This window comes from Eucalyptus grandis, chromosome 9 (genome assembly GCF_016545825.1).
Source record: "Eucalyptus grandis isolate ANBG69807.140 chromosome 9, ASM1654582v1, whole genome shotgun sequence".
Lineage (NCBI taxonomy): Eukaryota > Viridiplantae > Streptophyta > Magnoliopsida > Myrtales > Myrtaceae > Eucalyptus > Eucalyptus grandis.
This window is the reverse complement of record NC_052620.1, coordinates 863,228-935,316: the sequence shown is the minus strand read 5'-3', so window position 1 is coordinate 935,316 and position 72,089 is coordinate 863,228. Positions and strand designations below refer to the sequence as shown.

The 72,089-nt window shown below is 39.4% G+C and overlaps 3 protein-coding genes and 1 long non-coding RNA gene across 7 annotated transcripts; all 4 read left to right on the top strand.

Moving 5' to 3' along the window:
* Window positions 1-23,406: 23,406 nt before the first annotated feature.
* Window positions 23,407-56,775, top strand: LOC104418001 (CCR4-NOT transcription complex subunit 11). Of its 4 annotated transcripts, none has more exons than XR_005546563.1 (13): window positions 23,410-23,710; window positions 24,746-24,856; window positions 25,541-25,624; window positions 26,194-26,247; window positions 26,417-26,562; window positions 26,713-26,863; window positions 26,939-27,076; window positions 27,705-27,776; window positions 27,858-27,931; window positions 28,031-28,172; window positions 28,942-29,020; window positions 29,362-29,556; window positions 56,620-56,775. XR_005546563.1 is itself a non-coding variant. In XM_039301947.1 (12 exons), exons 1-12 carry the CDS (start codon window positions 23,555-23,557, stop codon window positions 29,487-29,489), a joined length of 1,335 nt encoding a protein of 444 aa, XP_039157881.1. In that variant the 5' UTR covers window positions 23,410-23,554; the 3' UTR covers window positions 29,490-29,683. The 4 variants fall into 4 exon arrangements, 2 of the variants coding, with proteins under 2 accessions (XP_039157882.1, XP_039157881.1); XR_005546562.1 differs by having other exon boundaries at window positions 56,610-56,664; XM_039301947.1 differs by lacking the exon at window positions 56,620-56,775 and having other exon boundaries at window positions 29,362-29,683.
* LOC120288232 (TMV resistance protein N-like) lies at window positions 30,017-37,733 on the top strand. The gene is made up of 7 exons (XM_039301858.1): window positions 30,017-30,022; window positions 30,565-30,762; window positions 30,858-30,926; window positions 34,331-34,386; window positions 35,034-35,378; window positions 36,954-37,132; window positions 37,414-37,733. The coding sequence occupies exons 1-7, from the start codon at window positions 30,017-30,019 to the stop codon at window positions 37,731-37,733; spliced, it is 1,173 nt and encodes a 390-aa protein (XP_039157792.1).
* Window positions 37,857-70,143, top strand: LOC120288231 (probable WRKY transcription factor 19). Its single transcript, XM_039301857.1, has 4 exons — window positions 37,857-38,049; window positions 38,144-38,422; window positions 68,253-69,035; window positions 69,436-70,143. Exons 1-4 carry the CDS (start codon window positions 37,906-37,908, stop codon window positions 70,141-70,143), a joined length of 1,914 nt encoding a protein of 637 aa, XP_039157791.1. The 5' UTR covers window positions 37,857-37,905.
* A 740-nt stretch (window positions 70,144-70,883) lies between these two features.
* LOC120288270 lies at window positions 70,884-71,749 on the top strand. The gene is made up of 2 exons (XR_005546564.1): window positions 70,884-71,050; window positions 71,387-71,749. It is a non-coding gene; the product is annotated as an uncharacterized LOC120288270 (long non-coding RNA).
* The last annotated feature ends 340 nt before the right edge of the window (window positions 71,750-72,089 follow it).

Sequence of the window (72,089 nt, the reverse complement as noted above, 5' to 3'; positions counted from 1 at the left end):
CAATTATTCTTTCTCGAGAACATATGGGCCTTGAGAAGTCAACGCGACTATAGCTTCTTCACCCTTTGGCCTTTTTCTTGGTATATTAGCAAAAGATGAGTTGTGGAGGAATGCTTGGTGGGGGACCTCGAGGCTCATAACTTTTTTTTTTATTTTTCTTTGGTTCAGAAAGAAAACCCTAATGCGTTCGTGTTTTTCTACGGGAAAAGCATAGGTTCGATGGAGAGAGATCACTTTCTGTTTTTAGCCGGAAAGGCAGGAGAATTCAATGACATTGTTGGCGCATTAAATTGATCTAGAAACGACTCCATATTGAGAAAGGTATGTGGGAGGCCATCTACATTTACTTTTTAGAGGTGAACCGCAGGTGGACCGGGGTTGGATCTACTGGAATTTTGCGATATGGATAATTGGGTTTTGATTAGACTTGACATCAGGACTTGCCGTGACATTTAAAGGGTCCACGTAAAATGTCAGAATTGAGCTTGTCTAGTCAAGCCTGGTTGGAGCTTTAATGAAAAACCATTTTTGAAATTTGCCCAAATCTTATCCAGTCGAATCGAGTCCAATGAGCAAAAATCTCTGCCCAAGCCTGCCGAACGACGGTGGGCATATCTCCGGCAACCAAAAAAGGGCCGGAGTTTTGAAGTGAAGATAAGTATGAAATTTTTTTCGGCAAAAAAAAAAAATAAAAATAAACGAAAGACTAGAAAAAATGACATGAGTAAAGGAAGCTGTCTCATTCTAGGTTTGCTTGTATCTCTTACTCTTAGAGAATCCTTGGTAAGGAGCTGTGAAAAGGGCCTGCGGACAATGACAAATTCACCATCGATTTTGTTTTCAATCTCAATCAAACAAGAAAGAGACTTTAGAGACAATGACATTAATTGTTCATTGCACAATTGTTTGGCTTTGTAGCACGATTGGTCCACCCCTTATTCTTTAGGCAAATAAATTCCTTTTTTTTTTAATCTAATAAAAGTAGAACTTTATAATTTTCATTCAACTACATTACCGATTGGTTTTTCTATAATCTTGCTTTTTTTATTCATTACTTCTCTTTCTCATAGATAATATAAAAATCAAGCCCATATCTATTGTTATAAACAAAAAAAAAATCTAATTGATTAAGGAGGCTCAAGATAAGGCTTCCATAATTAATGATTGAGACGATACTAATTACATAAATTATAAATAGTAGCTTTGCCCAACTGTGCCTTGGGCAGCAAGCTCGCATCAGCGCAAGTCCATTTCTAATTTTCTACGATCTACCGAAGAATGGTTCTTCTGAGAATTCGTCGGATCATTGTGGAATTGTAAATAGATCTGTCTCGAACATCAATCGAAAGCCTTTTTCCTACTCGGGTGGCGACGAATTAAAGCAACAGATTCATTAAAATTTGAATCAATTTCTGAAAAAACTCAAAATATCAATTTTCATTTCTACATTAATAGTTTCCGCTAAGTAAAGGAAGAGTCGGAAGTGAGGTCAAAATATCGGCTTAAATGTATGCATTGCGAGAGGAGTCCACTCACTAGGAGTTACTAAGGACGCGTTTGGTAACGTTTATATTTTTCTTTTTCATTTTTTAGTTTTTAGTTTCTCAAAACAAAAATAGAACAAAAATCCGTTTGTATAGGTTTTATTCCTGGGAACAAATTTGGAAGAACAAGAAAAAAACTACTTTTTGTTTTGGAGAATAACTCAAGAAACAAACATTTTTTTTTTCTCTTCCTCCTTTTCTCCCCATAACCGGTTGCCAGCCTTGGTGATGGTTGACCATTGGCTAGGCAAGGTTGCCCCAAGCTTGCCGATCACCGGCGAAGTCTCCCTGAGCCTCACCTAGCTACCGCAAGGTTGGCATCGCTTGGCTGGCCGAGGTCGTGTCGCCCAACCATGGCGAGGCCAGTGGGGACCTTGCTGACAAGAAGAAGAAGAAGAAAAAGAAAAAAAGAAGAGAAAAATGCTCAAAATTATTAATAAATTAAAAGAAATTCCAAGTCACAAAAATATTTAGAGTTGTACTAAACAAATTTCTGTTTTGGGAATAGAAACTTTTTGCAATTCTCAAACGTTTTCAAATATTTAAAAACCCGTCAAGGGAACAAAAATAGAAAAAAATGTTTATGAACAGAAATTATTCACAATAACATAAATGCTATCATATGTACCGTAAAGAATTTGCGCAAAGTTGTTTTCGGTGACAATGTAATATTTTATAAGGCTCACGTTATTTTCACCTCTTAAAATTTGCCTAATTTTCAGGTAGTTATGAGCAAGAAAGACCGGAAATAGCTGATGCATTATTTTATAAGGCTCACGTTATTTTCACCTCTTAAGCTTGCTTCGTTTTCATGTTGGTATAAGCAAGGAAAACTAGAAATAGTCCATGCGATATTTTATAAGGCATAGATTATTTTCGCCTCTTCAATTTGCCTCAATTTTAGGTAGGTATAAGCAAAAAAGAATATAGCAAATAGCATATGCGATATTTTATAAGGCTCACGTTATTTTCGCCTCTTAAATTTCCTTCATTTTCAGGTGGGTATAAGCAAGAAAGACTGGAAATAGTCGATACAATATTTTATAAGGCTTATGTTATTTTCACCTCTTAAAATTTGCCCAGTTTTCAAGTGGATATAAGAAAGAAATTCCGAAAATAGCAGATGCGATATTTTATAAGGCTCACGTTATTTTCGCCTCTTAAATTTCCTTCGTTTTCAAGTGGGTATAAGCAAGAAAGACCATAAATAGCCGATGCGATATTTTATAAGATTCACATTATTTTTGCCTCTTAGATTCGCCAAATTTGTAGGTGGGTATGAGCAAGAAAGACCGGAAATACCCCAATAAGTCGTGCAGGGATGAATGACTTGATCGACAGTTTGGGACCTCTAGGGTCAAGCAACGATATTTGGAAACAACTCCAAATGGACTTTGACCATTCGGGGTGCGTTTAGAAAGTCCTTTGCCAAGGGCTCTGGACAATCTTTTAGGCAAATACAAAATCACCTGTTGATTTTTTTTTTTTTTTTTAAGAGTTAGGGGAGATACAATTGCATTTTCTAAATGCATTTTCTAAAGTTCTTTGGCTTAAGGCAAGTTCAGAATTGCTTTGAACTTTAAATATGTTTGGCATGCAAAAACTTTTTTTTTTCAGTCAATTTTGTTTTTGCTAAATTTTCATAATTTTAGAAATATCTCTACCTTACACAAATTACTGACGAGGATTCAAGCCACCGATGTGCAGTTGGCTAAATGTAGATGTTGGGAAGCCTCGCACGGTGTCATGCAATCTAGGCCACATCACCTAGGTGAGCAGGACTAAGACGGTTGTTGCCTGGGTTCGCGCGACCCAAGCGACGACCACATGAGTTTGTGCAACCCGGGCCGCATCACTTGAGGTTGCCGAAGCTAAGAGGAGGCCACTGGTGTTAGATATGGCTCATCCATAACTATATTTGGCTTAATTGAAGTCTTGCTGACTATTGAATCCTTTACCAATTTCGAATTTTTTTTAAAGTAGAAGTGCTTTACAAAATATGAATTTTCCCAATGCCATTTAAATCAAAATTAGATCTCAATGTGTTTTTAAGTTACAATTTATAAAATTTTATTTGCATTTCGCAAAACCACTTTGATCCGAAGGTGTTTGTATTTTCTTTTGAAGTCTTCAAAAGTCCAATCAAACGCATCCCATCTATCACGTACCTTTCGTAGTCATAGGTGAATAATAGATTTGACTTCAGCCTTCGATTGAATACGTTTTCAATTGCTGGCTTTTTTAAAGTTACTTTTTGGTTTCGAAAGCCACCAAAGATTGACTTGGAATTTCGACCGTGAAGAATTGAAGGAGGTTGGTGTTGGGTCATCTGCAACACCTACGTGATCGGGTTCGGTTGGACCCGAGGTGGGGCCTTAGGCCTTAGGACATTAAAACGACCCGCCAAACGACAGGGTAACATCTCTTGGAACCAACCTTCTTGTCGGACAATGACAATAAAGACAAGGAAAATTGCCGACAAAGTTCTTTACCTATTAAGCTTTTGTTAATTCAATCATAAACTTTTTAACTTTACTTATTAAATCATAAACCTTTTTATAATTTGTCAATTGAGCTCATCCGATCAATTTTAATTGGATATTGTTGATATGGACATCAACCGTCCCATATAGTATGGCTACTATTGACGTGAATAATTTTAATTTTTTATTGAATTTTTTATTAATCAATTAGTATTTCTCTTCTTTTTTTTTTTTTTTTTTTCCTTTTCTACCTTTTTCTTTTTCTTGCTTTTTTTGGTTCAAAGGGCCAACGGAGCCACCAACAACCTTCACCAACCACTGACTAAGGGCCAACATGGGCATCACGAGCCCTTGCTAGCCATGACAAGGGCAAAATTTTTGGCTCAACCCAATTGGCCAAAAAATGAAAGGGTGGAGCCCAAACTCCTTTTTCAATACTTTTTCAAGAAAAAAAAATTGTTAAGTTATTAACGTAAACAAATAAAAAATGACATGAGGTCCCTTTGTTCCGTGGAATATAAATGATATTGAAATATTTATCTAAAAACAATCGTTTTTGTCACATATAACTGAATAAACAAAAAATATTTTCACAATTTAAGAAAATTTATGTATAAACTATTGTTGATAATATAAATATTTTTATCAATTAATTATTTCAGTGATTATTTTTAAGAAATGGCATTCCCATTTATATCGATATGGGAGAGAGGCCCGTTCAAACCATTAATTTTTCATGAAGAAACGGAGTTGAAATTAAAAAGAAAAAGAAAAAAAATAAAAGTTCTCGCTATTTTGATTGAGCATCGTGACTTTTGACCCGGTTCGGAATGCTTTACCATGGGCCGAACATCCAAAGCGCATGGGCCATTTTCAGACTCGAAAACCCACTCTTTCTTTGGCACATTTGGGGCACTCCTTTCAAATTTCACACCACCTGTTTTCCTCATAATCGATAAGAATTCAATATCTTTAATATTTTGGAACGAAAATATATCATGCTTATTTTAGCAAAACTATAAAACTACAGAGAATTTTGGGGTTGAACCATCTGATGCCTCGTCAGAGCGATGACCCTTTCACTTGCTACCGTCGGATCACTTGAAATTTTGGCTTACTCATAACTTAACTATAAAATCCGCTTGAAGGCTAAATGACCATTTTAAGTGGCTTTTCCATGTTTTCCGGGTTGATTTCTCATTTGCACCCCTACCTCTGATACGTTTCTTAATTTAAGTCCCTAAACTTCTTGTAAATTAGCTTAAAGATATCATCAATTTACTATATATATATTATACATATTTATATTTCCATTTGGTTCTAAGTTTCGAGGGCTTTCAGCCCCAAAAGCCCATTGGGAAAAAAATTTGGTGTTTGGTTCAGCATTTGGAGGTGTCCTTGGCCAAATGCCGACCTTTGAAATGCTGAAAGCCAGACTTGCTTTGGGCATTCAAGCATTTGCGAGAATGCTAGTGCTCTTATTAATGAATCTTTTTTTTGGACATATATAACCATGTTTAATATTATGAAATGACTCTTTCTAGTCAAATTTGTATGAGAGGAACTTGGTTTTATTTTTCTTAATAAAGACCTCCCCTTTTATATGTGGTGCTTACTAAAAAAAATTAGCATCCACAATCGATCACTTCACCATCCACTGAATAAGTTCACTTTTTATTTATTTATTTATCATTTTTATCTTTTGACAATCAATAGCCCAACTTTTTATCAATACACTGGAATGATCATTAATTAATAAATATGATTAATACTACAATAATTAAAAAAAAATTATTCAAAGTTGAAAACAAACCTAAAAGAACCCTAGGCCAAAAGTCGAGCTTTGCATCTAATCTATAATCAAATTGTTTTAATATAATTTTTAAATACATTTACTAATATATATCTTTTACATTACTCTCAACATGAAAATGTAAAATGTTATATAGTCATTGTTTCTTTTTTGCAATTTTAAAAATACTAAAACTAAAAAATTTAATTTGGTCACACCAAAGGGCTTTTCAAATATATGTTTACCAAACAATCTTGCATTTCCCTAAAGTATTTTTCAGTTATAGTTTACCAAACAGTCTAGTATTTCGGAAAACCCATTTACCTTTAAGGTATTCGCATTTTCCCAAGGGCATTTTCAAAACCGAACCAAACGGACCCTTAATTGGGCTTGACTCTTGTCCATCTCACCCCACAAGATTTGGCCATGCCCAGTTGGCTGCCCGCCTTGTCAGTCAAGTTTATCGGTTAGGAATTAAGCGGTTTTGAGGGTCAACATAAGAGTATGAGCCAAATAGAAAAGGCTAAAGCATAGGTAGGTACCCATCTACCATAAATTGTCAACACTTTCGGCTGCATAAATTAATGACTAGTTGCAACCTTTTACAATGTTTGTTCATATTAATGCCTTAGCCGGGATAGCTAGACTTTATATATTACCTTTTGGAACCAAGTTGTAGTAACTATTATCAAAATACTCTGGTCCTCTTTTCATTTTAGCTTCTATTAATTATTTTAAAGTGTTAATACTTGTCGGAATCGCAACAGTTTAATCGAAAAATAAAAATAACCATCGTGCATTTATCAAGTCACAATCTAATAATTCGTACATTATAGACTTGTTATATTATTGCAGTTAAATGGACCGTCAATCTCTTTACTAATACACCAAGTGCATGAATATTGAGGGAGAAAAGAAAAGAAAGACCCTTTGATGTTTAGTGTTTAAAGATTGAAAATTTTCTGTAACTAATAAGTCTTTTTTTTTTTGTTTTTTTTGCCTCTTTAATGTGAAAATACCACTTGATGAGAATAGCGGTGAGCCTAGGAACCAAGCCGGTTCTCGGTTCCTAATATTTGGAATTAGTGATAATTGATTTGGTTCTCTATTTCGGATGTGGACCATATCATCTGAATCACCCTAATAGTTTTTGTTTTTGGTATTGCCAAAAGGCCGGAGAATAGAGCAAAAACAACATTCTTTCCAATCCCTTATTTGGCTCTAGCATTCCATTTCTTTTTAAATAGGGAAAGAAGAAGAAGAAGAAGAAGTTGTGCCGATTCCTAAATCTAGCTATGAATTAGGTTCTGTTTCAAGGTTGGGTTTTGTTCAACTTTTCAAATGGGCTTTGCATGTAATACAAAAGCCGTTTGGGAAATGTGAATTGTATTTAATAAAAACTCTTTGCAATTGAACTTTGAATTCAACTAATATTTGACAAAAAAAAAAAAAAAAAAAAACTAATGTAATGGTTTGTGACCGTATTTTATATATATTTTTAATCAAAAAAGAACTCAAACCTTTCACTGGAGTTGGTAAAGGGCTACAACTGCTAGTGAACTAAGTCTAGCTCTAGTGGCTGTCGGCTGAGGTTGCTTGACCCAAATGTTACACGACCTAGGCAAGGGTCGCTTAAGGTCGTGCAACCTCAGGCGACCCTCGCCTGAGGTCGCAAGACTCAGGCGACCCAGGCGGTAGTCATTCGAGGTCGCATGACCCTCACCAAGCCCTCACCAGCCACTTGTCGTCCCTTGACTAGTCGGCCCTGTGACGTCCCAGTAGCATCATATACTAAATGCAAGCGGAAGCTAATTCTCAGGGTATTAATAGGACCTATCTTAACTGGTAATCATGCCAATATATTCGAACCTAAATGATTACCATGTATAACATGAATATCACAAGGTCTTCGAATCTTCTAAGGCACAATCATCTCATCCCTTCAATTTCTGCCAACAATTCATCTATAAACATAAACGGTTCATTATAGATGGAGTGGCACCATTTCATTTCTCTTAGCGATTATCACCTCTTCTTACTTACATAAACATGTGAAGCTTACACCTCTTCTTACTTACATAAACATGTGAAGCTTACATGTATCACGCATACATAGAGAAATTTTTACACGATTTTAATCATAAGTGTATGCGTCCACCTTGAGAAGGGGTCAAAAGGAGCTTTAACTTCGCTACCCTTTAAGCTAACCCAAGTCGCTTAAAAAGACAAAACATCCAAAACTTCCACTTGATCTATGTGCTCCAAGCACTGCCCGATCTAGGTGCTCCAAGCATTGCCATCGCCGAACCGAAGAGAGGCCCAAATAGCTCTCCCTCATGATTAATGAACCGTGTCTCAAATGACATGGGGATCCAATCAACACACCCATCATCCATGCATAGAGTGGCTTCATATTGAGTGTAGGTCAAGTGAATGTCGGGGCTGAGAACATGGTGGAAGTACACGTTGATATAGGCAATGACCCCGTACCATGCCACAAGAGGAACATCCATTCTAACAATCTGAAAAAGATGAAGGAATAAATAATGTCCAATAAAGAAATAATAGGATCCTAAACTAGGTGATTTATTAGTCGTCAAGGGAAATGTAAGATTCAACAATAAGCAGCATACATAGACTAGAACATACTATCACATAATCTACTCTTTTGTCACACTTATGCACCGCAAGTAAAGCACAACAATATCGGCACAAGATTTATATACAACTGACCAAGCCAAGATATGATGCAAACCACACACAAACACACACACACACACACACACACCGAGTGTATTTAATTCATCATATATTTCAATATCCACCTTTGAATCAGATTTTCGTCGGATCACTAGCCGGTCCGATCGAGTTACTTCTAGATCTCTCGTTCGGACTTTCATGGAATCCCAATCATGGCATCTCATTCCGAGACATCTTAGTTTCACATAACTGAGGCATCCTAGTCAGACTGTTGGGGTATCTTATTTTGAGGCATCTCGGTACCATAAAGCCGAAGCATCCATAATCACATAGCATGGGCATCCCACTCCCCAGGACATTTCTAGTATCACAAAACCAATGGAAATATTTTATATTCAGTTTATTCTACATATTTTATGCATCACACCTTAAAATAATCACACCACAGTAGCATGCTCATCAATTTAATGCACCAAATCACTCTATAATTCAATCCTCAAATGGACACATACGAGGTCTCATAGAACATCCCATCCATTGCATAAAACTCTCAACTATTCACAATTCAATGTCACCTTGTCACATGTAAGAGGGAAATATATCGAATGATAATGTATAAAAGACCATAGAAATCCCAAGGGGTTGCTAAAAAGTTCAAACAAGTTGTCTACAAAAGTTTGTAAAAAATTCGGATTAGAACAGAAAGTAGGCAATTTTGAGCAGTTTGGAATATCGGGGTCAAAACACTAGTAAACCACTTCAAAAAATTGTGAAATTTTAATATGTTTTAGAAAAGACATTGAAAACTATTTTCCGTGAGGATTCTAGACCTATTTTTCATTGTACAAAGAGCAGTAAGTCATTGAATTAACCACTAAAGCCTGTAAAATTTTCTAGACTCTACTGCACAATAAGAAAATGAATTTCAGTATCGAAAACTTAACCAATCACCACTAAATTTTAGTATGTTATACACAAGAACCAACCCTACAACTTTCATGAAGAGAGAAAGACCTGATTCTATCCCAAAAATGACAGGAAAATCAAATAACAAACCGATATCCCCTGTTTTTACCTATCCGCAGATTACCATCATAGAAAGCAGTCACATTCTCAATTCTTGTGCTACCTCCAAAAAATCTAAGGAAAATATATGACAAATTTTACTCAATTTTCTACAACTTCTATGAAGAACGTAAGTCTAATTCATGAAAGATTCTTCGATATGAAATTTACAAAATTGCGAGACCAGAAAAGCTCGATTTTGGACATATCACCTATATCATTGAAATCCCTTCAACTTGGCCTTTATTTCTCTACACCTCCCTATACTAGCATTGTTCAAACCTTAAGCACACATATGCTGCAATTAAACCCCACATCGAATACCAAAAGTCCTCCCCAAACCAGAATGGAGCTTGCAACCCTCGAGCAAGCTACTCGCCTACCTAGATCGACATGCACAACCCTCATTATAGCACACCCGGCCATCTACCGAACCAACGGCAAAACCATAGCTCCTCTTCTATGCATATACTTCTTAAACATGCTGTGAAACCCACATGCAAGCCACAAAAAGACTATCTAACCTCACCACCAGCGAGCTAGACCCAAAAACAAAACCATCAAGGACTGTTTTTCCCTCAAACCCGCTCATCTCACACCTCACTCAACAACCGTAGATTATCCCAACTTAGTATCCTACCGCTTCCTTACCTGGTTGATCCTTGCCTTCCTCACTTGTTGGCTCTTCAAGATCTCAGATCTCTAGAGCTTGAAACTGAAGAAAAATCACAGAGGAAGGAGAAGAAGAAGTTTCCGTTGAGCCAACAAAGAAGAAGAGGAGAGAAGAAATGAGAGGGAGAGAGGGAGAGAGAGAGATGAGTAGGAAGGGAGAGTGAGGGAGAGAGAACAATGATGAGTTTTGCCTTGAGAATGTTTTCTAAATCTTCATGAGTCCCTAGGCAGCTCATGATTGAAAATTCTTTCAATCCTAAGGCCATGATGACTGAAGAGTGGCGGAGATGCCAAGGTAAGAAGAGGCCACGCGAGGTGGCTTCTTGCATGCAATTTCATTAGGGGTGATCGGGTCCAGGGTGGGTAGGGTCTAGACCTAAATCCTGTACCCAACCTTGTTATAACCGGTTCCCTTTTTTGGACCTTGTACCCAACCCTGTTTGCATCAGACCCTGTACCCGGACCACCCTGTTTTTCCGATCCGGTTACAGGGTCAACCCTGTTTCCACTGGAACCTGTTTTGTTATCATCCAATATCATTGGAAAATACACTTGAAAGAAGTCCAACAGCTGCCTTCTTAACTCGATCACCTCCAATACATGCTTAAGTAATAGATAATGTGGAAGGACATAGATCACTCGTGCCCCTATCTAGTAAATGGAGTGAAATCATAAAAGCAGTGGCTATAAGGGTTCATTCGGATAATGTATCTTGAAGAACTCAACACAAAAATGCCACCAGAAGAATTTCTCACACCAATCAAACATGTTTGAATGAACGTTATTACTTGTTCATTGCTCCTAATCAGTTTTGAAATCAAAATCACAAGCTTTCCTCAATCATATGACCGGGAGAAATTAGCCAAATTGACCACTAGGCAGTAGGCACAATCAATCTCCATTAAGCTCACTAAAGCAAAGCAGCGAACATTTTGTGCAAATAAAACTACGTTAATTTCACAGAAGCAAAACACCGTGATGGAGCAAGAACAATTCAAGATCGCCATATAACTCAATCCCCATAATGTCTCCACCAAATTCAAGTTCACTTAATCCAGAAGCAACAAGTTCACCGTGCACAATGAGAGAAGTGAGAGCAAAGGAGCTTCCTTTACCTCCCTGCGATTGTCGGAGAGTAGAAAAGATAGTTATAAAAGTCAAAAAAATGATGACACAACTGGTATTCGCCCCCATGATAGATGAATCAGTACATTGAGGTACTAAAACCAGCATCCAGCTTGTCGTCACATTGATCCACATAATCAAAAATAATTGATAATTGCTGCCGGCTTATAATGCCTCTACTTCTTTCATCGCTTGAATATATACGTAGCCTTCTTCTCCAATCATGAACTCACCCTCCAAGAGCCAAAACCATATCCAGCATATTATGCAAAAAGCATATGAGAGCCTCCAAGAAAACATATGCAAAACAGTATATATAAGAACTCTACAAGACTAAAAGATTAGCATGATTTACCTTGTATAAATAACGACTACAAAGTGAAGTTCCTTGCAAAATACAGGCTCTTGAAAAGTCAAATAAAGATGATACAAAAATTATGGTTTAATAAAGTCTATTTACTTACCACAAAATCGGAGTTTCCACAAAATGAAGTCTAGTTTCTAGTGATAATGTCTTTGGTAAGACAATCCAAATCTAAAAACCAAAAAAGAGATTAAATAAAGCATTCAATTAATAGATAGTTATGCGAATAAATTACAAGATAGAAAGGAATACATACGACTTACCCGCCTCAAACTTTTCCGCATTCTCGATGCATTCTTCAACATTGATCGGCTCACGAATAGCTCTCAACCAATCTTGAGTGCAAATCAAACATTCCACCACTTTAGGAGTCAAAGAGCTTCGAAAGCCGTCAAGTAGACGTCTCGACGTACTAAAAGTTGACTCGGAAGAAACGGTAGTCACAGGAATAGATAAAAACATCTTGAGCCATCAAAGATAAGATTTTATACTTTAACCCCATACTCTTCCACCACATCCAAAGGTCGAGATTAAGGACATCTTCACTTTCAGCTTCAAGATACTGATCAAGTTCAGATTTGTTTTCATCCAACACTCTTTTCTTGGCATGAAGAAAGCTTTTATGCCAAGCATGGATTTCACACTCATTGTCATCAATATCGGCATTGGAAGCATTGCTACTATTACTCAAAGTTGAACCAATAAAATTTTCTTTACTAGAAGAACCATCAAAAGATTGCTCATAAAATTTACATAAACGTTCCAAAGCAACCTTCACTTTATTATGTATCTCATCAACTTTTGCTTCATCATCATAAATTTGTTCGAAAAAAAACTTCACATAATTCAACTTTTTTGTAGGATCCAATGCAACTGCGATCAACACCATCATATTTACCTTATCCAGACTCCCATAACACTTGTCAAACTTCCTTTTCATTTTTATACCCATAGCTTGAAGCTTTGGGTTCAAGGAATTCACCGCATTATTCAGATATTTATACAACATAGTCATCCCCTCAATATATTCATTTGAAGTAACATATGAGCTTCCCGACATCCTTTTGGTTGCATCATAAAACCGTTTCAGAAATTTAGAAAGAATGATGGCATTTTCCCAATCTTCATATTGAGGAGCATCATGGTCAATCTCCCTTAAGAAGAATGAATCTTCTTCTTCCATTCTTTCAAAAGCTTGCTTGAATTTTATGGCGGTGTCTAACATCTTATAAGTAGAGTTCCATTTAGTGGCAACATCAAGATAGACCGAACCTTTATATGCAATCCTCTCACTCTCAATACAAGACCGGACTGTCTTAGCTTTAGCAGGAGAACTCCTCACATATCTAACTACATTTCGGATACGTGCAATAGAATCACGCACCTCATTCAATCCATCTCTTACTATCAAGTTAAGTTCGTGAGCAATGCACCTCATATGTAAAGCATCGCCATTCAAAATAAAAAAAAAAACCCTACTCTTGAAAATTTTGCATTCAAATAATCAACGGCCACATCATTTGAACTAGCATTATCCATGGTTATTGTGGATATCTTTTTTTCTATTCCCCAGTCATGAATACATTTCTCCACCATTTTTCAAATCTCCTTACCCTTGTTACTATGTATTACCACAAAATTGATTATTCTTTTATGCAACTTCCAATTTTCATCAATAAAATGTGCCGTGAGACATAAGTAGTTCAAATTTTGAATGGAACTCCACATGTCAGTTGTGAGTGCAATCCTATATTTAAGCTTACCAAAAGAAGCTTTCAAACAAGTTTTTTCCCTCAGATACAATTTCATACAATCTCTAGCCACCGTAAATCTTGAAAGATGTTGGAAAAGAGGCTGTAATTTGGTGACAAAATCGCGAAAACCAACACGCTCAACAATGGAAAACGGTTGTTCATCAATAATAATCATCCGAGCAAGCATGTGCCTACAACGTTCTTGATCAAATTTCCATGTCGTTAAGATGCTATCACCACTAATAGTATTTTCCCCTTCATCACCAGTCACATCTCCCTTACGTGATGTAATCAACCTTTGTTTTTTTATCATGATGAGGATACTTTTTGCACTTTTTCAAGTGCTTCCACATAGTTGACGTTCCATGATCAACATTATACACATATTCAACCCCACAATGAATGCACTTCACCCTAACGGTTTTCTGTGTTTTCTCATCTATGATTCTTGAAAAATTATCCTAAGTCTCCGATTGATTAGCTCGCTTTTTACCTAGAGGAGGATGAGAGTTAGCTACCCTTACCTTATTTGTCGCACCTACGGTTGCAGATTCTACTTCATCAGCTCCATGGAATGGCAATTCCATGAGCGGACTCATTTCGTTATGTCCATCCACTTCCATTGATATATTTTTGTCTTGATCCATCGATCTGAAAATAGAAAGAGCAAATCATAATAATCTTCACATCAGCTTTGGAGAAATTAATAAGTAAACAAGGAAAAATGTGAGACATTATTCTGTAAGAAAAATTAATAACAATAAGCTTTAACAGTGAGGACATTGTTAGGGAGTGGGGCAGCAACTTTTGAATGGAAGTAAAAAACTGAGGAAAGAACAAACTAAACATATTAGCATTGTATTAACAAATTCACCTATAAACTAGCAATTGTTCTGGTATGAACAACTTCCTGCCCGCTCTGTGATCATGAAAGTCAGCGGTCCCTCTCCTCTCTCCCTCCGATTCCCCCAATCCTCAAGTAGTGAAAGTCTCTCCCCTGCTCTTTCCCTCTGACCAGGGTTGGCCAACAAGCGTTGCTACCTTGCTCCTTCCCTCTAACCGGGGTTGCCCAACAAGCGTTCTTTGCAGGATCAGGATCACACGAAATACTGCTGCGATTGAGAGAGAAAGAGAGAGTGAATGGAAGAGGGAAGGGAAAGGGGAGATAGAGTGATTGAGATCGATGAAGAATTTAAAGTTATAGCACTCGAAAAAATGTAGAAAGTAGTTGATCATAAATAGCAACACCACAGAGGAGAATATTACGTAGTGATGATGATTTATATTGCTTTAACCGTCGGACATCGCACTTCCCCTGTTACTTTTCAAAAAGAATAAGTGTCCCATGAAATAAAGCATTTCGAAACTCCAACTTTATGTTGTAAAACCCCATGAAAAGGTAATGAACTAAGCCATCTCTTCCTTTAAAAAACCAATTACATATATAAATGAAGCCAGGAAAAAACACTCAAATTAAGGATTTGAGAATTATTGGTGTGTTTATAGCAATTTGAAGTGTTCTTCCTCACATGTAATGACAAAAATATATTTTCTTCTCGAATGAATACCCACATAGCGTTCAATTGTTAAACAAATAATGTATATGCATTCAATCTATGTTTTAACGGAACAAGACTTGGCTATATCAGAAAACAATAGACCACGAGATAATTCTTGGCTACTTAATCAAACTCCCAAAAGCAGTTGATATTTAGCAAATTTTGGGGCTCAAGCATGGCATGACTGTAACTTAAAAGCACCGGCAAAACTTTAAGAAAGTGCGTGAGAAGAAAGAAAGATACCTATTTTCTTCCAACTCTTGCCATTATAAACTGCAACAACATTTCTCAATGTCTCATCCTGAATAGGGTAGAAAATAATTAGAAAATGCTACATTCCCCAGAACCAAAAGAAGCAAACATGCTCTACAATGAGGTACAGGCTCAATAATTCCCAAGATGGAGTTTCCGACAATTTTTTAGTCTAAGCAATGCTAGTTTCATGCTTCCCTTGATTAGATAAAAAGCTGCTCAGCTCTCTTCTTCAACGTATGAAAACATAATTGTATAAAATGACCTCGGACGTAAAGTTCCAATAATCAAACAAAATGAGCACACGCAGAGCAAAACATTCGCTAGAGTAGCAGAAAATTAACCTTCTCTCGGAGTCCAATGACCCTTTGCCCGCCTGATAGGTCTTGTCGTCCTCCTGAAGATAAGATTGCAAAGTTAACCGACTAGCAAAAATATGCCCTTTAGTAATCTTAGGAGACGAACAAGTAAATCTCATCGATTTAATCAGCATCGAAGGAATGCAATTGCAATAGACATCAACAAGAGTAAAGAAACAAGGATATAAAGTGCCACAAAGAGAACGACTTGACAATTCTAAGAAGAGTAGCAATGTGTGACAAAGTTTAGCAAGCCATATCGGTGAGAAGGAGAAGTAGTCGCCGGGCTGGACACAAAGCAGGAGATTTGAGAGTAGCACCGGCTTTGGCACTGCGGAGAAGAGAGGGGGCAGCCGCGAGGGGGAGAGCGCAAAGACAATCGCATGAAAGAGAGACTAAGCGGGGGGCAACCGCTTAGGGTTACGAAAGAGAGGCGAGAGGGGGCAAACTACTTAGGTTTTTTTTTTTAGTAATATCTCAAAACCGGGTCCAACCGGTCCGGTTCCCGGGTGGGTCTTCACTCAGACCCGGGAACTGGATTGGTTCTAACTGGTTCCTAAAAATGGAACCGGTTCCCACACCGGTTCTACCAGGAACCGGTTCCCGGACCGGTTTTCCGGGTGGTCCGGTCCGGGTTCCGAGTAAACCAGTCCGGTTGCTCACCCCTAAATTCCATGCATACATACTTAGTGCAGGAAGATTTTGGGGGCTAATTTGGAGATTTTCTTGCATTCTAATCATTAGTCCTAGTTTATCTTTATTTCATTCCAATTTTGCACCCACTCATTTGTCCTTACAAGAAGAGATTAGGTCTTATTAATTTGCTTATGTCCAAAGTGGCATTGATGTCACAAATTGGGCCTAAGATCAAGAACTAAGAGGAATTATAAGAAAGTGGGGAGAAGTACACTATCAGTGCCATAAGTTGTGTACGACGTTCACTTTGGTGCCAAAAATTTCAATTGGATCACTTAGGTGCCGAATCGGAGGAAAAACGATTACTTTGGTGCCATCGGCTAGAAATTTCGGCTAAAATGATGACGTGACTTTTATATTTTAAAAAAAATCGACATGGCTTGAGAAACGATGTCATTTTCCATCCTCCTTAAGAAAACGACGTCGTTTTGCCGTCCTAAGAGGATGGTTTCACAAAAACGACGCCGCACGACTCATTTTTGAGATTTTTATTTATTTATTTGGAGATTGAAATTAGGGTTTCGATCCTCATCGCCGTCGACCTAGTTCACTTGGCCGCCATCGCTGGCCGTTGACCTAGCTAGCTCGGTCGCCGTCGCTTGGCGATGTGAGGTTCGCACTTGAGCAAGATCACGGCCTTCAACTTGGCTGCCAAGTGGCTAAGTCGGGGTCAGGAGTTGTGGCCGCCGAGCGCGGGGCCGTCAAGGACGGCGACCGGGCCATCACCGGCGGAGGTAGAGGCAAAGGATGTGAATGGTTGAAGGGGAGGAGGAGGGAAAACCATCGATGTCAACGGACGGTGCGGACGTCGGGGTCGTCGGGGGCAGGGGAGTAGAAGACATTGGAGCATCTGCAGACATTGGGGTCGACCTAGTTGGCGGTGAAGTTGTTGGGGTTGGAGAGGATGGCCTGCTTCAGGGCCTGGAGGGCGACGTAGGCATTGCGGAGGCGCGGGTTCTCGAAGGAGGCGGAGGGGTCGATGGCGACTTGCTCGCCACGATCGCCGAACTCGTCGAGGTAGTGGAGGAGGTGGTGGTGCTTGGCGGCGCCATGGGCGGCCGTGGAGAGGATGGTAAGGGAGGAGAAGAGGACGAAGAGGGCGGCGGCGACGGAGATTATCTGGCAGAATTAGGGTTTAGGGTTTTGAATTGGGGGAGAGACACCAAACGATGTTTTTGTGGTTTACATGCTGACTGTACTCTTCAGTGAGCCACATCAGCATAAAAAATTAATAAAAAAGTGTCACGTCAGATTTCCGGTCAATCTAACTAGAGTTGGCACCAAAATGATCGTTTTTTAAACTTTTTGACACTTAAGTGATCTGACGGAAACTTTTGGCACCAAAGTGAGCACCGTACACAACTTATGGCACTGATAGTGTACTTCTCCCTAAGAAAGTGTTAAGATTAATCCTATGTTTGTGCATAAATTCCTAGATTAGCTTAAACACAAGCAATCAAAACTTTTCACCGACGAACAAAAATCTTTTTTGCTCAAACTAGGCCTCATGCACACATCCCTAGTTCTAATGGCCCCAAATCATGGCCCACTAGGGCCTTTACTCGGCCCATTCTATGTCGGGCCTATCTTAAAACCCATTGCTTGTCCCATCAAGCCCATACTTATGGCTCTCACATTATGGGGTATGCAATAGGACCAGTTTTACTCAGAACTCAGACCAAACCACCTAGAAAATCGGTCCGAGAACCGATTCCTGGTAGAATCGGTTCGGTTCCCAGTTCCGAGTGAAGACCCACCTGGGAACCAGACTGATTTTGGACTTGGTTTTCAGATATTGTTAAAAAAATAAAACCCAAAGTATTTTGCCCCTCTCTTAATCTCTCTTTTTGTGCAATTGCAATCCTGCCCCCCCTCTCTCTCAATCATAGCAGTCATTCTCTCTCTCAATCTCTCTTCGAGCTCGTGCGATCTTGCTTCTCTCTCTCTCAATCGCAACCTACGATTCATGAGAACCCTCTATACGTAGCAAGCAACAAGCCTACGCCCAGCAATAGTTGCTAGGCAACCTTGGTCAGAGGGAAGGAGCACGGCAGAGAGACTTTCACGAGGATGGGCGGAGGGGGAGAGGAGAGGGACTGCTGACATTTGAAGTGATTTTTTGTTCGGTTCGACTCCTCCTTGTGAAGCCTTGGGCAATCCTGGATCCACAACGCCCTCACTAGCTGCCACCATCTTTGCCAGCTGGTTTGCCTCTCATTGGTGCCCCGTAGGAACACACCTCACTATCGCCTCTCGTCCACTTGTCACCTCTTGTTGGTGGGTTTGTAATTCTAATCGATTGACTGAGCTCGCGAAGTAACGGTAGGAGGAGAGGATGGATTTGGCATCAAGATACAAGGTAATTGTTGTGGTTTTGGGGTTTTTTTTTTTTGTTTTTTTGTTTTTAATCTTGTGTAGACATTGTACTTGGAGCATTTGCATTGGGGCTGTTGGGGTCACAAAATGTTTTTGAATGGTTGCTTGTCCTCGGTGATATCTATGTTTGCGTTAAAAAAGGATTTTTGCGCAGGTTGTTGTCGAGCTTATTTTCAGCAATGACAAATCTTCTTCAACTGAAGACAGGTAGGCTTCTCATTGTTAGTGACTCGCTAGACTCGGAATTGCTACCATTGCCTTTCTTTTGCATCTCGCTGACTCCGAAGAAGCTATCTATAGCAAGGTGAGTCTGAAATTGAAATTTTTTGATAAACCCTTTTTCCTTTTGCTTTTTTAAGAGTAGGGTCGAAGGTTTGGTATGCTAATGTCATTAGTTTGCTGACTATTCTTATTGGGACATAGCAGGAAAAAAAATTAAAACTAGCCAAGTTGATCATTTCAATGACATTTGTCTCCTCGCAAGGTCCAGTTGTTAGGGCTTCAAGTTCCTCATTCTCCTCACAAGACCTAAAGAGATTATTTTGCTGAATGAATGACGCATTTATTAAGCAATCATCTAATAGAATCAATAGAGAGCCAAGAATAATTAGACCCATCTTACAGTTCTTAAATATTTTGCCTGAGTTGATATGTGCTGCTCTATCTCCTGCACAACTTTTCTTAAAAAGGTGTATGAACATGTCCACTTTGATTGCAAATTATTCAGCATACATGAGGTATTTTGCCATTTTGCCTTTTCGATGCTTTCATAGAGAATTCCATTAACCCCACTTAAAAGTGATTGGGCGGGGGGGCATTCTGTAGGAAGGATCAATGGTAAATTAGGTTAATAATTTTCAACAATTTAAGATAAGCTTAGGAAATATCTACATAAATCAAAACGCAAAAACTTACGTCGAAACTATTCAACTTCATCATCTCTGAGATCTTTGTTGCCGCAAGGTCTGCATATCGACCTTGCTTCAATTTCTCCAAAGTTGATGTGAATATTCTTATGATTTCCTTGCAGGTCTTGGTTGTCCTTATCTATGGTTGATTTGCTCTTTTTATTTTCAGTCAATGGATTAAGACAAAAACATATTGATGGAAGTGGATGGACATAATGAAATGAGTCTGCTCATGGAATTGCCATTCCATGGAGCTGCTGAAGTAGAACTGAGATCGTCAATGTAACAAACAAGGTGAAGGCACCTAACTCTCGTCCTCCTTTGAGTAAAAAGCGAGCTAATCAGTTAGAGGCTTGGGATAATTTTTCAAGAATCATAGATGAGAAAGCATAGAAAATTGTTAAGGTGAAGTGCATTCATTGTGGAGTTGAATATGTGTATAATGTTGATCATGGAACATCTACTATGTGGAAGCATTTGAAAAAGTGCAAAAAGTATCCTCATACAGATAAAAAACAAATGTTGTTTACATCACGAAATGGAGATGTGACTGGCGAGGTAGGGGAAAATACTATTGGTGGTGATAGCATTTTAACGACGTGGAAGTTTGATCAAGAACGTTATAGGCATATGCTTGCTTGGATGATTATTATTGACGAACAACCGTTTTCCATGGTTGAACGTATTGGTTTTCGCGATTTTGTTACTGAATTACAACCTCTTTTCCAACATCTTTCAAGATTTACGATGGTTAGAGATTGTATGAAATTGTACTTGAGTGAAAAAACTTATTTGAAAGCTTCCTTTAATAAGCTTAAATCTAGGATTGCACTCACAACTGACATATGGAGTTTCATTCAAAATTTGAACTATTTATGTCCTACTATACATTTTATTGATAAAAATTGAAAGTTACATAAAAGAATCATCAATTTTGTGGTAATACATAGTCACAGGGGTAGGGAAATTGGGATATGATGGAGAAATGTATTCATGACTAGGGAATATAAAAAAAGATATCCACAATAATTGTAGGTAATGATAGTTTAAATGATGTGGCCGTTGAATATCTGAAGGAAAATATTTCAAGAGAAGGGGTTTTGATTTTGAATGGCGATGCATTACATATGAGATGCATTGCTCACATATTTAACTTGATGGTAAGATATGTATTGAATAAGATGCATGATTTTATTGCATATATCTAAAACGTAGTTAGGTATGTGAGGAGTTCTCCTGCTAGAGCTAAGATATTCGAATTTTGTATTTGAGAGTGAGAGGATTGCATACAAGGGTTCGGTCTGTCTTGATGTTGCCACTAAATGGAACTCCACTTGCATGGTGTTAGACATCGCTATAAAGTTCATGAAAGCTTTTGAAAAGATGGAAGAATATGATTTATTTTTCTTAAGGGAGATTGACAATGATTCTCATCAAGATAAAGATTGGGAAAATGCCATCATTATTTATAATTTTTGAAACAGTTTTATGATGCAACTAAAAGGATGTCAGTGAGTTTATATGTTACTTCGAATGATTATTTTGAGGAGACAGCTATGTTGTATAAATAATTTGAATAATGTGGCGAATTCCTTGGACCCAAAGCTTTAAACTATAGGTATAAAAATAAAAGAGAAATTTGACAAGTATTATGAGAGTCTGAATAAAGTAAATATGATGGTGTTGATTGCGGTTATATTGGATCCTACTTAAAAGTTGAATTATGTGAAGTTTTATTTTGAACAAATTTATGATAATGAAACAAAAATTGATGAGATGTATAATAAAGTGAATGTTGCCTTGGAATGTTTATATAAATTTTATGAGCAATCTTTTGATGGTTCTTCTAGTAAATAAAATTTTAGTGGTTCAAGTGTGAGTAATAATAGCAATGCTTCCACCGCCGCTCTCAGAAGCGTAGCTGGCTCGGGCTCTCTCCCCCTCACGAAAGGGAGAAGTTCGAATCCCAGAGACGTCATTAGGAATTCTTACTTGGAGTACTGTGGTGGTGGGTCCTACAGTCACTCCCCTAGGGTTTGCTCGCTGGCTGTCAGCTTTCTCCACGCTTATCTTAAAGCTAAAAGTGAAGATGTCCTTAATCTTGACCTTTTGATATGGTAGAAAAGTACTGAGTCAAAGTATAAAATCTTATCTTTGAAGGTTCAAGATGTTTTGTCTATTCTTGTGATTACCGTTGCTTCTGAGTCGACTTTTAGTACGTCGGGACGTGTACTTGACGGCTTTTAAAGTTTTTTGACTCCTAGAGTGGTGAAAGGTTTGATTTACATTCAAAATTGGTTGAGAGTTGTCGTGTGCCAATCAATGTTGAAGAGTGTATCGAGAATGCGAAAAAGTTTGAAGCGGGTAAGTCGTATGTATTTCATTATATTTTGTAATTCATTCATATAACTATCTATTAAGTGAATGTTTTATTTAATATCTTTTTTCATTTTTAGATTTGGATTGTCTTACCAAAGACATTATCATTGGAAAATAGATTTAATTTTGTGGAAACTCCGATTTTGTGATAAGTAAATAGAACTTTTGCATATGTCTCTAGAGCATGATTTCTTATTGATTTTTCTTTATGTATGAATTTCGGGTCTTTGTTAGAGATTTTGTACCACGTGAATTGGCTCGCCTTTCACTTTTGTAGGAGGAGTTATTTTTGCAATAAAGATTTGCTAATCATTTTAGATAAAATGAACAACTTCATGTAATAGTTGTGAGAATGAAACAAATATTAAGCCCGAATGAAACAAATATTAAGCCCATGTTTGTTGATAATGTTTATACAATGTTTGGATTTTTGCTTTGTCTTATGATTTTGGTTATGATAATGACCCTTGCGGATCCTTAGTTTTTCATTTAGTCAAAAAATTCATGTACTTATTGATTACATTTGCTAAATGCTTCAATACAAATTAAGCGGATTATGTTGTTTTCTCGAGTATTAATGTAAAATTAAAAGCCGTATAGGATATCGAATGGTAGCAAAATAGGTTCCAATGGAAACATGATTGACCTTGGAACCGGATCGGAAAAACATGGTGGTTCGGGTACAAGGTCTCATGCAAACAGGGTTGGGTACATGGTACAAAAATGGGGAACTGGTTATAATAGAGTTGGATACAGGGTCCAGGTGTGGACCCTACCCATGCGGGACCCGATCACCCCTATCTCACATGGCCCACTAAGCCCTTAGGCTCGTGTCACCCTTGCGGCCCATTGGGCTCGTTCCCTAGCCCACTTTCAATATTCTAAGCCCATACTGGTCCGTTTATAATTCTAAGATAAAAAAATCTAGGGCATCACAGGCCCCTCGTTTGCCCTTTGCTGGTCGTACTCACGTGAAGAAGATGAATAGTTACAAGGAAGGGCACAACCAAAACTAAAAAAATTGGCGAGAATAGTTTTAGAAGGAAGAAAAACATTTTAATCTTAATTTCAACATTTCACAAACACTATTTCGAAAGATTGGGTGGGAATAGTATCAGGCTTTCGGTATTTTCAAGACTAGCATTTGGTTGAAAAGCTATTTCAAAAAAAAAAAAACTTACAAAACGCTCCAACATCTCCCGTCTTAAGAGATTTTAGAGGCTGAAAAGCACCTCGAGAAAGCAGAACTAAACGTGCCCTCAGTATCGGAGGTGGGCCTGAAAACCGATCGCGCCTTCTTGGGCCGGCCTCTGCTTCGGGGAATCGAACTCCGCATCAATCAACAACAGCAAGGCCATCGCTTCCCCACCAGCTTGAAGAGAAAGGACTCGGGTCGCCTCGACTGTTGCCAGTCCACTCTCTCTCCCGCACGAACAAACAAACATCCACAGATCTGCCCCAACCCAAATCTCCCTCTCTCCGACCGCCTCGCAATCGAAGAAGAAGAAGAAGAAGAAGGAGAAGAGATGATAGGGATAGCGAAGGGGGAGGAGTCGTACGAGCTGCTGAAGCTGCTGAAGCAGGACTCCCGCCCCCTCCACGACCTCCTCTCCGACTTCCTCTCCTCCTTCCCTCCCTCCCTCCGCTTCCCTCTCTGCACCTCCCTCTTCCTCCTCCTCGAGGTATTCTTCATCACCCCGATTCACCTGTTCCGTCCCTAGGGTTTCTGCCTTGTTGTTGGCTCGGCAACTCTGGTGTGCCGTTCCGCGTCGTGGAATAGGGATAGGATGATGGCTTGCGTTCCGAAATGGACAGATCGCTCGCTCGTTCGATCTTCGTTCTTCTTCTTGGTGTGGTTTCTGTGTGATTTAGTGTGGAGTACGCGAAGGCGTTCGATTCGGTTTTCGGCTGGCTTATGCTGCTTGTCTTCGTCTCGATTAGGCGCTCCGACCGGTGTGGAGTATATAGCTACCTTCTATGCCGTCCTAAGAAAAGTCGAGATAAACCTGGGCAAGACGATTTTCCCTTTTTTTCTTGGCTTTTTAATGGTTTTATCCTTGTCCAGCCATATGGATGCTGCTGTTCCGTGTAAAATGGGAATGGATGCAGCTTAGCAGCCGCAGAACAGTTCGCCAAGTTTAAAACAGTGTCGTGATGGAAAATTGGACTCTCAAGTCTCTTTCTTTAGGAGCAGCAGGACCGTATTTTCTTATGTGAAACTAGTGCTTGTAATTGATTTTAGAAAATCTGCAAATTCCCTTTTTTCTTTGTCTCCTCTGGGGAATCCCTTTTCCTGCTTGATTAGTTGAAATTGCAAAACTGATCGTTATATTGAGGTGCTTCTTATGTTGAAGTGTTTTTTTCCCCCTAGATTGGTGATAAATTTGCCTTCCATAAGGAAAAATGCATTTGAATTGCTCAAAAGAGGAGAAAAGCAGCAACCAGACGTTTTGTATGGGCAGCGGCAATTTGATGTCTTTGATAGACTGTGCCGAAATATTTAGGCTTATGCATTTGGGGTAGCATGGTTTTAGAATCTGAGACCTTAGTTGACTGTAGATAATCGCCAAACTCTGTGTCTGTGCTCTCAAGAGCACCGCATTTGGGGTAGCATGGCTGTTAACTTCGGTCTATTAGTAATTGCAAAAAGGGTACTTTTTGAGTTCTTACTGCTCTTGTGTTTCTTTTTACTTACCTACTGATATCATGCCTAGCAGGACAAGATTATGCTCTCTCCTACCGAACGTTTGGTAGCTTTCTCTATTCTGCATCAGACATATGCCTCGCACCCACCTTCTGTGAATCCATTTATACGATTTCTTGTAATTGTAAGTGCTGCATCCTATTTTTACTCTGACGCTTCTTGGAAATTGCAGTATCTTTTTTATTCTTCTGCTTCCTATTTTGCACTCTGATGCTTGTAGGAAATTCTAGGATTATGTCATTTTATTAACGAGTCAAGAATCCTATGGTATATTTGACTAGGTGACACTGTGGTCATGGATTGACAATTCAGTTATGCAAAGATGCCACGCCAGTACATTAATTTCTGGTAAACTTGAAGTGGAGACATGTTAAATAAACAATCTACAATGCCTTGGACCTGGGGATGGGATGGGAGAGAAGTGTTTCCTTTGGAAGCTGGTTGTCCATGGCCTTTGCCAGGGGGGGTGAAGAAGCTGATTTTCGTAATGTGTGGTTTGAGCATCTGCTTTTATAGTAAGTAATGCAGGTTTTAGGTTGATAACAACAGCCTTGTAGATATGTACTTTTATGAAACTGTTCAACTATAGTGTTTGAAATAGAATGTCATATTGAACTATCCATACTCGCATATTCAAGTGCTGGTGGTACGGCTCTGGAAAGATTATGTAGGTTTATATCTCTTTCTATAGTGGATTTACCATTGATGCTTGATTGGTTCCCATGTCTCGTTTGGACCTTGATTATGATACTATATGAAGATTCTGTGTAATGAAGTCCTGCAATCTCTTGTGTATTATCATGCACAGGCCGCATGTGATGATGGTGCCGAAAAATTCGAGAGGGCATTTATCGTCCAGTTGTTGGAATCAAGTTCTGGCAGTGCCAAAGAGGTGAAAATATCTGTTCAACTTTTCAATCTATGAATAAGACCAAATAAAATTGCAGTTTATCCTTACTATCCGTTGGACATAGGTTGTGTAATTTAGTGCAGTGGTCATTAGTCACGCTGATCTATTGTTAAGTTGCTGATTCTGTGAATCTGTGGCCAGGAGGGACATCTGTTATACGATGTAGGTCTTTGGTTGTTTATATTTGTCCAATGGATAAGGTCCTTAGACATTTTGTGCAATGATGAAACTCTTGACAGTTTAGGAACCATTTGTTAGGTTTGCGCATCTATAATATTCCTGAAATACCTTCTTAAAAAATTAGTTTTTTTTTTCCCCTATTTTGCATTGTATTAAGTTGGACTACTCATTGAAGTTTCGCTTTTGGGGAAAACCTATTTCTGTAGCAATTTCTTACATGTATTTTTTTTATCGGAGGGCGATTGACTCACATATTGTGCTATGCCCACTAATATTTTAGTCCCTTCATCTTTCATGCTATGTATGAATTTGTGTTGATTGATACATTCACACATTTGTATGAATATCTGACGGCAACATCTCTGTTGCAGTTTTTTAAACAGTCAACTTCAGATTATGTGAAAGGTTTTGATCCCTCGACGCATGTAAGTTGTTTTCTTGCTTTTCATGTATCTTCTTAGTTGAGACATTGATGAATAAATCTGGTTAATCACCGGATAATTTTTTGCCTCCCTCTATCAATTTTTTAGATTTGCAATGGAATTTTCTGCACCCACTGACAGATTGTGCATTCTCTTTCCTATGAACTGTCAGACTTTCCCAGCACTTGATCAGTTGCAGCAGCAGTATTGTGATGGTGCTTGTTCCGAATCATATAACTGCCTATTCAAGGATACGAAAGTGAAAAATGTGATGCCAGACCCGGATGTTCCATCTGGATGCAACAAAAATTCACCAGAGTATGTCCCATTCTTGTTAAGAATTTGTGTAGCATCTTTTGTTATCTTAAAAGTTTTAGGTCACAGCTCTTGCGCTGAGAGTTGATCGAATTCTTTTTGGGAGGACTTTGTTTGCTAGCCTTTGTCTAACAGTTGGAGATCATGACCTAGGTTTGATGTGCTACCCGGAACCAAACCAAAGCTTGGGTCTGGAGATAGAGATGAAACAATTGCCGGGTTGCTATCTGATATATCACTAGAAGGACTGGGTCCTCAGTGGATCAGACCTCGGCCTCCAAGGCTTCCAATACAGGATGGGGAGGTAAGACATAGAGGATATGCTATTATTATATTATTAAATGGAGGACTTTTCATTTATCTGTCAATGCATTTCCAGCTAGTATGGCTAATACCTGACAACAATCGCGAGCTTCTTTGGGATTATGGGATGTGTGCCGATACTAGCAGAGGGGCGGCACTTAGGGATTTGATTGCAAAAGCTGCAAAAGGAGCACTTGTGCCTGCACAGCACGATGTACGTGTTTATCTTTTCAATACTGTAACAAACAATTACTGAGAGACCGCATCTTTCCTGCGTGGTTATTGACTACTTTGTACTTACTACTTAGCATGCCGATTTTGCCAGACTGGAAGAAACTCTTTGCATTGCGGTTTTGTCATGGGTTGGGTACCGGAATTTTCTATGCCTGTATCTTAGCAAATGAGTGTGGTTCACCGATTCCCAATTTTGAGGGATGACATTGAGGGGGTCTCAAGATTCTGAAAAATTGGTTGAATGTCCACCTTCCGAAAAAAAATATGATTTCTTGGAGTGGGATATTTCAAAGTCGCAAGTAACCTTGGACTTTATTACTTTCCACCTTGTGAATGGATGCTCCTTGGCATTTCTTTCCCGTAGATTGTTAACCGAGGATTTTGGTGGGGAAGCTGCTTTTTAATGGCCCATTTAACATTTGGGAAGACAATGCTGTAAATGGATCAATTTGTCTTCAAGATTCATATAATTACTTTTAGTGATATCTCCAGTTTTGTGGCTGTTTGAGGGTTTGCTCAGTATGCAGTTACACTTATACCTGAATTGCCCTTTGAATCTGTGCTTCTTGTATAATTGATGATCTAAGGCTTATCTTCTAAATGGCCAGAAAGTGATGGCGGAGTTGGCTAGTGACCCGAAGCTTGTATATCACTGTGGACTGACACCAATGAAGCTACCAGTATGTGATTTTGTGTGGTTTTGTTTCTTGGCATTAGTATAAGCAAAAACTTGGATTTTTACTATCTCGTTTTGTTATCAGGATCTGGTGGAAAATAACCCTCTGATTGCTGTCGAGGTTCTCACCAAGTTGATAAATTCTCCTGAAATTGCAGAGTATGTTTAAGCATCTATGCTGTCTCTGTTCTATTACTTTAGTCTGTGAATACTTACGGATGTTCCAATTGTCATGCTTAATATGGTTATGATGTTCAGGTACTTTACAGTACTTGTCACAATGGACATGAGTCTACACTCCATGGAAGTTGTAAACAGACTTACCCAAGCTGTGAAACTGCCATCTGAATTTTTAAGATTGTATATAAGTAACTGTATAGCATCCTGCGAGAGTATAAAGGTACATTGTTGGCCTCACTTCACCTTCTCCTCCCCCCTCTCTATTGAGCTAGTTATTGTTAATGCTGAACTTGCACTTGTGGAAACTCGTCTGTGGATCCCCTGATGAATGTGTGATAATTGAAGCTATGCATTTCGAGTGGAGTGTGTTAAATAAACTACTTGAAAGAACTTTTGGGCAGTGATTTTGGACTCTGGTCAGTGATGGTGAGAACATGATTTTATCAATCATGGGAGGGTGCATTTGATCGGTAGACCTAGATTAGTTGGTTTGGCTTACTAAACAATCGAGAATTGTTATCCTTGCTGGATGGTTGTGTTGTCATCATCAACTTGGAAGGGAATTGTTTGTGATACTAGATAGAGTGGTTCAGTTTTACAGATGAAGCAATGCCATTTTTTCAAATCACTTTATTTATTTATCTATGATATTCAACATAGTAGTACACGAGTAGGGGTATTGGTGTATGATAGATGGTGTTGACACTAGATAGAATGGCTCCATTTACACATGAAGCAATGCCATTTGTCCAAATTGCTAGTTCTTTCAATGATATGTGGTGTAGTAGTACACTGGTAGTGGTACTGTTGTCTGATAGTGTTGATTAAGCTGGTGGAAGCACAGGTGAAGTGGAGGTCCAATGGTCTACCTCCAATGTTAGTATGTGCCCACAAAGCTCGTTGTCTTGTCTCTTTCTTTGCAAATGCTGATAGCTAGATAGCAGTTGATTTTAACTACTGTCTTTATAGCTCATCTCATCTTTTGGCAGGACAAATACATGCAGAATAGACTCGTTAGACTTGTATGTGTTTTCTTGCAGAGTTTGATACGGAACAATCACATTGATGGTACGTGTTCGCATTTACTCATGTTTTTCATGCGTTGGATTGTCCTTTATTTCTATTATTGTTTGGCCTTCGAAGGTGGAGTCCTGTGTGTTCTGCGTGCCTCTGCAGAATTTGATCTCTGCCGAAGATTGTGGACTCTGTTTTTCTTTTTCTACAATGAATCAAAATCCATGTGATGGAACGAAATCTGCATGCTGTTTGTTTTGAGTATATGCCTTCCAGCTATAGCGAAATGGATAAAGAGAATATTCAGTGTCATGTAGGACGATATTGGTGGGATGATCTGTTTCTTACACGATTTGTTTTTCTGCCTTCTTCTGTATGTTAATGATTTTGGGCAGTCAAGGAGATCCTGATTGAAGTCCAAGCCTTCTGCATAAACTTTTCACGGATAAGGGAAGCAGCTGGGCTATTTAGGCTTCTCAAAACGATGGAAGCACAAGCACAAGCACAAGCACAAAATTCTTAGTTTCTTCCGAAAGTTGCTTGTTGTAGATAATGATGGTTTCATTGCGAGATTTGTAGGAATAGTTGCGTCTCTCTCTCTCTCTCTAGTTGTAATAGAAAAGAGGAACATTTTGAGGTTCTGTGGCACCATCTGATTGGTTCAGCCAAACAAGCCATTCTTGCACTTTGATTGATCACAAACGACGGAGTCATCAATTTTAGTAGAATCACACAAGCTAATATTGTTATTGGCCTTGCCGGTGGCGATTTCGGGGTCATGGAAGTATTCTATTGTGTCGAATTAAAGAGCATATTGTTATATATAAGGTAGATCCGATTATGTGCAAAGACGCCTACGATCACTCCATTAACCAGGTAATTCAAGCTGACAGAAATACGTCAACTGGGCGAACCAAATCGCTTTCTGTTTCATCTCCTTCACCGTTATTGGCACATCATTCTGCGGGCACCTTGAGCACTTTCACTTCTTCGTTTCTCAGTATTATGTTTAGCTGAGTGGATTCGACATATTCTTAGTCTTGGTGCACCATGTCGGTATGTGGTTTAAGTCGTGCCACCGTTCATGGCATGCTTACTAATCCTAGTAGAGATGACTACCCACAACATCATTCTAGCCAATGGAGTAGCGGGGGGCTCGTGTGGAAGGAGATGTCCAATTACGCACGCAACCTTATTCGTGCCAGTTCTAATAAAGGCTTGTAAACTTCACACATCATCACGATTCGATTCCATTTCCCTCCGTCTCTCCATTATTATAAACGCCTTCTCCATCCGCTCGTCGTATCATGTAATTCCACGTCATCACGATTCGGTTCCAATTTCCTCCCGTCTCTCCATTAATATAAACGCCCTCTCCATTTCCGCTCGCTGTCCCGTGTAATTCCACATCATCACGATTGGGTTCCAACTTCCCTCCCTGTCTCCATTATAAACGTCCTCGCCATCCGCTGGCTGAACAATAAAATTCCAAATCTCTCTCTCTCTGCCTCTTCGATATGGATGCGCAAAAGATGGCTCCATTACTTGCGGGGTTGCTTTGCATTCGGTACTGACGACCATGCCATTGGGGGCCGGAGGACACGGCACTACGCTACTGGTGGGTAGTGAAGTACGAGCTCACGCCGCCAGGGGGCTACCGGAAGTTGTCCGTCACCATAAACGGACGAACCCCCAGCCCGACCATATCGGCTTATCAAGGAGACCTGCTCGTCATCGAGGTCACCAACGGGTTGGGGAAGGAGGACCTCGCGATCCAGATCGACGGAGTGAGACCGGTAAGTAACGAAGACATCAAACAGCATGTGTCGTGAGGGTGTTCAGTCCATATGTGGGGACGATGACTGATGATGTTGGGGTTGGGTTTTTGCAGATTGGCGGGGCTTCGACGCACCCCATTCGGCCTGGCGAGACTTTTGCCCATTGGTTCTTCGTCGATCAGGTGAGTCCCATTACAAGGATCCATTTGACAGTTATTTATGACTTATTTACTTAATATTATTATACCATTTGTTAACTTATTTAACATCCATACGGGTCAGAAAATGGATTTATGAGGCATTTTAACAGGTCTAATTGGGAGAAAGCAACTTCCATGATCCATTTATCCCTGGCATCGGCTTCAATTTTCATGAGGGTCCCCAGAACATGAACTCCCATCGCCTCCACTATGACCATCACCTCAACTACCCCCAATTCCATCACCCCTTAATATCCTGGCTATATTTTACATTTTTGGTTCCGCTTCTTTGTTAGAATATAAGTAGATTTCGATTGCTTAGATAATTGAGTGGTTTGGGGCTTGAATAACTAAAATTTAGTTAACATGAGTAATAGTGCACACTGCAATTTAAAAAAACAAAATGAAAGAGAGAAGGTAAAAACTACCCGACACATCTTTAACATAGTCATGCATCGTTTAATCTCTCATAATAAAGTAAAAGAAATGCACATGGTAGATAACTTATGCAATACTCATGGACAAATTAGAGAAAATTACAAAAAACAAAGAAAATCATAAACCTATTATATTTCTTGGTCCGCCATAGTCTAAGCCTTTGTTCTCAGCCATACTAACATTTTATGTTATTCACTCTTCTCACATAACTAAATTGGAACAAAAAGGTGTGTGTAAGAAAACTAGCAAACACTGTTAAGAGAATGCCCAGCTTCCTTCATTTCCATTTTTTCAGCTCTTTCAAGAATTTCCATTGATATACATGCCTTGCCAGATAGTCAAGAACCTTGTAAATTCAAGAAAAAGAAGATAGCAATGCTTTCTGACATCGGTTACTTCTTTATTCACCAACCATATCCGTTAACCTTCCACCCACAACTACTATTAAGGCACTATCTCGGATATAGGGGTTATTTCAAGCGTAGTGTTTTTTTTTAGGGTGATTTGGGGGTTGATTAGAGATTAAGAAATTAATGAAGGTGTATTTGGAAAAGCACATTGAGTGCATCCTCAAGAAAGATATTCAAGTTACTTCTGTTGATCTATTCCATCCCTGTTGTGCAGTAATAACTTTATGATCACCAAAAGGTGACTAGCGGCTTTGTTGCTTATCATTCTAAGTTCAATAACTACGTTAAAGGTTCCTGGATATAATTAATTAATCACATCTAGTCACATGTCCTTTCCTTATGGCATGATTTGATATCATACTGGTAGGCTAAGTAGTACCGACACACGACACAGATACGTGACATGACATAATACATCGAAATTACTTTTTAATTTCATTTAATTATTTTTCTGATTAAATAAAAAGTCCCATCAGGGGTCCACCCCAACCCCACTCCCTTTTTTGCCCTCATCTCTTTCCCCCCCTCCAATTTTTTTTTTACTTTTCTTTCCCTCCCCACCACCTGACAAGCTATTTGCCTATCACTTCCCCTTCTCTCCAACACGCCAAGTCCCTTTTTGATTCTTTGGCTGTCTCTCATCGTCACTCGCGGTCTCGTCACTACTCCCTCGCTCTTGCCTCCACCCTCCATTGTCTTTTGGATACACATGTTGAAATGTGTCTAGAAAAGTTGATCACGCATCGAAATATTCAACGTGTGTCTGAGCGTGTCGACGTGTCCGACACGCTTTGACATGTGTTGACACGACACATAAGCACGTGTAATGTGTCCGTGCTTCATAGCTGGAAGTTTATTTTTTTGGTACATTTCAAAGTTTATAAATTAAAAAATTCCCAGTGTATATCTACTATTTTTCATCTTAACTAACATTAGGAGTATCTGTTCAATCATTCAAGAATTTCATTTGCATTTTGTTGCGTGGAGACATAATTTCGTTCACTTTTCCATAGGTACCGTGTCTCTAGGACAACTACATATATTTTGCACATGACGTAGATATCGAGACGGTTAGAGTGGTTGGCCCTTTTAAATCTTGTCCTATAACTGATGCTTTGAGTAGGAAAAACTGAAATCTAACCTATATATCACATACCCAATAGAGATGTGCAACCGGACCAAACTTACCCGAAACCACCTGAAAAATAGAGCTGAGAACCGGTTCCTGGTTGAACTGGTTAGGAAACCATTTCCAGTTTTTGGGAATGGTTTCCTAAAAACTGGAAATGGTTTCGAGTGAAGACACACCCAAGAACCGGACGGATTTTGGAACCGGTTTTTAGATATAATTATTTAAAAAAAAAAAAACAAACAAACTAAGCGTGCTGACTCCTCTCTCTTTTCCTGGTCTCTCAATCGCAGCTGCGATTCTCTCTCTCTTCGAGCTGGTGCGATCCTGCCTCTCTCTCTCTCTCTCTCAATCGCAGCCTGCGATTCGCAGGAACCCTCTATACGCAGCAAGCCTGTGCCCAGCGACCCTAGATCCACCCCACCCTCGCCGGTCGCCACCATCGTCGTTAGCCGATTCGCCTCTTGTCGGTGCGCCGCAGGAACGCACCTCTCGTCTTCTTGTCGCTGGGCCTAGACTCGCCGCCATCGCCTCTCTTTTGCCTCTCTTTTGCAGCTCGCCGACTCCGACACAGCTATTCCAGAGCGAGGTGAGTCCGAAATTGAATTTTTTGGTGAACCCCTTTTCCCTTTGCTTTTTGGGAGGGTCGGAGGTTCGGTTCCGAAGGATTGGCTGATCTGGGCTTTGCGGTTGTATGTTGCTGACTTAAAATATAAGATTGTTCTGTTGAGAGAGAAGGAGATAGAGACTGGTGAGAGACCCTACAGCTTAGAGACAAAACAAAGAGGATGAGAATTTAGGGATACGGTTGTGGTTGTATCTCTATCCTGTGGAATAACCCAAAGAAATATATGACGACGAGGATCCTGTGGCTGCTCAAATTCTTATATGACACTCTTGTAAAATCTGGGAGATATGCTTTCTTTGGACCTTTGGTGGGTCTGTGTTTTTGGGAAGTACCTGGGGAATTTCTGCTTCACTAGGCCCCTCGGACTAGTTTATTATTGAACCGCTGATTAAACAATGTTTCTGTAGCTCAGTGAGAGAGAGAGAGTCATCCTTGTGGTGTTAAGGAAACTACACTTTGTATTTTAGCTATGTGTGCATATTGAAGCCATGCAAGTTTCACATGCAAAGCAGTGGAAACTCTTCATGCTTAACCCATCTCCTCCATTGGACCAAAAAGAAAACCTATCTCCTCCGTCATGCACGCACTGGGTTGATGATGATATATAAATCAGGGACATTATCTAATCATCATACGTATCTTTGTATACAGCTTTTGGAGTAGGTATGTTAGGAATATCCTGGGAAAACAACTTTGATGACCTTCAGTTGATTCCTTATGGTTCATGTCCATCATCAATTTCTCCAAAGCTGATGTGAAGATTCTTATGATTTCCTCGCAGGTCTCGGTTGCGCTTATCTGGGGCTGGTTTGCTGAAGTTTGTAGGTTTGATTCAAGGTCTCTGGACAGCTTGCACCCTTGAAGAATTAAAAACCTGGCCTGTTCTTCCATAATTTTGTTGGACTCTGGGATTGTCTTGCTCTATCGGTTAGCACAGATGGAGCATTTGGACATTATTACAACTGCATGCTCCAGAGGACATATAAACTAATGGGGTGTTGATTTCCATGTTGTTGATTATACGGTTGCAGAGCCACATTATTTGGCGCTTTATGTTTCAATACAAATTATGAGGATTACGTTATTTTCTCGCATATTAATGTAAAATTCAAAGCCATATAAGATATTGGGCGGTTGTAAAACAAGTTCCAGAGGAAACGGGGTTGACCCTGAAACCGGACCAAACAGGGTGGTTCCAATGCAAACGAGGTTGCAAAAAGGAGAACCGGTTATAATAGGGTCGAGTACAAGGTCCAAGTTTGAAACCTACCCATCGTGGACCCGATCACCCCTAGAAAATGCAGCTTCAAATCTTTAGCTCATAGTTGTTGCCGATTTGTTAAACTCCATTATCCAATGGCTTCTTCATTGAAACCCAAAAAGATTTATGACGTCTTCTTAAGTTTCAGAGGGGCAGAACTGCGTCTCAACTTTGTCGGCCATCTCTACCAAGCTTTAATCCGGGATGGAATACACACTTTCAGGGATAGTGAAGAACTGGAAAAGGGTGACCAGATATCGCCGATGCTTATGGAGGCCATTGAAGAATCGCACATCGCAGTCATCGTTTTCTCCGAGGACTATGCTTCTTCATGGTGGTGCTTAGAAGAGTTGGCGAAGATTATGGAGTGCAAGGAGCAAGGGAACCTCACTGTTCTGCCCGTGTTTTATAAAGTCGACCCAAGAGAAGTGAGAGAGGGAAGAGAGAGCTATCGAAGAGCTCTAGACAAGCACGAGTCCAAGTTCGGGAAGGATTCGGACAAAGTGAAGAGATGGAAGGAAGCTCTTTTCAATGCTGGTAGCTTGTTCGGTTGGCATTTGAATGATGGGTAAGTAGAGTGGAGTTCATATTTTGTGTAAGAAACTAATCCTTACAAGTAAGTATAAATATTCTTTTCACAAGAATAAATAAATTAGTTAATCAACGCACACATGATTGTAACTTTGTAAGTATATGTATAGATGCTTCATCTTATAAATCCTAAAAATTCTTAAGTTGCTTAAGTTAAAGTTAGTAATTTCGTACATGAGTTGGTAAATCTAAGATATAGTTAAAAAGATAAACAAAAATATGGCAAAATATAAGATAAGTTGACAATTAAAAGAAAAATAAACTTGACGAGTAATTCAAATGAAATTTGATACTCAAAATTAGTTGATAATTTGATCGGAGAAAAATATGTTAGCCACTCTAATGAAGATTGGCAATTTTTAAAATGAGTTTGTGAGTAACTCAAATGAGAGTTGGTTATCCAATAGAAAAGTTGGGAAATTAAAAGAACAAATAGCATTGGTAATTAGTAAAAGTTGGTAGCTCAAAACTAGTAGATAATTAGTTAATATGACAAAAGTTGTTAAGTAGCTCTAATTTATGTTGATGATTTCATATAAAAGTTAATAGATTGAAGGCCGTAAGTAATGAAAATCAAATTTTGTGAGTTAGTAATTGGTTATCTGCTAATTATAAAAGAATTTGGTGATTTCATAAATTTATTAGTCTTTTTCCACCGACAATATTTTTGGCACTGAAGAACTTATTGAAACTCACTGGCATGGAAACAAAACATCTATTTTTGAGCATGGGACAATATTATTCTGATTTTGGCTGTTGCTAAGCCCCGTTTCATTCGTAAGGTCTATGGCTCTTTCTTTTGGATCCTTGTTGCCCTCCTCAAAGTATAATATAAGCTCTAAACGTTTTGTTTGTGGGCTATTTGAGTTGTTTGCATTTCGTTTGGGTCAATTGAGTTTGACATATTTTCAATTTTGGCAACCTAGTGTTAAACTCGTTACTCACACATGGCTAACCATGAAATAGACTCGACCAAAAAAAAGAAAATCATAGAATGGACACATGGCTCTTTCCAGTAATAGAAATTAGACAGTAGGGTTTTATCAGCTGAAAAATTTACAAACTCAGTTGAAAAAGATAAAACATTAAAATTTAATCAACCAATGGACAAAATGTTTAAGTAGTATTATTGCACTTACCCCATTTCTTCTTCAGAAGGAATAAAGCAGTTAGCAATGTTTGATACAGGATAATTGGTCTATACAGACTGTGTAAGGCAATGACAGCGTGCTTCAGGGATTTTTAATAATTTTCGGATCGAAATCTTAATTGCCGTTCAAAGTTCGTCCTAAATAGCTCCTTTGGTTAATAGTCAAAAAGAAGAATAAGTGAATCAAGAACATGAATCACTTATGTAGATAGATACATGAATCGATTGACTAAAAGTTGAATCCTGAGCTTGTTATCTCGGAGTTCTAATTCAACTAACTGGGGAATACATTTTGTTTTGGCTGTAATTATCTAAAAATGTGACACACTACTTTGTTATTGTTGGCCAGTGATTGCTTGCAATTGCTTATTCAAATTGCTAAAACTTTTCTGTTTTTGTCAGAGATGAGTCGAAGCATATACAAGAAATTGTGAAATGGATCTCCAATCATCTTGACTGCATGCCTTTGCATGTTGCTAAGCACCCGGTTGGGATAGAATCTCAAGTGGTTATGCTAAAATCAATGTTAAACCTTGAATCTAATGATGATGTTGTGATGGTGGGATTATGGGGACAAGGAGGTATAGGGAAGACAACCTTGGCGAAAGCCCTATTCAATTCTACTTTTAGACAATTTGAGGGCTCATGTTTTCTGGCAAATGTTCGAGAAACATCAAAAGGTTGCAAGGATCTCGTGACTTTGCAAGAAAAATTATTAAAAGATACATTATTACTGTAGCAAAGATTAGAAGTGTCCAGTGTTGATAAAGGTATTAATATAATACAACGCAGACTTGGTCGCAAGAAAGTTCTCCTGATCCTTGATGATGTGGATGACTGCGCCAGTTAAATGCTTTAGCAGGAGAAGGCAAGTGGTTTGGTAATGGGAGTAGGATCATCATTACCACAAGAGATAAACATTTGCTAACTTGTCAGGGGATATATCAAGATCATGTGTATGAAGTTAAAGCACTCGATGACAGTCAAGCTCGTGAGCTGCTTAGTAAGCACGCTTCTCAGACGCACCAAATCAGAATAGATCTAGTAAATGGGGCCTTGAATTATGCTAAAGGTCTTCCTTTAGCACTTGAGGTGTTGGGTTCCTTATTATTTGGTGAAACAGAAGATGTATGGGAAAGTACACTAATAAAACTTTCAGAGTCCCGACAAAACCATCAATAATGTGCTCAAAATTAGTTATGAGGGACTAGATGTAAATGAGAAAGAAATCTTTCTCGACATTGCTTGCTTCTTTAGGGGGTGGACAAGCCAGTATACAACGAACGTTCTCAAAAGTTGCGATCTTGAGACAACTGTGGGATTTCAAACTCTTGTTAAAAGGTCCTTGATAAGAATGGAGTTGGACAACTTAGAAATGCATGACTTAATTCAATTGATGGGTAAGGATATTGTGAACCAAGAATGTCCTGATGATCCCAGAAGACGGAGCAGACTATGGTTGTATAATGATGTTGAGGAGGTTCTGTCCAATGACAAGGTAAGAATTGAGATTATGATTAAAGTTGTGCTCCTTATCTTGGACTTTAATTACTAAAAATATGTATAACCTAAATAATCTTGCATATATGCAGGAAGATTGTGTTGTAAAAGCCATAGTGCTGAAGCTACCTGAGTGGACAGAGATGCGTATCCATCCTGATGCTTTTACAAAAATGAGAAGGTTGAGAGTGCTCATCTTGCACAACGTGCAAATTTCTTTCCAAGGTCCTTTATGTCTTCCTAAGGGGCTTAGATGGTTTGAATGGCCTGGATGTGCTCGCCAGATTACTGGAGATTCCTCTGGTTCAATGAAATTAGTGGGAATTGATATGAGCGAAGCCAGTATCACAGTAGTGCCTGAACTATTTAAGGTGAGCATTTACCTACGTAGACCTTTTCATTGTCTACTTCATTTGTATGTGTATATGTGTATTACATGTACTAGAACATGAAACGAAGTAGTGTTCCCTAGTTTTTGAAACCACTTCTTTTTTTTTTTTTTTTGCTTCCCCCTTTCAAAATGACCCTAATTACTTGAGTAGGAAAGATGTTTACGTGCAGCAAAATTGGCATTTAAAAATTAAGTGAAACAACTTTATTAGAAACTAATACACAATACAAAGAAATTTTATGAACATATGCCAAAGAAAAAGAATTTTCAAGGTTTGAATGCATTATGCTGTAAAACAAGGCATTCTTAAATGCTTAAATCAGTTTGTGAAGAGCAGCATTTCTAAGTAGACGAAATTAAATATATATTAGAAACTCTGCCCGTAATGCGTGTGTGTTTAGAAATAATTTGATATACAAGATTCTCACGGTATACAGCTAGTTTCTTAATTGAAAGTCAAAGCTAGGTTTTGAGTTGAATATATGAACTTTCTTTCTTCAAAATGTTTTAAAAAGTTCGTTTCATTGTCTTTAAATGGCTTAAAAAAGGTTTCTTAATTTTTGGGAAAAATTCATTGTGATAGAATATATATTTTTGACATAAAGCTATTATATATAGTCTAAACCAGAACAGAAAGAATATTCACTTCGGTGCTCGCCACATGACATTCACTTTACTTCTTCAATTGGCACATGGCATAACATGTGGCTTAAATTTGTTAGTGGCCTGCCTTCACGTGGTTGCTGCGTGGTGCTTCATTTTTTATTTTTTTTTTCTGATTGCCACAGGGCATGACACGTGGCATACTTTTACCATGTGGCCCACTTCTGACCAATATTCATTAGCTTTTTTATTTTTCATTTCTAAATTCATTCTCTTACCACATATATGTATAGATTTATAATTATTAGTAAAGTTTCTACGTGTTTACTTATTTCTCAATACAGCGTGCAATTCTAAGCAAATTAGTTCATAGTAACTTTGACTGAGATGTTTGTTCCGCCATATTTGCAGGTCTTCCAGCATTTGAGGTACATTAGATTCAGTTATTGCGAGTCCCTCATTCGTCTCCCTGACCTCTCATGTACTCCACATCTCGAGTTATTGTTCCTCTCTTATTGTGAAAACATGGTAGAAGTCCATGAGTCGATTGCATATCTTGAGAAGTTACGGGTGTTGACTTTAAATGGGTGCTCTCGACTTGTTGTTTTTCTGAATGTGCTCAAGACAAAAGACTCGAGCGTCTTCATCTTACAAATTGTAAAAATTTGGAAAGGTTCCCTGATATTCCACATAAACTTGAAAGCCTGAGAGTTCTTACGTTAGGAGGGACTGCTATTAAAGAACTTCCTGCATCAATAGAAAATCTTGTTTATATGAAGAAATTGAGCTTAGTTGATTGCAAGAATCTGGTAAGTCTTCCGTCTAGTATATACAAGTTACATAACATTGAAGAGCTGGAACTTCGGGGTTGCATATCCTTCATTGGGTTTCCAAAGTACAATGATTCTGCTGATCCATCTATGAAGATTGGACTTTCAAGTTTAAGTTATTTAGACGTTCATGGATGTAGTCTGATGACTGAATTGGAGTTTCTCGAGAATCATTCCTGTTGTCCCAAATTGAGTTGTTTAGTGCTGTGGGGGACCAGAATAAGTAGTGTTCCAACATCCATCGCTAGGCGCAAACATTTATTAGTACAATCGCCGAAGCATCTTCATGTTCCAGGGAAGAGATTCGATCCCTATCATTCTGACTGTAGAGAGTATGTCGAGTTGGCTTTGAGAATCCGGCCTCCTCGAGTAAGACTCTCTCTCTCTCTCTCTCTCTCTCTCTCTCTCTCTCTGATATTAATGTGGAGTGTGCGCTTGTATATTGCAACAGCAGAAAACGATAGATAGGAAGCTTAAGAAAAGCAAATAAATCTAAAGTGGTTCTACACGTACATGCATATGGTGGAGGTGGCTTCTGTTCTTTCATAAGAATCATTTCTATCACATGAGACTTGTATATTATTATAAGCAAGGATCAATGTATCTCCACTCATTTATAGAGCTCTAGTTAGAAGTGGAATTCGCTAGGATTACTTACTAAACTCAAAATTGAATTCTTCTATTCGGGTACTTTCTAACGGTTTATCTTATAACAGGGTCTTGGTAATACTTATCCTGGAGCAGAGTTACCAGAGTGGGTCCTCCCTATTGAAAAAGGTTTTGTATCTTTTAGGGCTTCTAAGGACTTGTGTCACAAGTTTATTGGATTTGTTCATTGTTTTGTTCATAGTACTGAAGAACAGGATCATGGGTCACAATCACACTGCTCGGAATTAAGAGTTGACGGCAAATTGCTGCTAAAATTGACTCCCAATGCAAAACATGGCTTGTCTTTATCATTCATACCATTTGAGCGTTGCCTGGAAGTACTCAATATTGTTCAAATTAATGAGAGTCATGTACAATTTAGTTTTAAAGAATCAGGTAGTCTCGCAAAAAAGTATGGATTCCGAATAATATGTGAGCAATTGGAGGAAGATTTAAAAGTTGTGGTTAAAGATCTTATGGATCCAGCTTTACTCTATGAGTTTAGTCATAAATCAACATATTTAAAAGCCAAGGGTCCACTTATGCACGGAATCAGCAAAACTGATATACAGAACGACTTGCAAGATTGTCCAGCGACACCACTTTCAGCATCACGACAGCTCGTCTCCCATCTGACAACACTGAGCTCTGATGGATGTAAGATTGCCACCTACCAACGGCGGAGGCAACGAAGAGAAGAAGTTTGTGTCCCTGAAACAGAGTCCCTAGTGAACCGACGGCAACGGAGACGGAGACTGGAGAGCAGAGGTGATGGACTACCACCGCCGACCGAGGCCATGGAAACTGATGACTTGAAGGATGTGTAGCTGAGGTTCTGGGCTTCATGCAGCTCGCTGAAGGTCAGGTAACACCTGGCACATCCCAATTGTATTATGTAATAATTGACCTGGACTTTGAATTCAATTCCTTGGTGCTACAATTGCGTGGGAACTTTGAACAATGTGTTGTGGAATTTTTTCGAGAGGTGTTGAATTAGTGTTTCTTTGCAAGTTTTGTTTGTGGATGCTTGGTAGTGAATTCATCACTAATCAATGTTACACACTGCTAAATCAGTAACAAATCCATGGAAGGTAGCTTTTCTTTCTTTCTTTCTTTCTTTGAGTAGGTGGCAATTTATTGAAAGAAGTTAGGTGAAGTCTAGAGAGAGGGGGACTCTGAGTGCTTATGAGGTGGCTAGCAAATGTGGATCTGGAGTATGTACCTATCATAAAGATCGTACAGCGTTTGATAGTTTTCTCAGGACAATTGAATTGCGAGAAACTTCAATAATTGGGATAAGACTCTGTCGCCAAGTTCTATGAGGTGCTTGAAGAGACAAAACCATAGAGGAATGAAGAAGATGCAGTGAGACTTGAAGAAGCCACCAGTTGACAGTCGAGTTCTTGTACCACTTGATAATTTTGGCAGCTATGGAGAAGTGAGAACCAGATTCACATGGAGCGTGAGAATAATATGAACATCGGTTGGTCACCCCATGGACTGTGGATATTAAAAAAGAAAAGTCACGAGAAACGCGAGTTTACATAAGTTGTGCAGTAGAATAGTCACAAAAGCACAAGAAACTAATTTTCTATTTTGATTTTTGAGGCCTTAGCAACAGTTTATGATTCTCTTTTTATCCTTATGTGCGACAGCGTTTATGAAGTCGAATGACCTAGAAGCCAAAACTCCCGGAACCTTTTGAAGGTCTTGAGTGAAACCTGATTAATGAAAGATAAAGCTTCCGAGGTACCAATGATAGGACACCCGAAAATGAGCAACATGTAGTTTCACAAATTAGTTGTTATTTTTGCTTTATTGTTGTTAGAGCCATATCGGTTTAACAGTTAGGTGGGACTTGCATCTATATTACCGGATGAGTATGTGGTGATAATCATTGCTTGGAAGTTTGTGAGGAGCATATAGTCCGGGACCTGCAAGATCTTGATTAAAAAAAATATGAGACATGCATTCGTTCCATGGGTAGCTGCATATTGATCTTGAATTGTTTCTACTGTTGGTAAGTTGATGCTGATTTCCTCTTGAATTGCCTGTATGCATGTATGCACGCATGTGTCACGGGCCAAGAGTTTCCTTGGCCTCGGAATGACCCGCGAGCACCTAGCGAGCGGAATTTGCCAGGCTAGCCCTTTCTTTAGCTGTTCCACGAACGATACGGTGAATGATTCTTCGTGCGAGATCCTACCACGCCCAGCTTCGCTCGGGCGTCTAGTCCATCGAATGAGACAGCAGTTCTCTTTAGGCACAACAACTGGTTTCGGCTTGCCATGGCCTCGTCAGGAGAGCGGCATCAGCTCTCGACCAGTTTGTGCACGGGAGGCCTACCCTGTCTTCAGAGCTCATAAGTAATATAATCTTTTTATCTTAGAACTCCTAGCACTAACCGTCCTGACGCCACTCCCACGGACTAGTTGTGTTCTACCCTTCTGCCTCACACTCTTCACCAAATAACCCCAAGCCCCCACTCACAAGTGTCACGAGTACGGGAGGATTCACGGACCGTGACATTCTCCCCCACTCAATTCGCAACGCCCTCATTGCAATATGTTCTGTCGCTTCCTTGCGTAGATTAACCATCGATGTATCACTTTTGGGAATTCACATTGAACGATCACGCTCGCCCAACAAAACAGGTTTTGCTCCATTGGTGGTTCTTTTGATCTTAGCCGCTCGGTCATTCGGTCACCTGCGCTTTCCGGCAAGTGTGGCATCTTTCGCCAACCGCATCTTTTGGCAGCACCATTTCAACCTAATCATCATATTGACCCCATCAAACCAATGGAGGTTCTTTTCTTGTTGAAAACGCGGCAGTAAACCTCTTCTTCGTATTCACCGATCGATCCAGGAACATTATCCCCATTCAGCAAGGGTTCAGTTCTTCTCAACTCCCTATCGGCTCGGCGGTAAATCGACTCGTCCCAGTACACATTGTCATCCTAGGAGCAGAGAGCATAGCTACGTTCGAGCATTTTTTTTTTTTTGCCCCGGCCATTCACTTTCCGTTGCGCTAAGACCGGATCGGGCACTCATTAGTTCGACGCACTAGAGCGAGAAGCTCGATTCTCTGACTTGCTCACTTGCTTACTGGAGGGATTCCTGCTCTGATACCACTTGTCATGAGCCGAGAGTTTCCTTGGCCTCGAAACGACCCGCGGGCGCCCAGCGAGCGGAATTCGCCAGGCCAGCCCTTTCTTTAGTTGTTCCACGAACGATACGGTGAATGATTCTTCGTGCGAGATTCTACCACGTCCAGCTTCGCTCGGGCGTCTAGTCCATCGAATGAGACAGCAGTTCTCTTTAGGCACAACAACTGATTTCGGCCTGGCCTCGTCAGGAGAGCGGCATTAGCTCCCGACTAGTTTATGCACGGGAGGCCTACCCAGTCTTCAGAGCTCCTAAGTGATATAATCTTTCTATCCTAGAACTCCTAGCACCAACCCTGTTCTGACGCCACTCCCACGCCACTCCCACGGACCAGTTGTGTTCTACCCTTCTGCCTCACACTCTTCACCAGATAACCTCAAGCCCCCACTCACAAGTGTCACGAGTACAGGAGGATTCACGGACCGTGACATTCTCCCCCACTCAATTCGCAAAGCCCTCGTTGCGATCTGTTCCGTCGCTTCCTTGCGTAGATTAACCATTGATGTGCCACTTTTGGGAATTCACATCGAACGGTCACGCTCGCCCAACAAAATAGGTTTTGCTCCATTGGTGGCTTATTTTGATCTCAGCCGCTCGGTCATTCGGTCACCTGTGCTTTCCGGCAAGTGTGGCATCTTTCGCCAACCGCATCTTTTGGCAGCACCATTTCAACATAATCAGCATCTTGACCCAAGCAGACCAATGGAGGTTCTTTTCTTGTTGAAAACGCGGCAGTAGACCTCTTCTTCGTATTCACCGATCGATCCAGGAACTTTATCCCCATTCAGCAAGGGTTCGGTTCTTCTCGAACTCCCTATTGGCTCGGCGGTAAACCGACTTGTCCTAGTACACATTGTCATCCTAGGAGCAGAGAGCGTAGCTACGTTCGAGCATTTTTTTTTTTTTTGCCCCGGCCATTCACTTTCCGCTGCGCTAGGACCGGACCGGGCACTCATTAGTTCGACGCACTAGAGCGAGAAGCTCGATTCTCTGACTTGCTCACTTGCTTACTGGAGGGATTCCTGCTCTGATACCACTTGTGACAGGCCGAGAGTTTCCTTGGCCTCGGAACGACTCGCGGGCGCCTAGCGAGCGGGTCGCCAGCCCGGCCCTTTCTTTCTTTTAGTTCCACGAACGATACGGTGAATGATTCTTCGTGCGAGATCCTACACACCCGGCTTCGCCGGGCGTCTAGTCCATCGAATGAGACAGCAGTTCTCTTTAGACACAACAACTGGTTCCGGCTTGCCATGGCCTCGTCAGGAGAGCGGCATCAGCTCTCGACCAGTTTGTGCACGGGAGGCCTACCCAGTCTTCAGAGCTCCTAAGTGATATAATCTTTCTATCCTAGAACTCTTAGCACCAATTGTCCTGACGCCACTCCCACGGACCAGTTGTGTTCTACCCTTCTGCCTCACACTCTTCACCAGATAACCCCAAGCCCCTACTCACAAGTGTCACGAGTACGGGAGGATTCACGGACCGTGACACATGCATGAGAGAATTTCTGACTCATGTCCTCATATTTCTTTTCTCCTAACAAGTAACAAGGCCTTGCTTTTCTTACATGAGGCAGAGCTTTCGTTGGACAGTCTTGAAGTTCCGGGTGGGTAAGATGCTGGTTTTCAGTAACCGGGTGCATTTGAGATATGTTACTTCATTTTCTAATTAAGATGATTAGTGTTTCAGTCTTAAATAGTGAACGATTTCAGATTGTACTTTCTGATTGAAGAGCTGTGTAATTGTTGAGGATGGTAGTGTTGTTGTGGCAGGAAGAAACTGGACTAATGACATACACAATGTATATTTATCATTGCTTCTCCACCCCCTTCTACAAATTATTGCCAACAGCACTTTGTTATAGTTCTGAATGGATACCCTCGAATTATCCACTCCCAGTTTATTATTGATCATTTTATGTTTCTCCCTTTATATTTTTTTAATATTAAGAGAGATATATGAATGTCTTGAAGGCTTGAACAACTGACTTTGACGAGAAACTTGAACTGAGTAACAAGAACATTGAACGGACATTTTCATTTTTGCAGTTGAAAAGTAGCACCTGCAGATGGTGCTCTCGAAAATAACAAAATCTTCAATGTAGCGCTAATCAAGACGATGTACAAACTGTGTCCTGCAATTTGAAAAAGTAGCTCTTGCGGATGGTACTTTAAAAAAGAACAAAATCTTCCACGTAGCGCTAATCAAGACGATGTAGAAACTTTTGAGTCCTGTAATTTGTATGATCAAATTTTTAGCATCTCTGCTACACTTCTTTTCCACGGACTATACCTATAAGAGAGTTTGGAATGACTTGAATATAGACGCAACCTTAAGAAGCATGAGTCATATATTCTGCTGAACAATGTTCTTGCCAAGGTTTTATGTCTTTTTCCAACCTACTCAGTCCAATCCATTTGGATCCCTTAAAGATTCTAATCGGGAGCTAACAGATTCAGAAAATGCATACTTTCCCTCCAGAAAAATGGCATCTCCAGTTCAGGGGAAAATGGCACGTGTTGTTTCTGGCTGGGGACCCTGTATATTGTACTACAACGTATGTGTCTCCGTCATTTGAGTGAGATTGTCATAGCGCAAGAGCACGCATGGTCCGGAATCCCCTTGTTTCTTGTAGTGGTTATGGTTTTATCTCTCATCTTCTAAGCCAATAAATATTGAGCTGAGGCCGTCACACAACTCTAATAGCCTTGCTACTGCTCAAAACAAATCCCTAGATTCAATATAAATGCGAATTTGGTCATTTTTAGATTAAGAATTTCTTTATATTGCCTAAATTTAAAGGGAGAAATTTTGCATACAAAATGCCGGGTGAAAAAGAAGGTTTGTTTGAAATGTGACTCGCACTCTATCTCAGTGGCCTTACTGGTGAGAATTCAATTGAGACCTAGCTTCATCATTTGTTTGGGACATCTCCCCATTTACTATTGAGGAATGCAGAATTCCATGAAAAGTGTCCGTCACCGATTGATTCTACCTATAGCTTCATTGAGATTTTGTTTTGATCCTCTTTTGTGGTGTTAACTGCACCTCTCATTAACACTTCGTGATTTTTTACCAATCCAGAAAAGACATTAGTAGTCAGATGAATTATAGAGAAAGATTCAGAAAAATAAGAGGACCAAGATTCATCTAATTTATCAAGAAAAGAACATTTCATATGTGAATTTGGAGAACAATTCAATATGTCTTCAGGTGAGAACGAAAATTCCCAATAAATAGCATTTGTATCTTTCGAAAGATAAATTATTTTTCAAATTCCAGGATCACTAGCCTAACCGGTATTCTTCTTGCATGACTAAAGGATTTTGATTTCAATTCACAAGTTTCGCTGGTGTGGCCGATGATGTGAAGTGGTTCTTCAATATTACATTCCAAAAGATGTAAATTCTCAACATAAGTGAGCCTGAAACCAAAATTAATTAGATTAAAAAGATGCATTAGCTCCGACACTCTACTGAATGCTACAGAACTCCCAAGACATGAAAACTGAATTACATGTCAATTTATCAAACAAATGGTTTACATAACAAGCCAAACCTACATGACTCCAGAATATTGCATATTTACAGGCTAATTTGTGGTCAGGCTAGCTTTTCTAGTGATCTTATCCACAAAATAACTGAAGATAAAGTCCAATACACTTTCTAATTAATTTAAATCAATATGCATCCGGAATCTCTACAGTAAGTGCATGAAATAAGGACAGAGAAATAAAACAGTTACAACCAGGGGTAGTTCAATAACAGAAAATGCACCCGAGCAGACGAGTATCCTTTTCCAGCTATCCAAGCCCCAGTTTGTCACCAATGCACATCCCCCCAGTCCAGATTCTCCTCCAATACCTATTCAAGAAGGGTAGAAAGATCGATGTTAAAGTTTGGGCTCCTATCGTTCTTTTTTCCTTGAAAAGAAAAGATTATTTCATTTCTTGTGAGTATACTCTGCTGCATACTTATATCACCAATTTGACCAGCATCTATTCTCCTAGTGAGACATGTAGTTTTGGCAAAATGTTACACAAACCAGTGAAAAATGACATGAAGCGACATGGTGAGGATTTCTCTTTACGTGACAGCTAAATCGTGAGGGAAGAAGAGCACGTGATTTTTCTAAGCTTACTGTAACAAGGTGAGATATGTACTGGAACGTTGAAATCGGTAAAAAGTATTAGGAATCTTCCAAGTCCAAGAAATGCAAAGCACACATGCAAAATCCAAAGGAAGGAAACTAAAATGATAATAATAATAGTAATAATACCTCCAGATAGTCAGGGGGCAGAGGAATTCCGACTGAACGCATAACTTTCTTGGGAAGAGGCTTCTTACATCGAGACCACCGAAACACATCGATCACAGTATTTTCAGTGTCGTTTCTCTCTGCATTCACGGAATGTGAGTGGTGATTTAGGGATTTCTCTGTTTCAGCTTCATGCATTTGAGAAGCTGTAGTAGCTTTGACCATATTTTCTCCAGTGAAGCAAAGCTCGTACCTTTAATGAGTCAACAAGAGAAAAAAAGTCGCTCAAAAGTTGCATCGCTAATAAATAATCCAGGTGAAACTATGCTTGGTGCCTGAGTGTTCGAGTCACTCCTATATTTTTCCGCAATTTTTAGTTATATGTGAAGCCAACCATAGATGCAATGAACATTCTGAGAAATAAAGGTCTCCAACAGAATCGGCAACTCAGTTTTGGCACTAAGGTTTAAATTTCAGTAGACAAGTCCCTATACCGCACAACAAGTCTGCTCCATAGTCTCACTTATCAGACCAAGGTCAGCAGAAGATACATGCAGTAGCAATTGTGTGAAACAAACTCCATGAAGCAAGGATTCCATATTCCAGAAAGGCAGCTGGTAACATAAAGATTTAACATAGACTGTCCTAGCGCGCATAATCAAATGTCAAAACAAACATCTATGAATATGATGCTAAGTATATACCCTGCAAGAAATATGGTACCTGCAGGAATGAGTCTCCAGATACTGCACTTCTCCCTTTTTCAGACGTGCAGATGTACGTAGGGGCTTTTTCAGGCCCTTGTCCGCCACAATGCTCAAGCTATATTTAATCCTACATTAAAATCACTTGCAATTTATCAGAGCACCACTAATCAAATGAACAGAATCTTAGTAAGCAAAATAGAGGCACATGACTTAGAGCTGACCAGTTAATAACCTAAGCATGCGCAACCAAGACAAAATACATAACAGGCCCTCGTCCTACAAGCTACAATCAATAAAGCATGTTAACCTTAACTTTTCATTAATGGGTAAGTTGGTGATTTTAAGTGTGTAGGTTATTTTAAGCATGTAGCCTTAGGTGATGGCGAGGTTAATTCTTTAGGTGCACATTTAGCCATTGACCAAATTTGACACAGGATATGTGATATGGTATACTTTCCATGAACCACTATATCTTTTACACGATTTTCCCTGGGAACACTATATATTTTGCCCAATTTTCCTCTATTCCCACATGTAGTTGCATGAGTGCGGGGAGTTCAGTATGGACCATTCCCATCCTTTCAGGAATGTGATTGGTGGTAAGAACACAAAAGACATGTCGCTCAAAAGGTCAAGGGGTTCCATCCAAAATAAGCTCCAGAAGCGGGAGTGAAGAGATGACAGCACGGGGCTCTTCAAGCCAGCAGAAATTGAGAGTGTACATATGTACTTATGCATAAAATTGACAAGGGCAGCTTCCTCCGACATGCTAAACCAAAACAGAAGGCATAAATTCCAAGATTATGGTGCTTGAAAAGTTCAATTCTCTATGTTGAGAAATATTGTAAAAGGTAAAATAGTAACTTAATTATGAGTAGGGTTAAGCACATACATATATTTGTAACCATTTTCTTTTTTGATTATCATAATACAATTATCCTTTACATGGTATCAGAGCCGCACTTTAAAAAAAATAAAAACCCTAGCAACCTACGACGCTGGAGACCACTGTTCCGTCACCAGAAAAGGCTGCGCCTCCGGCCGGCAACCTATGACGTTGATCAGCGACCCTCTGCTCGATTCCCCATTGTCGCAAATTGCGCCGGACGCCGTCGAAGAGCAACGCCACCACCGATCGGAGGCTCTCGGATCTCGCCACCTCTCGTGGCTCGTGCGAAGGGAATCGAGGCCCTATCCGTGCGCATGAAGATCTATGGAGTATTGATCAGATCGGGCTGAGTTTCGGAGGAAGCCAGGCGCTGCCCACATCAGTTTCCTCTACAAGGAGCGCGAATTCCTTCCCTTCTGGATTTGATTGAAGGGGAGGTCATTTCAACAACAATTGGAGGAGGTTACGTATAAGGTTTTGTTTTGTCTGGACGTGTAATTGCAAACTTTTCTTTCGTTTTCATGCTCCAAGTTAGGTGCTACTGAGATTTTTAAAAAAAAGAAAACATATATATATCTCCTTGAATGGGCTTGGAATCTGCACGAAACTAGCCGTGTTGTTGAGCTGGTTGATTCTAGATTATCAGAGTTCAATGAAGAAGAGGCAATACGCATGGTTGCAATAGCGCTCTTGTGCACTCAAATGTTGCCATCACTAAGATCCCCAATGTCCCGTGTGGTGGCAATGCTCTCTAGCGATACTGAAGTGGCGACCGTGTCCACGAGGCCAGGATTCTCGAGGATTGGCGCTCAAGAAAAGCTGTAGGAGCACCCGATCGATCCCCCACGATCTTGAAGTCGTCCTTTCTTCTGGGGAAGTGATTCTGAAGCAATCTCGTTCTCTCGGATGATGCTGAAGTCGTCCTTTCTCCCGTGTGAAAGCTAGATATCCTAACCGCTGGACATGATGGGATGCTTTCTATTATATTAATTATTAATATTAAAAATTTTGTGCTGGCTGTGGAGTGCTAGAAAGGCTTCTAGAAACGGCGAATGATGAGATATTTTCTGGTGGTGGACGGTAACCTACTTTATTATTTGTACTGCACAAAAATTTAGAAGTGGCCATTGTGAAGGATAGATTTGCTAGTTATTACAGAGGATAGAGTTGCTGTTCCGCACTTGAAAGTGATTTGCATTGAATCAATAGAGATATTGAGAATAAGCATACTGGTGCTTTGGTGATTCGTATGGTGATTCGATTGAAGCCTTTCTCTTTGGAATTTTTGTGTATTTGATTGAATTATTGGAATTAAGTATTGGCAACTGTGAAGTTCATTTATTAGGCTCAATCATTCTTTATTCACTAATGGCGACCAACGGATCGACTTATGGATCTCCTTTTGGTCATTTTCAATTAACATCTGTCAAGTTAGATGGAACTAATTATCCATCTTGGTCTAAAGCGGTCGAGGTCTATCGTACTGCCACCAGACAACTAGACTATCTCACGTCTACAATACCGTCTGACATGAGTAAAGGCGCCGATTGGATTGCAGGAGATGCGATGATTCGGACCCTGTTGTGGAATAGCATGGAGCCTAAGGTTAGTCCTCACTTTATTCAATGTGACTTCGCTAAAGCGGTTTGGGATAAGTGTGCATTACTCTATTCGGGGCAAAATAATATGATGCAAGTATGTGACACGTGGGAAAAGTTATTTGATATTCAACGTGGAGATCAATCATTGTCTGATCATCATGCTTGGTTCACCACTCTTTATCAACGATTGGATACTTATCTTCCTGCCTCGAACGATCTAGAGGTTTTGGCTAAACGCCAAGAGGATTTGAGGGTAATATTATATCTCAAGTCATTGGGGCCTGAGTATTCATCTCTTCGTCAGCATATTACATCTTAGAGTTCTCTTCCCACAGTAGATGAAGTCTTCTCCCAAGCTCTCCATTCTAGAATTCCTGAGAAGAGTTCTTCCACGCCAGTAGTGGAGATTAGTGCTATGCTTTCTTGTGGTTCTAGTGGGCGTGGAGCTCAAGGTCGTGGTTATCAAGGTCGTGGACGTGGTGTTGTTCATGGTGGAAGTCATGGAGGCCGTGAAGGGGGAGTTGGGACTCGTGGTACCATCAATTCTGGAAATAGTCGTGGTTCCTGCTATTGCCATCATCAATTCTGGAAATAGTCGTGGTTCCTGCTATTGCCATCATTGTCAAAGAGATGGACATACATAAGCTTATTGCTATACACTTGACCCAGAGCTCAAACCACCTATTGCTGCATATGCAGAGGTTGAGGATTCTCTTTGTCCTCCCTTAATGGCTCCACCAAGTTGAACTCAAGTTCTTAAGACAGGCGATTTAGTTACATTAACACGTGCTGAGTATGATACATTGGTTCGCTTTCAACAAGTGACAGGATCTTCAACTCCTACTGCTACTCTGGCACAAACCTCTAAAGGTAGTTCATCATGTTTGTTGTCTACATCATCTAATTCTTGGGTTATAGACTCTGGAGCTACCAATCACATGACTGGTAACTCTAACCTACTGTCTTCTTTTCACTCTACATCTCCTTCATTATAGAATTCAGTTACATTAGCAAATGGTTCACAATCTCAAGTTACTGGTATGAGAGTTGCTCATTTGAGTCCCTCTCTTTCTTTGTCATCTGTCCTTCACCTATCAAAATCTCCTTATAATTTGATTTCTGTTAGCTCGTTGACCAAAGAACTAAATTGTTCAGTGACCTTTTACTCTTCTCTTTGTGTTTTTCAAGATCTGAGGACTAGACGGATCATTGGTGGGGGACATGAATCATATGGCTTGTACTACCTTGATAAAAAGGTGTTAGCTACCACAGCCGTGAAACAGATATCCACTGATGTATATCAGATGCGTTGTTGTGCTGGTCATCCACCACCAAACCTACTTCAACGTCTATAACCTGAGTCTAAGTTTGTGAGTTCCTTTCAATGTGAAGCTTGTCAGTTTGGTAAACATCATAGAGCTTCTTTTCCTTCCCGTATTCAGAGTCGTGTGTCTAGTCTATTTGAGTTGGTTCATATAGATGTATGGGGTCCATGTCCTGTGTCTGATGTCTCTGGATTCAGATATTTTGTTACATTCGTGGATGATTTTTCACGAATGACTTGGTTATTCTTAATAAAAGATCGTATAGAGATTTTTCATTGTTTTCAATTGTTCTATTTCGAAGTGTTGAATCAATATAATATCTCTGTCAAACATTTACGGTCAGATAATGCTAGAGAATACCTTGCTACAACGTCCAGTTTCTAGCCCTTTCTAGAATATCATGGTATTATTCATCAGACGTTCTACTCATACACTCCACAACAAAATGGCGTAGCTAAATGTAAAAATTGCCATCTTCTTGATGTCACCCACTGCCTCATGTTTCATATGTATCTACCTAAACATTTTGGGGCCATGCTATTCTTACGGCATGTTATTTAATTAATAAGCTTCAAACTTCTGTTCTTCAAGGAAAGACATCATTCTCAATTTTACATCCAAATCGTCCTATCTTTTCCTTACCTCTTCGGGTCTTTGGGTGTGTTTGTTTTGTAAATAGTCTTACTCCAGGTCTTGATAAACTGGATCCTCGTGCTGAAAAATGTGCGGTCTTTGGGTGTGTTTGTTTTGTACATAGTCTTACTCTAGGTCTTGATAAACTGGATCCTCGTGCTGAAAAATGTGTCTTTGTGGGATACTCTCGAACTCAGAAGGGATACAAATGTTACAGTCCTACTCATCGTTGTGTGTTCGTGTCTACAGATGTGACATTCTTTGAAGATCAGTCATATTTTTCTTCTCAAAATGTTCCACAAACACCTAGTGATAGTGATGATTGTGTACTACCAATGCTTCCACTGCCTTCCATCTCTCCGGCTATCTCCTAAAAATTTAAGTTTGCTGACCGCACCTATCATCGACGAAGTACAGCTCCAACTATGACAATACAGCCTTCATCAGCACCTAATTCATCTATTCCCCCATCAGTTGCAGTGCCAGCCTCTGATCCTGAACCGTCCATTGCTTCTCCAAAAGGTACACGTTCTTGTGTTGGTTGTCCTATTGATCGTTATTCTGGTCTTTCTAATTGTGCCACTACGCGTCATCCTATTTCAAATTTTTTACCCTATGATCGTTTATCTCCTACCTTCTCTGCCTTGTTTCGTCGTTGTCTTCTATTTATGTGCCTAGTAGTGTTGTTGAAGCTCTTGCTCATCCGGGTTGGCGTCATGCCGTGGAAGATGAAATGCAGGCACTAATTCAAAACAAAACTTGGCAGCTTACTTCCTTATCTACTGATAAGCAATCTGTTGGTTGTCGTTGGGTGTTCATTGTTAAAGTTCACCCGGATGGTACTCTTGATCGATTGAAGGCACGATTAGTTGCGAAGGGAAATACTCAAACTTATGGTGTCGACTATAATGACACCTTCTCTCCCATGGCCAAAATTCCCTCTGTCTGTGTCTTCATTTCATTGTATGTGCAATTTGACTGGATCCTTCATCAATTGGATGTCAAAAATACATTTTTACATGGTGATCTGGCTGAGGAGGTCTACATGGAGTAACCACCTGGGTTTATTACTCAAGGAGAGAATGTGGTATGTTATTTACACAAAGCTTTGTATGGACTTAAATAATCTCCTCGTGCTTGGTTTGGTAGATTTAGTGATGCGGTTATCAAATTTGGATTAAAGTGGTGTCAGGTAGATCATTTAGTTTTCAGCTTTGTGTCTTCGACTGGTTGTATCATTCTAGTTGTGTATGTGGATGATATCATCATTACTGGCAGTGATTAAGGTGGTATTCAAAAACTTAAGCAATTTCTAATAAAGAATTCAGTACTAAAGATCCAAGACGCTTTCGATACTTTCTTGGTATTGAAGTATCCTATTCACATGCTGGTATCAATTTATCGCAACGAAAGTATGTACTAGACATCATTGGCGAGGTTGGATTTCTTGAAGTAAAGCCAGTCGATACCCCTATGGATCCCAATATGAAACTTGATGCAAAACATGGAGAATTACTACATGATCCAGCAAAGTATCGAAGATTAGTTGGTAAGTTAAACTATCTTACTATTACAAGACTTGATATATCCTTTGTGGTTAGTGTAGTAAGTCAGTTCATGAGTTCTCCTCGTACCACTCATTGGGATGTTGTACTTCGGATCGTCAAATATTTGAAGGGAGCGCCAGGTAAAGGACTACAGTTCAAGAATTATGGCCATTTAAACACTGCAGGTTTTTCTAATGCCGACTGGGTTGGATGTTCTGTGAATAGGAGATCTACTTCAGGCTATTGTGTGTTTCTTGGAGATAATTTAGTTGCATGGAAAAACAAGAAACAGCATGTAGTTTCCCGATCAAGCGCTGAAGCTGAATACCGTGCTATGGCACATGTGACAAGTGAATTACTATGGTTGAGAATGTTACTATCAGAGATTGGAATGTCACAATCAAATCCATCAGTGTTGTATTGTGATAATTAATCCGCCATTCATATTGCTTCAAATCCAGTCTTCCACGAGTGAACTAAGCACATTGAGGTTGATTGTTATTTTGTGTGAGAAAAAGTTTAGAAAGGTGACGTTATTCTTCAACACACAAAGTCGGAGGATCAACTCGCAAACATTTTTACGAAATCTCTACGGGGGAATAGAGTGAGCGTCTTATGTAACAAGTTGGGATTATTTGATATCTATATCCCAACTTGAGGGGAGTGTTGAGAAATATTGTTAGTAATAAGGGTAAAATAATAACTTAGTTATGAGTAGGGTTAAGCGCGCACACACACAAATATATATATATATATATATATATATATATATATATATATATGTAACCCTTTTCTTTTTTGATTATCGGAATACAATTATCCTTTACACTCTAGAAGACAAACTGCTGGAAATAACAAATGGGAAAATAAAACATACCAAGGTTCGTTGCAGAGATTGTATTGTATTGGAACTTCTCGTACAAATTGTTGTTGCCGCAGTGCACTCTAAAGGACAAAACCAATTTTATTAGATTAGCTAACTAGCATGCATATAGAGAATAATATAATATGATACAATATTGAATTCAATGGTAATCATTAAAATGAATTTGCAATCCCCACACCTGACAACAATAGCTAAAGCCTTTTACGAACAAGGGATCCCTACATGGTTTCCCCTGGCAGAACCCAAGGCCTCATTTACCTTTCTCAATACGGTCCCATCAAAATGTACATCTTCTGGCAAAAAAATCTTAAGGTCATTGTTTCACTTGTCTAAACCACTTTAACAAGCTTTTATTGTCTTGTCATCCTTGATAAACCATCACCAATTCAAGTAAATTCCTTTTTACTGTATCACTTGTAATGGGCCGAACGCTGTTAAAAATTTCCAAGTTTGTGTAAATATATGGAGAGAGTTCGATGGGCAGCGAATGCGAGAGAAAAGAAAGATTCCATGGTTGCTAACCCACGCGAAACCAAAGTAAAACAAAATGAGTTGAGATCCATGAGTCAAGGATATCCTGAGATCGGGCACATTGAAGAACTGTAAGAATCCTTTATGCGTTGGATTGTCCTTTGTTTCTTTTCTTGTTGGGCCTTCGAAGGTGGAATCCTGTGTGTTCTGCGTGCGTTTGCAGAATTTGATATCTGCAGGGATTATGACATCTGAAATAGTTTTTGGTAATGTGGGTCAAGATTGAGCGCTCTGTTTTTGTTTTTCTACAATGAACCAAAATCCATGTGATGAAACGAAATCTGCTTGCTATTTGTTTTGGGTATGCCGTCCAGCTGAAGCGAGATGAATAAAGAGAATATTCAGTGTCATGTAGGACGATATTGGTGGGATGATCTATTTCTTACATGATTTGTTTTTCTGCCTTCTTTTGTACATTAATGATTTTCGGCAGTCAAGGAGATCCCGATTGAAGTCCAAGCCTTCTGCATAAACTTTTCGCGGATAAGGGAAGCAGCTGGGCTATTTAGGCTTCTCAAAACGAGATTTGTAGGAATAGTTGCATCTCTCTCTCTCTCTCTCTCTCTCTCTCTCTCTCTCTCTCTCTCTCTTGTTGTAATAGCAAAGAGGAACATTTTGAGGTTCTGTGGCACCATCTGGTTGGTTCAGCCAAACAAGCCATTCTTGCACTTTGATTGATCACAAACGACGGAGTCGTCAATGTTAGTAGAATCACACAAGCTAATATTGTTATTGGCCTTGCTGGTGGCGATTTTGGGGTCATGGAAGTATTCTATCGTGTCGAATTAAAGAGCATATTGTTATATGTCAGATTGATCCGATTATGTGCAAAGACGCCTATGATCACTCCATTAACCTGGTAATTCAAGCTGACGGAAATATGTCAACCGGGCGAACCGAATCGCTTTTGTTTCATCTCCTTCACCGTTATTGGCACCATTCTGTGGGCGCCTCGAGCACTTTCACTTCTTCGTTTCTCAGTATTATGTTGAGTTGAGTGGATTCGACATATTCTAAGTCTTGGTGTACCATGTTGATATGTGGTTTAAGTCGTGCCACCGTTCAAGGCATGCTTACTAATCCTAGTAGAGATGACTACTCACAACATCATTCTAGCCAATGGAGTGGCGGGGGCCTCGTGTGGAAGGAGATGTCGAATTACGCACGCAACCTTATTCGTGCCAGTTCTAGAAAGGGCTTGTAAACTTCACACATCATCATGATTCGATTCCAATTTCCCTTCGTCTCTCCATTATTATAAACGCCTTCTCCATCCGCTCGTCGTATCATGTAATCCACGTCATCACGATTCGGTTCCAATCTCCTCCCGTCTCTCCATTAATATAAACGCCCTCTTCAGTTCCGCTCGCTGTCCCATGTAATTCCACATCATCACGATTGGGTTCCAACTTCCCTCCCTGTCTCCATTATAAACGCCCTCTCCATCCGCTGGCTGTACAATAAAATTCCAAATCTCTCTCTCTCTCTGCCTCTTCGATATGGATGCGCAAAAGATGGCTCCATTACTTGCAGGGTTGCTCTGCATTCTGGTACCGACGACCATGTAGCACGGACACTCCGGAAGCGCCGTGTCGTGTCCGACACTCCGACACGTGTCCGACACGCTCCGACACGCGGTCAACGAGTGTCGAAAAATCCGACACGTGGTCAACTCTTTCCGACACGCTCCGACACGCGAGTCCAGAATTCCGACACGCGATTCCGACACGCACAGGGTCAATTTTAAAAATTTTTAATACTTGAGGGGTCAAAATATAAATATACACAAAAGAAGTAATAAAAGAAGTAATAAAATTGCTATAAATATACACATACGGGGTCAATTTTTTTTTCATTTTTTAGAATTGTTTTATTTTTTAAAAGTCTTTTACTCTAAAAGAAGTAATAAAAAATGCTATATATGATAAATAAATAAATTTAAAAATATCATTTCAGCATTTTTCTTTAAACAATGTTTTTTCCCTCTAAGTTTTGTGTATTATTGTAACAAATTAAAATAATGAATGATATTATTTAATATTTTTGTGTAAATTAATTCTAGGCTATTATTATTATTATTTATTTATGTATTTATTTATAAAAATATATTTAATATATAACGTGTCGGAACGTGTCGAAATTTTTATTTTTAAGAAATGACGTGTCGACGTGTCGTGTCGTGTCGTGTCACGTGTCACGTGTCCGTGTCGGTGCTACATAGCTGACGACCATGCCTTTGGGGGCGGAGGACACGGCACGACGCTACAGGTGGGTAGCGAAGTACGAGCTCACGCTGCCAAGGGGCTACCGGAAGCTGTCCGTCACCATAAACGGATGAACCCCTGGCCCGACCATATCGGCTTATCAAGGAGACCTGCTCGTCATCGAGGTCACCAACAGGTTGGGGAAGGAGGACCTCGCGATCCAGATCGACGAAGTGAGACCCGTAAGTAACGAAGAGATCAAAAAGCATGTATCGTGAAGGTGTTCAGTCCATGTGGGGACGATGACTGATGATGTTGGGGTTGGGTTTTTGCAGATTGGCGGGGATTCGACGCACCCCATTCGGCCTGGCGAGACTTTTGCCTATCGGTTCTTCGTGGATTGGGTGAGTCCCATTACAAAGATGCATTTGACACTTATTTATGACTTATTTACTTAATATTATTATACCACATATTAACTTATTTAACATCCATATGAGTCAAAAAAATGGATTTATGAGACATTTTAGCAGGTCTAATTGGGAGAAAGCAACTTTCATGATCCATTTATCCTTGGCGTCGGCTTCAATTTTCATGAGGGTCCCCAGAACATGAACTCGGCCATCGCCTCCACTATGACCATCACCTCAATTACCCCCAATTCCATCACCCCTTAATGTCCCGGCTATATTTTACATTTTTTGTTCCGCTTCTTTGTTAGAATATAAGTAGATTTCGATTGCTTAGATAATTGAGTGGTCTGGTGCTTGAATAAGTAAAAATTAGTTAATATGAGTAACGGTGCACATTGCAATTTTTTTCAAAAAAAAAAAAAAAGAAAAAAATAGAGGGTAAAAACTATTGGACACATTCTTAACATAGTCATGTGTTGTCTAATCTCTTATAATAAAGGAAAAGAAATGCACATGGTAGATAACTTATGCAATACTCACGGACAAATTATAAAAAAATAATAATCATAAACCTATTGTATTTCTTGGTCTGCTATAGTGCAGGCCTTTGGTCTTAGCCATACTAACATTTATGTCATTCACTCCTCACATAACTAAATTGGAACAAAAAGGTGTGGGTAGGAAAAGTAGCAAACCCTGTTAAGAGAATGCCCAGCTTCCTTCATTTCCATTTTTTCAGCTCTTTAAAGAATTTCCATCGATATACATGCCTTACGAGATAGTCAAGAACCTTGTAAATTCAGGAAAAAAAAATAGCAATGCCTCCTGACATCGGTTACTTCTTTATTCACCAACCATATCCATTAACCCTTCTACCCACAACTATTATTAAGCTACGTTTGGCAGTCGGGATAAAATTCGAGATATGATATGAATGATCTTATCCTATGTTTGGTGCTCGCTCAGGACATGATAAAATTGGATATAATTGGGATATAGGCAAGATAAAATTATCCCATGGAGGAGATAGAATAAATGTGGATATGATTTCTAATGTTTATAATAGAAAAGTTATTTTTCTCGAATAACAAACTTATGAAATTAACAAAATTGAAATTATATTTCAATATAAATAATATTTGAATTCTAATTTAAGAAAATATAAATTTTATTTTTAAGTAATCTTATTTTAATTTATATATTCAACTTTAATTCTTTCTTATAATAAACATTTAATCTATAAATTAAATATTTATATTTATTATATATTTTAGGTATTTTTGTATTTTAGGTATGTTAGTACAGTTTCCTATTTGATAAATTTTTATTAAATAATGATGATGAAAGGGGAAAAAAGAAAATAATATAAAAAAGAGAAAAAATAAAATAAAAATAAATTAAGGAATAGTATTACGAGAGATTTTTATCATCTCCGTTTATGAACATTTAGGTTCATTTATATACCTTTATATGATATGCCATTTATATATATATATATATTATATGATGTGAATATATCCGACTTTAATACTGCGATTCACCAAACAATTAATAGGATATAAAAAAATCCAATGATTTCATATCTTATCATATCCAGTCCCATCCAAATTAAAAATCAAAACGACCAAACGTAACTATCTCGGATATAGGGGTTATTTCAAGCGCATTGTTTTTTTAGGGTGATTTGGGGGTTGATTAAAGATTAAGAAATTAATGAAGGTGTATTTGGAAAAGCACATTGAGTGCATCCTCAAGAAAGATGTTCAAGTTACTTCGTTGATCTATTCCATGACGTTCAAGTTGCTTACTACGCTAAAGGTTCCTAGATAATCTGTTAATCATATCTAGTCATATGTCCTTTCCTCATGGCATGATTTGATATCATATTGGTAGGCTAAGTAGTACCGACACATGACACGGACACGCGACATGACACGACATGACATGTCATTCCTAAAAAATATGAAATTCTCACATGTTGGAACGCGTTGTATATTAAATGAATATTTTTATTTTTAATTAATTTGATTCAAATTTATAAAAGAGTCTATAATGAATTTACACTAATAATATTAATGAATTGACAAAAGTTATTGATGAAACTAATGACTAACAATAAATTAGAATCAACTTATTAAAATAAATCCATGATATTATACAATAACCAAAATTTATCATCATTCAACGTTCAATATTTTTATTTTTCGAAATTAATTTTTAATTTCATTTAATTATTTTTCTAATTAAATAAAAAAGTCTCCTCGGGCGGTCCACCCCCAACCCCAGTCCCTTTTTTTCCCTCATCTCTTTCCCCCTTCCACAAATTTTTCACTTTTCTTTCCTTCCCCCACCACCTCTATGAGCCTATCACTTCCCCCTCCCTCCAACATGCCAAGTCCCTTTTTTATTATTTTAGTTTCCTTTTCAAAACCCTAGCAACGCCCTCCTTCTCCTCCTCCTCGTTGTACGACCCCTTCCTCTCCTCTTCCTCTCCTCCTCCTCTCAATCTCTACTATCACTTCCCCCTCCCTCCAACATGCCAAGTCCCTTTTTATTATTTTAGTTTCTTTTTCAAAACCCTAGCAACGCCCTCCTTCTCCTCCTCCTCCTCGTATGACCCCTTCAACTCCTCTTCCTCTCCTCTTCCTCTCAATCTCTACATGCTCTCGATCCTCATCACAATGGTGGTGTTGCAGCCTCGTCGCCGATCCATCGCAGCATCACAGAGTGGCGGCTCTCGCCTCAGTCTCTACTCTTTCTTTGGCCGTCTCTTGCCGTCACGGGCTCGCCGTCACTCGCAGCCTCGTCTCTGCTTCTTCGCCCTCGCCTCCACCCTCCATCGTCTTTTGGATACGCGTGTCGAAACGTGTTAAGAAAAGTTGATCACGCTTCAAAATATCCAACGCGCAGTCAGCGCGTGTCCGAGCGTGTTGACGTGTCCATACTTCATAGTTGGTAGGTGCATAAAAAAATGCTTATTTTTTTCTAGTACATTTCGAAGTTTGTAATTTAAAAAATTCCTAATGTGTATCTATTATTTTTCATCTTAACTAACATTAGGGTATCTGTTCAGTCATTCAGAAATTTCATTTGTATTTTGATGCGTGGAGACATAATTTCGTTCACTTTTCCATAGGTACCGTGTCTCTAGGACAGCTACACATATTTAGCACATGACGTAGATACCGGGACGATTGGAGTGGTCGACCCGTTTGAGTCTCATCCTATAACTGATGCTTTGAGTAGGAAAAATCGAAATCTCACCTCCATATCACTCACTGACCCTTCTCTCTCTCTCACCATCTGCGTCTCTCTCTCCTGAGCTTGCGCGATCCTTCGCACTATCAATCGCAGCCTGCGATTCTCTCTTTCTCTTCGAGCTCGTGCGATCCTGCCTCTCTCTCTCTCAATCGCAGCCTGCGATTCGCAGGAACCCTCTATACGCAGCAAGCCTGCGCCCAGCAGCCCTAGATCCACCGCACCCTCGCCGGTAGCCACCATCGTCGTTAGCCGATTAGCCTCTTGTTGGTGCGCCGCAGGAACGCACCGTTGTCGCCTCTTCTTGTCGCTGGGCCCAGACTCGTCGCCATCGCCTCTCTTTGCAGCTCGCCGACTCCGACACAGCTATTCCAGAGCGAGGTGAGTCCGAAATTGAATTTTTTTTGGTGAACCCCTTTTCCCTTTGCCTTTTTGGGAGGGTCCGAGGTTCGGTTCCGAAGGATTGGATGATCTGGGCTTTGCGGTTGTATGTTACTGACCTAAAATATAAGATTGTTCTGTTGAGAGAGAGAGAGAGGGAGAGACAGAGACTGGTGAGAGACCCAATGAGCAATATCTTACGAGGCCTCAGAGACCAGAAGTGTTACGGCTTAGAGACAAATCAAAGAGGATGAGAATTTAGGGATACGGTTGTGGTTGTATCTCTATCCTGTGGAATAACCCAAAGAAATATATGACGACGAGGATCCTGTGGCTGCTCAAATTCTTATATGGCACTCTTGTAAAATCTGGGAGATATGCTTCTTTTGGACCTTTGGTGGGTCTGTGTTTTTGGGAAGTACCTGGGGAATTTCTGCTTCACTAGGCCCCCTCGGACTAGTTTATTATTGAACCGCTGATTAAACAATGTTTGTGTAGCTGAGTGAGAGAGAGAGAGAGAGTCATCCTTGTAGTCTTAAGGAAGCTACACTTTGTGTTTTAGCTATGTGTGCATATTGAAGCCATGCATGTTTCACATGAAAAGCAATGGAAACTCTTCATGCTTAACCCATCTCCTCCATTCGACCAAAAAGAAAACCTATCTCCTCCATCACGCAAGCGCAAGGTTGATGATGATATATAAATCACAGACATCATCTAATCACCATACGTGTCTTTATATACAGCTTTTGGAGTACGTATGTTAGGAATATCCTGGGAAAGCAACTTTGATGACCTTCAGTTGATTCCTTATGGTTCATGTCCATCATCAATTTCTCCAAAGCTAATGCGAAGATTCTATTGATTTCCTTGCAGGTCTCGATTGCGCTTATCTGAGGCTGGTTTGCCAAACTTGGTAGGTTTGATTCAAGGTCTCTGGACAGCTTGCACCCTTGAAGAATTAAAAACTGGCCTGATCTTCCATAATTTTGTTGGACTCTGGGATTGTCTTGCTCTATCGATCAGCACAGATGGAGCATTTGGACATTATTACAACTGCATCCTCCAGAGGACATATAAACTAATGGGGTGTTGATTTCCATGTTGCTGATTATACGGTTGCAGAGCCACATTATTTGGCGCTTAATGTTTCAATACAAATTAGGAGGATTATGTTGTTTTCTCGCATATTAATGTAAAATTCAAAGCCATATAGGATATGGGGTGGTTGTAAAACAAGTTCTAGTGGAAACGGGGTTTGACCCTAGAATCGGACCAAACGGGGTGGTTCCAAAATAGGATCCAGTGCAAACAAGGTCGCAAAGTCTGAAACCTACCCATCGTGGACCCAGTCACCCCTAGAAACCGCAGCTTCAAATCTTTAGCTCATAGTTGTTGCCGATTTGTTAAACTCCATTATCCAATGGCTTCTTCATTGAAACCCAAAAAGATTTATGACGTCTTCTTAAGTTTCAGAGGGGGAGAACTGCGTCTCAACTTTGTCGGCCATCTCTACCAAGCTTTAATCCGGGATGGAATACACTCTTTCAGGGATAGCGAAGAACTGAAAAAGGGTGACCAGATGTTGCCGATGCTTATGGAGGCCATCGAAGAATCGCACATCGCAGTCATCGTTTTCTCCGAGGACTACGCTTCTTCAAGGTGGTGCTTAGAAGAGGTGGCGAAGATTATGGAGTGCAAGGACCAAGGGAACCTCACTGTTCTGCCCGTGTTTTATAAAGTCGAACCAAGAGAAGTGAGAGAGGGAAGAAGAGTTATCGAAGAGCTCTAGACAAGCACGAGTCCAAGTTCGGGAAGGATTCGGACAAAGTAAAGAGATGGAAGGAAGCTCTTTTCAATGCTGGTAGCTTGTCCGGTTGGCATTTGAATGATGGGTAAGTAGAGTGGAGTTCATATTTTGTGTAAGAAACTAATCTTTACAAGTAAGTATAAATATTGTTTTCACAAAAATAAATAAATTAGTTAATCGACGCACACATGATTGTAACTTTGTAAGTATATGTATAGATGATTCATCTTATAAATCCTAAAAATTCTTAAGTTGCTTAAGTTAAAGTTAGTAATTTCGTACATGAGTTGGTAAATCTAAGATATAGTTAAAAGATAAACAAAAATATGGCAAAAATATAAGATAAGTTGACAATTAAAAGAAAATTAAACTTGACAAGTAATTCAAATGAAATTTGATACTCAAAATTAGTTGATAATTTGATTGGAAAAAATATGTAAGCCACTCTAATTAAGATTAGCAATTTTTAAAATGAGTTTGTGAGTAACTCAAATGAGAGTTGGTTATCCAATAGAAAAGTTGGGAAATTAAAAGAACAAATAGCACTGGTAATTAGTAAAAGTTGGTAGCTCAAAACTAGTAGGTAATTAGTTAATATGACAAAAGTTGTTAAGTAGCTCTAATTTATGTTGATATTTTCATATAAAAGTTAGTAGATTGAAGGCCGTAAGTAATGAAAATCAAATTTGGTGAGTTAGTAATTGGTTATCTGCTAATTATAAAAGAATTTGGTGATTTCATAAATTTATTAGTCTTTTTCCACTGACAATATTTTCGGTACTGAAGAACTTATTGAAACTCACTGGCACGGAAGCAAAACATCAATTTTTGAGCATGGGACAATTTTATTCTGATTTTGGCTGTTGCTAAGCCCCGTTTCCTTCGTAATGTCTATGGCTCTTTCTTTTGGATCCCTGTTGCCCTCCTCAAAGTATAATATAAGCTCTAAACGTTTTGTTTGTGGGCTATTTGAGTTGTTTGCATTTCGTTTGGGTCAATTGAGTTTGACATATTTTCAATTTTGGCAACCTAGTGTTAAACTCGTTACTCACACATGGCTAACCATGAAATAGACTGAAACCAAAAAAAAAAGAAAATCATAGAATGGACACATGGCTCTTTCCAGTAATAGAAATTAGACAGTAGGGCTTTATCAGCTGAAAAATTTACAAACTCAGTTGAAAAAGATAAAACATTAAAATTTAATCAACCAATGGACAAAATGTTTAAGTAGTATTATTGCACTTACCCCATTTCTTCTTCAGAAGGAATAAAGCAGTTAGCAACGCTTGATACAGGATAATTAGTCTATACAGACTGTGTAAGGCAATGACAGTGTGCTTCAGGGATTTTTAATAATTTTCGGATCAAAATCTTAATTGCCATTCAAAGTTCGTCCTAAATAGCTCCTTTTGGTTAATAGTCAAAAAGAAGAATAAGTGAATCAAGAACATGAATCACTTATGTAGATAGATACATGAATCGATTGACTAAAAGTTGAATCCTGAGCTTGTTATCTCTGAGTTCTAATTCAACTAAGTGGGGAATACATTTTGTTTTGGCTGTAATTATCTAAAAATGTGACACACTACTTTGTTATTGTTGGCCAGTGATTGCTTGCAATTGCTTATTCAAATTGCTAAAACTTTTCTGTTTTTGTCAGAGATGAGTCGAAGCATATACAAGAAATTGTGAAATGGATCTCCAATCATCTTGACCAAATGCCTTTGCATGTTGCTAAGCACCCGGTTGGGATAGAATCTCGAGTGGTTATGCTAAAATCAATGCTAAACCTTGAATCTAATGATGATGTTGTGATGGTGGGATTATGGGGACAAGGAGGTATAGGGAAGACAACCTTGGTGAAAGCCCTATACAATTCTACTTTTAGACAATTTGAGGGTTCATGTTTTCTGGCAAATGTTCGAGAAACTTCAAAAGGTTGCAAGGATCTAGTGACTTTGCAAGAAAAATTATTAAAAGATACATTATTACTGCAGCAAAGATTAGAAGTGTCCAGTGTTGATAAAGGTATTAATATAATACAACGCAGACTTGGTCGCAAGAAAGTTCTCCTGATCCTTGATGATGTGGATGACCTGCGCCAGTTAAATGCTTTAGCAGGAGAAGGCAAGTGGTTTGGTAATGGGAGTAGGATCATCATTACCACAAGAGATAAACATTTGCTAACTTGTCAGGGGATATATCAAGATCATGTGTATGAAGTTAAAGCACTAGATGACAGTCAAGCTCATGAGCTGCTTAATAAGCACGCTTCTCAGACGCACCAAATCAGAATAGATCTAGTAAATGGGGCCCTGAATTATGCTAAAGGTCTTCCTTTAGCACTTGAGGTGTTGGGTTCCTTATTATGTGGTGAAACAGAAGATGTATGGGAAAGTACACTAATAAAACTTTCCAAGAGTCCTGACAAAAACATTAATGATGTGCTCAAAATTAGTTATGAGGGACTCGATGTAAATGAGAGAGAAATCTTTCTCGACATTGCTTGCTTCTTTAAAGGGGGGACAAGACAGGATACAGAGAAAGTTCTCGAAAGTTGCGATCTTCAGACAACTGCAGGATTTCAAATTCTTGTTAAGAGGTCCTTGATAAGAATTGAGTTTGACATCCTAGAAATGCATGACTTAATTCAATTGATGGGTAAGGATATTGTGAACCAAAAATGTCCTGATGATCCCAGAGGACGCAGCAGACTATGGTTGTATGATGATGTTGACAAGGTTCTGTCCAATGACAAGGTAAGACTTATGGTTACGATTAAAGTTGTGCTCCTTATCTTTGACTTTAATTACTAAAAATATGTTTAATCGAAATAATCTTGCATATGCAGGAAGATTGTGCTGTAAAAGCCATAGTGTTGAAGCTCCCTGAGTCGACAGAGATGTGTATCCATCCTGATGCTTTTACAAAAATGAGAAGGTTGAGATTGCTCATCTTGCACAACGTGCAGGGTTCTTGCCAAGGTCCTTTATGTCTTCCTAAGTGGCTTAGATGGTTTGAATGGCCTGGATGTCCTTTCCAGATTACATATTCCTCTGGTTCAATGGAATTAGTGGGAATCAATATGAGGCAAGCCAGTGTCACAATAGTGCCTCAAAAATTTAAGGTGAGCATTTACCTACACAGACCTCTTCATTGTCTACTTCATTTGTATGTGTACATGTGTATTACATGTCCTAGAACATGAAATGAAGTGGCGTTCCCTAGTTTTTGAAGCCACTTCTCTTTTTTCCCCCTTTCAAAATGACCCTAATTACTTGAGTAGGAAATATGTTTACGTGCAGCAAAATTGGCATTTAAAAATTAAGTGAAACAGCTTTATTAGAAACTCATACACAATACAAAGAAATTTTATAAACAAATGCCGAAGAAAAAGAATTTTCAAGGTTTGAATGCTTTACACTGTAAAACAAGGCATTCTTAAATGCTTAAATCAGTTTGCGAAGAGCAGCATTTCTAAGTAGACGAAATTAAATATATATTAGAAATTTTGCCCGTAATGCATGTGCGTTTATAAATAATATACAAGATCCACACGGTATACCGCTAGTTTCTTAATTGAAAGTCAAAGCTAGGTTTTGAGTTGAATACATGAACTTTCTTTCTTCAAAAGGTTTTAAAAAGTTGGTTTCATTGTCTTTAAATGGCTTAAAAGGTTTCTTAATTTTTGGGAAAAATTCATTGTGATAGAATATATATTTTTGACATAAAGCTATTATATATAGTCTAAACCAGACTTCGGTGCTCGCCACATGACATTCACTTTACTTCTACAATTGGCACATGGCATAACATGTGGCTTAAATTTGTTAGTGGCCTGCCTTCACGTGGTTGCCGCATGTCGCTTCATTTTATTTTTCTGATTGCCACATGGCATGACACAGGGCATACTTTTACCACGTGGCCCACTTCTGACCAATATTCATTAGCTTTTTTATTTGTCATTTCTAAATCCATTCTCTTACCACATATATGTATAGATTTATAATTATTAGTAAAGTTTCTAAGTGTTTACTTATTTCTCAATACAGCACGCAATTCTTAGCAAATTAGTTCATAGTAACTTTGACTGAGATTTTTGTTCCGCCATATTTGCAGGACTTCCAACAATTGAAGTACATTAATCTCAGTTATTGCGAGTCCCTAATTCGTATCCCTGACCTCTCATATACTCCACATCTCGAGGAATTGGTTCTCTGTTGTTGTAAAAACATGGTAGAAGCCCATGAGTCGATTGCATATCTTGAGAAGTTACGGGAGTTGACTTTATATGGGTGCTCTCAACTTGGTGTTTTTCCAAGTGTGCTCATGACAAAAAGACTCCGGTGTCTTCAGCTTACAGATTGTAAAAAATTGGAAAGGTTCCCTGATATTCCACATGAACTTGAAAGCCTGACAGATCTTTCGTTAAAAGGGACTGCTATTAAAGAACTTTCATCATCAATAGAAAATCTTGTTTCTTTGAGGGTATTGGTCTTATCTGATTGCAAGGATCTGGGAAGTCTTCCGTCTAGTATATACAAGTTACATAACATTGAAGAGTTGGAACTTTCGGATTGCACATCCTTCATTAGGTTTCCAAAGTACGATGATTCTGCTGATCCATCTATGAAGATCGTACTTCCAAGTTTAAAATTTTTAGACCTTTCTAGAAGTGGTCTGCTTGAATTGGGGTTTCTCGAGAATCATTCCCGTTGTCCCAAATTGAGTAATTTAAATCTGACGGGGACCAAAATAACTAGCCTTCCAACATCCTTTGAGCGCAAACATTTCGAAGTCTTGAGTCTACCATACAGTATTGCAGTCCCAGGTGGCCTTAAATCTATAAATGAGTGGAGATTTTCCTATCCATATGTTTCTGACGGTAGAGAGTTTGTCGAGGTGATTTATAAATACCCGTTTCGCCTAGTAAGATTCTCTCTCTCTCTCTCTCTCTCTCTCTCTCTCTCACACACACACACACACACATTAATGTGCAGTGTATGCTGGATTCAGTGTGTGCTTGTATATTGCAACAGCAGAAAACAATAGATAGGAAGCTTAAGAAAAGGAAATAAATCTATAGTGGTTCTACACGTGCATGCATATGATGGAGGTGGCTTCCATTCTTTTATAAGAATCATTTCTATCACATGAGACTTGTATATTATTATAAGCAAGGATTAATGTATCTCCACTCATTTATAGAACTAGTCACGAGTGGAATTCGCTAGGATTACTTACTAAACTCAAAATTGAATTCTTCTATTCGGGTACTTTCTAACTGTTTATCTTATAACAGGCTTACTATGTTATTCTTCCTGAAGCAATGTTTCCAGAGTGGGTCCTCCCTATTGAAAATGGTTTTGTATCTTTTAGGGTTTCTAGGGACTTGTACAACAAGTTTCTTGGATTCGTTCTCTGTGTTGTTCATAGTACTGATGAACAGGATCATGGGTCACAATCATACCACATAGAATCAAAAGTTAATGGCCAAATGCTGTATAAGCGTGAATGGACTCCCGTTGAAAATCACACCTTGTTTCTATCATTCATAAGCCCTACGCAGTCGGGATTTGTCAATCCTGTTCAAATTTATGGGAGTCATGTACAAGTTAGTGTTAAAGTATCAGGTGGAGTCCTGAAAAAGTGTGGATTCCGAATAATGTGCGAGCCACTGGAGGAAGATTTAAAAGTTAAGCTTCAAGATCTAATGGATCCAGCTTTACTCTTCGAGTATGGTCATGAATCGACATATTCGAAACCCATGGGTCCACTTATGCATGGAACGATCAAAGCAGATATACAGAACGACTTGCAAGATTGTCCAGCAACGCTACTTTCAGCATCACGACAGCTCGTCTCCCATCTGACAGCACCGAGCTCTGATGGATGTAAGATCGTCACCTACCAACGATGGAGGCGACGAAGAGAAGAAGTTTGTCTCCCTGAAACAGAGTCCCTAGTGACCAACGGCGACGGAGACTGGAGAGCAGAGGCGATGGACTAGCACTGCCGACTGAGGCCATGGAAACTGATGACTTGAAGGATGTGTAGCTGAGGTTCTGGGCTTCATGCAGCTTGCTGAAGATCAGGTAACGCCTGGCACATCCTAATTGTATTAAGTTGATGTAATACTTGACCTGGACTTTGAATTCGATTCCTTGGTTCTACAATTGTGCGGGAACTTCGAACAATGTGTTGTTGAATTTGTTCGAGAGGCGTTGAATTAGTGTTTCTTCGTAAGTTTTGTTTGTTGATGCTTAGTAGTGAATTCATCACTAATTGATGTTAGGCGCTGCAAAATCAGCAACAAATCCGTAGAAGGTAGCTGTTCTTTCTTTCTCTGAGTAGGTGGCAATTTATTGAAAGAAAGTCGAGAGAGAGGGGGATTTGGGTGCTTTTGAGGTGCCTAGCAGATGTGGATCTGGAGTATGTACCTATCATAAAGATCGTGCAGCATGGGATAGTTTTTTCACGGCAATTGAATTGCAAGAAACTTTGATATACGGTGTAGTTGTACACTGGTAGTGGTACTGTTGTCTGATAGTGTTGATTAAGCTGGTGGAAGCACAGGTGAAGTGGAGGTCCAATGGTCTACCTCCGATGTTTTGAAGCCTGTAATATATATTTTGTGGTTGGGTGATAAAAACTGTATACTTGGAACACGAAAGGATGTTAGTATGTGGCAACATGCAGGAGTAAGAAATTTTGGCGCAGTCAGCATTGCTAGTGCCCACAAAGCTCGTTGTCTTGTCTCTTTCGTTGCAAATGCTGATAGCTAGATAGCAGTTGATTTTAACTACTGTCTTTATAGCTCATCTCATCTTTTTGGCAGGACAAATACATGCAGAATAGACTCGTTAGACTTGTATGTGTTTTCTTGCAGAGTTTGATACGGAACAATCACATTGATGGTACGTGTTCGCATTTGCTCATTTTCTTCATGCGTTGGGTTGTCCTTTATTTCTATTATTGTTGGGCCTTCGAAGGTGGAGTCCTGTGTGTTCTGCGTGCCTCTGCAGAATTTGATATCTGCAGAAGATTGTGGGCTCTGTTTTTCTTTTTCTACAATGAAGCAAAATCCATGTGACGGAACGAAATCTGCATGCTGTTTGTTTTGAGTTTGCCTTCCAGCTATAGCGAAATGGATAAAGAGAAGATTCAGTGTCATGTAGGACGATATTGGTGGGATGATCTGTTTCTCACACGATTTGTTTTTCTGCCTTCTGTATGTTAATGATTTTGGGCAGTCAAGGAGATCCTGATTGAAGTCCAAGCCTTCTGCATAAACTTTTCACGGATAAGGGAAGCAGCTGGGCTATTTAGGCTTCTCAAAACGATGGAAACACAAAATTCTTAGTTTCTTACGAAAGTTGCTTGTTGTACATAATGATGGTTTCATTGCGAGATTTGTAGGAATAGTTGCGTCTCTCTCTCTCTCTCTCTCTCTCTAGTTGTAATAGCAAAGAGGAACATTTTGAGGTTCTGTGGCACCATCTGGTTGGTTCAGCCAAACAAGCCATTCTTGCACTTTGATTGATCACAAACGACGGAGTCGTCAATGTTAGTAGAATCACACAAGCTAATATTGTTATTGGCCTTGCTGGTGGCAATTTCGGGGTCATGGAAGTATTCTATCGTGTCGAATTAAAGAGCATATTGTTATATGTAAGATTGATCCGATTATGTGCAAAGACGCCTACGATCACTCCATTAACCTGGTAATTCAAGCTGACGGAAATACGTCAACTGGGAGAACCAAATTGCTTTCTGTTTCATCTCCTTCACCGTTATTGGCGCCATTCTGCGGGTACCTCGAGCACTTTCACTTCTTCGTTTCTCAGTATTATGTTGAGTTGAGTGGATTCGACATATTCTAAGTCTTGGTGTACCATGTTGATATGTGGTTTAAGTGGTGCCACCGTTCACGGCATGCTTACTAATCCTAGTAGA

What these genes read in the sequence shown, in the direction of transcription:
- LOC104418001 (XM_039301947.1), top strand. Translation starts at nt 23,555, where the DNA reads ATGATAGGGATAGCGAAGGGGGAGGAGTCGTACGAGCTGCTGAAGCTG. An exon ending in GTTCTGGCAGTGCCAAAGAG is followed by an intron (nt 25,625 to 26,193) that starts GTGAAAATATCT and finishes TCTCTGTTGCAG; the next exon opens with TTTTTTAAACAGTCAACTTC. An exon ending in TTGTGCCTGCACAGCACGAT is followed by an intron (nt 27,077 to 27,704) that starts GTACGTGTTTAT and finishes CTAAATGGCCAG; the next exon opens with AAAGTGATGGCGGAGTTGGC.
- LOC120288231 (XM_039301857.1), top strand. Translation starts at nt 37,906, where the DNA reads ATGGAGTTGGACAACTTAGAAATGCATGACTTAATTCAATTGATGGGT. An exon ending in AGGTTCTGTCCAATGACAAG is followed by an intron (nt 38,050 to 38,143) that starts GTAAGAATTGAG and finishes GCATATATGCAG; the next exon opens with GAAGATTGTGTTGTAAAAGC. An exon ending in ACGGTAGAGAGTTTGTCGAG is followed by an intron (nt 69,036 to 69,435) that starts GTGATTTATAAA and finishes ATCTTATAACAG; the next exon opens with GCTTACTATGTTATTCTTCC.
- LOC120288232 (XM_039301858.1), top strand. An exon ending in AGATCGACGGAGTGAGACCG is followed by an intron (nt 30,763 to 30,857) that starts GTAAGTAACGAA and finishes GGGTTTTTGCAG; the next exon opens with ATTGGCGGGGCTTCGACGCA. An exon ending in ATTGGTTCTTCGTCGATCAG is followed by an intron (nt 30,927 to 34,330) that starts GTGAGTCCCATT and finishes ATTTCCTCGCAG; the next exon opens with GTCTCGGTTGCGCTTATCTG.